Source organism: Eucalyptus grandis, chromosome 2 (genome assembly GCF_016545825.1).
Source record: "Eucalyptus grandis isolate ANBG69807.140 chromosome 2, ASM1654582v1, whole genome shotgun sequence".
Taxonomy (NCBI): Eukaryota; Viridiplantae; Streptophyta; class Magnoliopsida; order Myrtales; family Myrtaceae; genus Eucalyptus; species Eucalyptus grandis.
The window spans coordinates 7,869,403-7,941,491 of record NC_052613.1 but is presented as its reverse complement, the minus strand read 5'-3'; the positions used below and the strand labels follow the sequence as shown (position 1 = coordinate 7,941,491).

General features: G+C 40.2%; 3 protein-coding genes and 2 pseudogenes across 3 annotated transcripts in view; 1 reads left to right on the top strand and 4 right to left on the bottom strand.

Annotated features, from left to right (window-relative positions):
* LOC104420933 (cytochrome P450 78A5) overlaps positions 1 to 1,688 on the bottom strand; it is a 2,657-nt gene extending 969 nt beyond the window's left edge. The window contains 2 exon segments of the mRNA XM_010032710.3: positions 584 to 1,371; positions 1,374 to 1,688. Of these exon segments, the coding sequence (XP_010031012.2) occupies positions 584 to 1,371; positions 1,374 to 1,584 (999 nt within the window). The 5' untranslated portion in view covers positions 1,585 to 1,688.
* A 17,768-nt stretch (positions 1,689 to 19,456) lies between these two features.
* Positions 19,457 to 20,167, bottom strand: LOC120290868 (annotated as a pseudogene).
* Positions 20,168 to 21,774: 1,607 nt separating this feature from the next.
* Positions 21,775 to 26,003, bottom strand: LOC104420922 (transcription termination factor MTERF15, mitochondrial). Its single transcript, XM_039307439.1, is given in 4 exon segments — positions 21,775 to 22,025; positions 22,901 to 22,968; positions 24,125 to 25,385; positions 25,388 to 26,003. Coding segments are annotated over 2 exon segments (1,329 nt in total). The 5' UTR covers positions 25,812 to 26,003; the 3' UTR covers positions 21,775 to 22,025; positions 22,901 to 22,968; positions 24,125 to 24,480.
* A 1,797-nt stretch (positions 26,004 to 27,800) lies between these two features.
* LOC104420904 (RHOMBOID-like protein 12, mitochondrial) lies at positions 27,801 to 32,825 on the top strand. Its single transcript, XM_010032681.3, is given in 10 exon segments — positions 27,801 to 28,266; positions 29,488 to 29,594; positions 29,597 to 29,607; positions 29,723 to 29,842; positions 30,253 to 30,363; positions 30,448 to 30,492; positions 31,312 to 31,416; positions 31,505 to 31,546; positions 32,253 to 32,305; positions 32,307 to 32,825. Coding segments are annotated over 10 exon segments (981 nt in total). The 5' UTR covers positions 27,801 to 27,913; the 3' UTR covers positions 32,341 to 32,825.
* Positions 32,826 to 71,183: 38,358 nt separating this feature from the next.
* LOC120290455 overlaps positions 71,184 to 72,089 on the bottom strand; it is a 2,424-nt pseudogene continuing 1,518 nt past the window's right edge.

The following is a 72,089-nucleotide window of genomic DNA, read 5'->3' as shown; positions in this document are numbered from 1 at the left end:
GAAAAAGATTTCAACTTTTCGCTTTCATCGAGCAAAGATTGGCTCTCCAAATTTGTCCAAATCCGTCCTCGCAATGCTGCCCCCATACGAGATCGCCAGCAGGGAAGTAACAAAGCAAAGCAAAAGGAACATGCCCCAGCAGATAAACCGAGATGGATAAGGAATGAGAATAAGATAAAAAGGTGGTGATGGGGGGCAAAAATATTCAGATTCCCAACACCTTGGGACGTCCCCGACAACAACCCAAAAACAAAATAAAACCAACAAAAAAAACCAGAGCGAAATGCAATATGCAAAGCATCCACCCACAATGAACCCTGAACAAACAAAAGGAGGCTCTCGCCAGGACAAACTACAAAGCATTCCCGCATGAAAAAGAAAAGAGAAGAAAACAACCTAGGAAACGCATCTGACGCCAAAAATATCCCGACCACAAAGTTTTCCAATCGCATGTACTTCCAGACCATGAAATAGTTTTAACACTAATATGGAAACATACGGTTCTTCCTGGTAGAAAAATGGAGCAAAAGCAAGCTATGTATGATAACTCAAACCTGGAAAGCGGTCAAAAAGGACGACTTACCCACAGAACGGCAATCATGTCGGAGTCGCTGAGACGGTTCTCCTTCTGTAAGTCGAGCAGGACGTCGACGAAATCTCCGGCGTTCTCGTCCTCCTCGTCGCTCCTCTCAACCTTAAGCCTCCTCATCCTGTGGTCCTCGACGATCGCCCCTACGAAGGCGTTCACCTTCTCGCAGAGCCGGCGGCACCTCCTCCTCACGCCCTGCAAGTCCAGGGAGCGCAGCAGCGGGAAGTGGTCGCCCCAGTTGAACCCGCCCAGTAGCTCGTACCCTTCGCTCACCAGGCGCTCCAGCTCGACTCCACCGCCGCCATTGCGGTCGCCGAAGTCGTAGGACCGCCCGAACACTGTGGACATCACGTTGTTGAGGGAGCCCAAGTGCAGCACCTTCCTCACCCCGACCTCGCCGCGCTCCTCCATGAGGGCCCTGATGTCCCCCACCATCTGGAGCCCTATCCGGGCCCGGGACTTCCCGGACGCGGCGATCCTCCTGGGGCTGAACAGGTGAGTCGCGGAGATCCTCCTCAGGTTGCGCCAGTACTCGCCGTAGGGGGCGAACCCCATCGCCCGGTGGAACAGGAGCTCGTACGCCGACTCCTTCACGGGGCGGTCCGCGAAGGCCGAGCTGCTCAGCATCTCTCTGGCGCTCTCGGGCTCGCTCGAGATGACGAAGCGGGTGAGCCCCACCGAGAACGCCATCAGCTTCCTGGCCCCGGAGCTCCTCGAGAGCTCGTCGAGGACCCGGTGCGTGAGCGACCCGGTGAAGGCGAAGACGAGGCCGAGGACGGGACGCCGGACGGGCCCGGCAGGGAAACCGACACGCCGCCGCTGTTGGAGGGGCGTGCCTTCGAGAGGGCCCATGCGAGGCCGCCGGGCGATAGCCAGAAGGCGAAAATGGCAGCGAAGAGGACGAAGCAGGTGGCGAGCTGGAGGCTGAGGACGGCGTGCGAAGGGCCGGCGTCAGGCCCCAGGACGCTGAACAGGTCGTCGGTCGAAACGGCCATGGTAGTGAGGAGACTGTAGAGATAGTGGCTGTTGCTGTAGCGGCGGAGAAGGGCGGAGGACGGAGGACGGAGGAGGACGAGGAGGGTGTGGTGAGAAGAGAGAGAGAGAGGGAGGGTGGTTTATATAGGCCACTTTTTTACCTGCTGCTTACTGCTTACCATCTTTAACCATGGGTCTGTCGGAAGATATGCTCGGGAGTCCGGAAGATATGCCGGGAATCTGTACATTGAGTACAGTTGAAGAAATACAAAAGACTATAATCTTGTACTAAATTAGGGATTAAATTGAGATATTGGATCGATTTGTAGGGATTAAACTGAGATCTATACATACAATTGAAGAAATACAAAAAATTTCTCTCTAAAACTTATTCGCTTCTTACTTCACTTCGTTTTCTTTCATGTCCTATTTGACCGATTTGACCAATTTGTCCCCTCCTTATAATTTGACCCTCCATTGAAATTGATGGACCTGCATGGGAATGTTGTGGTGGTGGTCCTCCCCCCTCCAAATGTGTAGTTTTCTTTAAATAAAATAAAATTAATTATCGGATGACGATTATTGGATGAGAAATTTGCAAGCATTGAAAGAGTCATAAAAACTTTATAGTGAGTTACATGGATTTGAAGAATGGAAGTTATTGAAGACTTTAGTTACTTTATTGTGGATTTTGATCGTGTTTATAATTATTGAAATCTATACATGGAATACAATTGAAGAAATACAAAAATTTCTCCCTAAAACTTATTCGCTTCTTACTTGACTTCGTTTTCTTTCAGGTCCGATTTGACCAATTTGACCGATTTGTCCCCCTTATTATTTGACCCTCCATTGAAATTTTTTAGCAAATGTGACACCCGTTCACTTTTGAAATTAATGGACCTTGGGAATGGTGTGGTGGTGGTCTGGCCGTGGGGGCCTGGCCGTGGGGTGGGGGGAGGGGGGTGGAATGCCCTCTGGATGTGTAAGCTATATGGATTTGAATAATGAAAGTTATTGGAAACTTCAATTAATTTATTGTGCATTTTGATTGTATTTATGATTACATGAATGAGACTTTTTCTTTAGTCATTAAATTCTCATCATTGACATTTATGGGTTGTTATGTAATCATTGGTATTTGTAAACTTCAATTCCTATAAAAAGGGATGAAGTCGTGAGTTGTAAATCAAGCCACAAGCCATAGTCCACGAAGACACAAATAAGATAAAAGCATTCTCAATACAAATTTCTCCCTCAAATTTCTAGTGTTCTTATTCAAAGTTTCCAAAGTTTATTGTCATTATGTTGGTTCCAACAACTTTGGCAACATGCCTAAAGCTGTTTTTGCCTTGCATGGAGGATGTGTCCATAGGAGAATTTGGTCGTTGAGGCTGCTGCTTTTCTATTGAGTTTTCATGGGGAAATGTAAACCCCCGGATCGGATTCCATTGACTGTTTGGGCTACTCGGGTTGCCACTTAGTAAAATGAGGGGTCTTGGCATCTTATGGAGGATGTATGTCCATATACGCGCATTCATATATGAAATTTTGGGCGGTCGAATACAGGATTCGATTAACTATTCGGGCCACGTGCGTTGCCGCTTAGTAGAATGAGGGGTCATGGCAAGAGTGGAGAATGAGTATGTGCTTTGGAAATGCTTTCATAAGTACTCCGGCAATAATTTGGTAGAGAGGTATGTGATGCTTTTTGCTTACTATAGGTCACTTATAAACAGCGCTTTATATAGATGGCGTCCAAATGGGATGTGTGCCCATAATAGGGAAATTAGTTGTCTAAACTGTCGCCTTATATATAGAATGTGTGTTCATATATGGGAAATTGGCAAATCGAATTTTGAAGTACACCCTCATTCCAATAGGATTGACCAATTAGGCCACTCAGGTCGCCGCTTATTAAAAAAAAAGGGACATGGCACAAATGGAAAAATGTGTATGTGCTTGGAAATGCTCTCATATGTACTTTGGCAACATACTTAAAAACCGTTGCATCTAATAGAGCATTTGTATCCATGTGGAAATGGTTGTTTAAGCTGTCACTGGATTTGTGTCCATCTAAGAATTTGATTGTTTAAGCTGTTGCTTCCTGTAGAAGACGTTTGTCCATATGGGATGTGTGCCGATATAGGAATTTGGTTGATTGAAAATGGAAGTATAACCCCGTTCTGATTGGAATGACTAATTGGGGCACTCGGAGATTGCTGCTTATTAGAAGAAGGGGTAATGACATAAATGGAGAATGTATGTGTGCTTGGTAATGCTCTCATATGTACTCTGGGAAGTTGTTGCATTGTTTGGAGGATGTGTGTTCTCAAGGGATTTAGGTTGTCAACTATGTATACCATACTCGAGGAATTTGCTTGGATCTCCACTGGGAAAATTGGCTGGGGGTTTCTTGATTTTGATCTTTAAGGATGTCACCAAATATAGAAGTACACCCCCAATCCAATACAACGGTTTAATCGGGCCATTCGGATTGCCACTTATTAGAAGAAGAGATAATGGCACGTATGGTTTCTGAAGTTTGATTTGATGTGCAATATCATCTCCGAACTTCTTTAATCAAGTCAATGCAATCTATGGATTTTAGTTTGGTGTGCAATGCCATCCTTAGATTTTTTATTCGTTCATGTTATCCATAAACTATGAATAAACGTTCAAGGTAACCCATTGAATATATGAAATTTTTTAAAAGTTCAAGAACTACATTGAACATTAAATCAAAGTTCATAAATTATACTGAACAAATTAAAGTTCACGGATGACATTGCATATTTGAACAAAGCATTATATCAAGATTTAGGAACAACATTGTAAAAATTAAAAGTATAGGAATGACATAGCATATTGGACAAAAGTTGAAAGATAATTTGTGTCATTTTTCCTTATAAGAATTGTATACTGGGGTCAAAATGTAAATATTTGATGAGCCCGATTTTCGAAATATCAAGAGACCAGTAAGACTCATGGATATTGTATTTGCCACCTACTTGGAGGCTAAGTTTAGCAAGAAATATATTGAAGAATTAGTGCTAGGCTAGCCAAAAATCAAAGTTTATCGAAAGCTTGATATGGTGTTTGAAGCATCTCGTGCTATCATCTCATTATTTGGTTGTTGTTCTTGAATTCATCCATATTAGTTTTTCAAATCTGGTCACAAAATCTCATAACTAAGCTTAATTGATTATTTATTGTGTGAATTAAGAAATTATTCAACTCGCTATTCCTAAACATAATAAAACTTGAAAATGGACAATGGAAGTTTCTCTCTCTCTCTCTAATAGGGGAAAAAGACACAAAACAAGGCCATCATTCCCATTCTACTAAAGAAGTTGCATTTTTTTTACCGTTTTGTCTTCTTCTTCTTTTTCTTCTTTTCTATTTTCGAGATTCGGTAATTTAATAATTTAATTTTCAATATATTAATTTAGTGTGATACAATTCGTAGTTTGAACTTTGAAGAAAGTTTTAAGCCATTCGCTCACCATAACTCCATCTTTTGAATTTTTTTGTTAAATCCTACTAAAATGCATCTTGTAATGGGATCAAGGACATATAGACACCCATATTTTTGTAATTGCATTTGGAAACATATCACGGTTGTGCCGCCCCGCTGCCATCAAAGCCATAGTTGCACCACCATCGCCAACCACTTGCCGTCCATTGTGATCTCTCCATTCCACCATCAAGTCACTATCGCCTCTCTGCCACCTTCATCCTCAATAAACATCACGGCAATCACTTAAGTATCATCCCAACATTCTAAATTTTACAACTACAACTATAGACATAACCACCGCCACGGTAAATCTCATTAGTAATGCCCTGATCCCACGACCTCATTGCAACTCGTTGCAAGAGATTCTAGATAGAGGCGAGCACTACCGAGGCAATGTCAAATCTAGAATCTAGATTTAGAGAGAGCAGGGAGATCGTGTTTTCTAATTGCTATCGAGGTGGCAATGCTAGGATCAAATGTCTTTGAATGTTGGTGGCAATATATATTAAGCTAGTGACCCTAAAGGAAAAAGAAGAGATGATTAGAATACATTTGGTAATCATTTTGTTTTGGGAATAATTTCTTTTCAGAAATGATTTTTATAATCCTATTCCCTAAATAAGCTTATAAGGATTTAAAAGTATTTGATAATTGTATAAATTTTTTATTATTGATATAGAAATGCGTTTGATATGATATTTAAATATTTTTTGATTTTTAAATAAATTTACTACATTTTTTATTTTTCATTTCATTATTCTTCATATAGTCTCGTTGTCGACCACAATGGTGACTAGAGACTAGCTCAACGAGAGTTAGCAACCTCATCGGCCTCTAAGGAGCCTCGTGGGCCCACCATGGACTGGCGAGGTCATGGGACCTCGTCTGATTGGTTACCCATCATCATTGTGGATGACGATTGATTAAATAAGAAGAGGAAGAGAAAAAAAAATTAAAAAAAAAAAAAAAAATGATTCGGGCTTGATTATAAAGTTATTTAACAGAATAATTTTTATTTTTTTAATTCTCAATTCTGTTACCAAGCAGATCCATACTTTATTTTCAGGCAACTTCAGTAGGCAACTGAATTGTTCAGTTACAAACCGTTCATCGGAGAAGTATATGAAGAAGAAACAGTGAAATATTATGAAGAAGCAAAATCTAGGATCGCTCCCACCACCTCCTGTCGTCTTTTCCTCCTTCCTGCAAAGACCCCAGTTCGCATCCCTGTCGTGTTATTTATTATGGGAGGTTTGACCGGGGCTGCCGAAATAAAGCGTGTCAGAGAGATTTTCCAGAATCAAGCGAAGAGAGAGAAGAGAGAATATCTGCAGCAGCCTTTTTTCGTCTTGTGGCTTGCAAGAGTTGCTAAAAGATCTGCTGCTGCTCCACCAGGTTGGACTAGAGTAGGGAGAGAGAGAGAGAGAGAGAGAGAGAGAGGGTGGGCACGACCCCATGTAAATCGCCGCCGTCGTCATCATCACCACCACCAGCACCCGCCGTTGCTAGTCGGCCTGGCCGCGCCGTGGCCGAGAGCGGCGCGTCAGACGTTGTCATGATTAGGCGCGCGAGAGAAATAGAGAGAATCGAGTTTTGCTTTTTTTGGGTCCAGGTCTAGTTCTCCTGCTGCAGCACGACCGCCAGCGCACTCCACCCCAACCATGGGAAGAGAATCAGCAGCAGGAGATTCTCTTTCCCATCTCGGGCCCCCTTGAACTTCACACCGACACCTCTCCCTCTCTCTTCTCTCTCTCTCTCGGCCTGCTCTGTACTACAAATCACTGCTGTGGAGGGGAGTGGAGACGCAAGGCCAGCCTCCGCCCCGTCCTCTCCAAGTTTGATGGGCGTAGCTGGTCAGGGCTAAGACGTACCTGTTCTTCCTCTTTCCCCATTCCGCAGAATACTAATGATTACAAAAGATATCATTTCACCGGGGAAGTTTAATAATTTTATAGGACATTCTCCTGTTCTTTTGATCTTTCTTCTTCTTCTGACCGGTTTCGAACCTCGGCGGCAGCCGACGACCGGCCACACGAGAGCCGCAGGGAGCCTCGCCCAGCTGCTACCAGGCTCGGCCTCGCCGGAGAGGCTCGACTTGGCCTGGCGAGGCTTCTGAATGTCGTCTAGTTGGCCGCCGGCCATTACTGTGTTGGCGACGAGTTAGAGAAATAAGAAGGGAAAAAGAAAAGAAGCAAAAAAAAATGATTTAGCTTAATTCTAGAATTAGCAATTATTTTTTATTTATTGATAATATTCAAAATCTATTCCCGTTACTAAATGAATTTTATTCTATTAATCAAGTACTCTTTAGCACGTTACCAAATATACCTTAAACGAGCCATGACTACTCTTAGTGGCCTATGACCCAAAAGTTCAAGTTTTGTAAATTCGTCTTCACATTTCAACCAATATGCTAGCAGCCAGCCGGGAAAGTTATGGCACAAGTTTTAGCACGACCAAGCAACGCACCACATTTCCTTTGAGCATTTTCACTTATTAAAAACGCATCATCAGTGAGTGACTGGTATATGAAGATGTTGTTATTTAAATATGTTTGAAAAGAAAATGTATTTCTTTTTCTCATATTAAATTCTAGAAAGGAGAAATCGGAATTTATTATTTTTTCCCAAGTCCCATGAGGACTAGGGACACGTCATAATTTTTATTTTTTCTTTTTGCAGCCGACAATGATTTGGTTTCGCAGCAAGCGAACCGAACGACACAGATCCTCTAGTTCCAACGCAACCATCTCGTCAACTCTCCTACCTCCACCTGTCGCATTCCCATGGCAGCATCGCAATTCTGTTAAAAGATTGGTTTTTTTTTTTTTTTAAAATGTAAAACGACGTCGAAATAGAAACGAGCTCCGGGGTAAGTTTGTCATTTCCGTCCGGGTGGGGGAAATCAACTTTCCACCATCACCAAAGTTACCTCTTTTTCAATCGGCTCAACCCAAGTTAAATTCTGTTTGGATTTGCTCTGTTTGAGCAAGATTTCACTTTTTAATTTTTTACAAATTTTTAAAATGATGGGTAGATATTTTTGAAAGATTCCGTTACAAGATTTTTACAAGATATCACTTTTTAATTTTTTACAATTCTGTTACAAGATTTTTTTGAAACATCATAAAAAAAATTAGATGTCAATTTTAGGTAGGTATTTATGCTGATCAAATTATTTTAGATAATCCATATTAAAGAAAAATTCTAGTTGTATGAGGATCCCGTAGATTCAATGCATTCTAAAACACCATATGATGGGTAGATATTTATGCTGATCAAATTATTTTAGATAATCCGTATTAAAGAAAAATTCTAGTTGTACGGGGATCCCATAGATTCAATGCATTCTAAAACACGATATCACCGGACATACTTGCTCGACTGAGCAAAATGATGGGTTTGATTTGTATGAAAGCTAAATGGAATTTTAATGATGGTCTAAGATGAAAGACGTAATCGCACTTTGACTAGAGATTAGGGTAATGCAATTTTATATAAGGTGGGTGATCCCCTCTCGGTTAGTCGTTGGCTGAAGAGGTTGGTGAAGGATTGGCACGAAATGATGAGATACTTGCCGTTTTCAAAGCATAGAGTGATCTTTCTCTCTTCTTCTCTCTTGTTTTTTTTTTTCCAATGGGCTAAAGGGTGGGACGGTCTCCTCTGTTTCGAGTTATAGCTTCTTGGTTCACTTTAGGTGTTTGAATCCACCGTCATAGTCTCTCCAACGTACCAAAGGTCAAGATGGAAGAGCAAATACCAAAGGCACGACCTGGTCAAAAGCTTACTCACACATGATTCGAACTTATAAAATTTTGAACCCTTTAAACTCATGAGGTGTGACCCTTTTGCCATTAGATCCATCGCACTAGGTGGTCAACATTTTTCTTGTGAATCGTTTTGATTTTTTGCAAATTAAAGAATGGTCACGTTCACATAGTTCAATTCATGTTAATACGCTCGGAGGACTTAAAAGATGAAAAAAGAAAGCATGTTGAACATTGCAAGATGTTCTCAATTAGCCACTTAACAAATGCCTTTGAGGCATTGCAAACGGTAGTTGATCATAGGGTCCGCATCTTGATTTGCTAGCAGAAGGACAGGGGTAGGATTCCTCCATCTATTCTCGATTTCAAGAACTCTCGTTTAATTTGCAAAAGACAGGCTCGAGCTCAAGTGATGCGCTCACAAATGGTTAGTGGTGCGTGAGCGAATCTGAAACCTCAAACATCGTATTCTCATCGTACCAGAGGCTAAGGATTCACCACCATATCGAACCTCAAAATAGTTCTTTTCCACTCTGACCTTTCCACGAAATCATCGCCACGGAATGGCTTTTTCTGGAGAATTCGCTGCCTTTCTTCTCGGGTTCTTTCTTCTTTTCTCGGTTTCCTATTCTTCCCCGTATGCGGCATCTTGTTATATTTCGAACCCTGTTTGCCATGGGAAGAAAATTCTCGATCAAATTCTCTTGGTTTCTTTTCCCTTTTCCTTTGGCTTTGTCTCTTTTGTGTCGCCATTTTGGCCCATTGAAATGATGGTAGGCACAGGAAGTGTAATCTTATTCTGTTCTTGGCGCGCACCCGATGTGAACTCTTCGAATCTGAATATATGTATGCATGTATATATCTGCCGTAGTCTTCTTTGGCATGTCGACCAATATTCTACACTGTCCGTGTCCTATCCTGCATTTTCCCATTTGTTAACACTATAGGCCGCGTTTGATCATTCAGATATTTTTACGCGTTAGGATGAGATTGGATAGAATAAGGATATAATGAGATTTGCAATATATTTAGTAAATGTTCGTCTATAATATAGATATAGACATGGTGCCGTATTGTCTGAACACAAATTCTTCTCTCTTCTCCCCCCTACCTCTGCGCGATTTTCATCGACCCTCGGTTGATGTCATCGATGCCTTCCGCTGCTTCTTATTAGGTCAACATCGACGCTAAGCGCTGTCGGTATCATCCGTCTCTCTCTCTCTCTCCGAGTTTGTTGGCCTCCTATCTTATGGCCATTGAGGTCCATGGCCAAGGTTGAGTTGAGCTTCGCCATGAAAGAACCTTATATCTGTCCATTTATCACCCACCACATTGTAATTCATCGGCGAACTTCAGATCTCGACATGATCCTAATTGCACCTACTAGATTTGGGCCGAGATCTTGACATCATCCTCTAGAGCTTGACACCACGACGAGCCTCGTCGATGGCAATGAGACGGTGCTCAGGCTCATCAGCAAGCTCGGCACCAGGGCGACCTCCCATTGCCACCGTGCTCTCACGGAGACGGAGCTAGAGCCCGCCGAGGACACGAGGAACAAACGTTGTCACTCATCGTCTCGACTGTTGGCGGCAATGGAGGCAATGGGGAGGTCAAAATCATGGAGACAATGGTAACTGCATGCATGAAAAAGTGGTGACGGAAGGTAGGGTCGCATTCATGAGTGGATGGAGGGGAGACGGAAGAGAAATAAGCATTATGACAATACCTGAACCTAGGTGAGACCTTTTTATTTGGACCATGTTAGGTTAATATCCAGACATCAAATTTTGCATTGCCCCGAAATATCATATAGGATATAGTATAGAGTTATATCCAACTGACTAAACACATCCTGAAATTCCTTTTGTTTCTATATTTTGCCTTTATTCAGGAATAGAGTTAGCAATTGCAAACAAGAAATGGTCGTCCTTTTTTTTTGTTTTTTTTTTCTTTAATATTTTGCCATCTTGTTAATAAGTCGAGAAATGGTGTTCCCTCAAGCCGGCGAGGTCACATATTGTCTAGAATTTATTCCCAACTTATCAATTATTAGAAGAGGAAAGCTTTTGCAGCTACAGAAAGGAAATAATCTTTGGTGGGAGGTTGGGCTGGACATGGGGGTCAACTGATCAGTGGTGGTCGCTAGGAACACGCATGCTTGAAGTGGATGCTAGGACCGGATCTTCAATGGGCCTGGCCCGACAGTTATTCGGCATGGATCTCCCGAAAGATGTTCGGCCTAGAGCCGATTCCTACTTGGGCTTGGCTTGCAGCGCAAAACCAAAACAGGCCGGCACCTCGTTCCTGCCAGTACACAGCGACGTCGGCTGTGTGGGCCGTAACCTGCAATGAGACGGCTTGGCCGGATGCTGAAGGAAACAGATTCCTAAAAACGAACCGATACTGAGGATTGAATACCAAAAAAAAAAATGTGAAAACGGTCCCGAGCAAACATATAATACTGATTGAAAAGGACATCACGAAGATGAATGTACCTTATTTACAACAAATTAAATACTCATTGTAGTCTTAGAGGAATCAATCAAAGTCTTGGAGTTTAGTTCGTTGAGAGAGTTTACTATCTTCGAATAGAAAACGCACGTTGTGTCTCTATAAATTAATGTTCCCCTTTTCATTTTCCTTTTATATATAACAGTTATTTTCACTTAAAAAATAACGATTCTTTCTTTCTTATGGTCCCTTTCTTTATGGGCTGGGTTTCGCCCAACATGGGTGAATGGGCCTGGCTTGGCCCAACCAATAAAAAACCTATCAGACGCGAACAAATTTGAGCCTGGAGAAGTTCACGAATCGATTGGCAAATGGAGGCGGATCCACCCTGGTAAGCCCATGAGCTTGTCTGAAGTTGAGATGCGTCTTGATCAGCAGCTTAAGACTTTGTTGTTTGCTGTGGTGACTGGACTCCCAATTGAACCGTATGCTCCTGAAAACCAGCAATTTTTTTATGCATTACATGCAGACAGAGGCTCAAATGGTTGATACCTACCCTGCATGTCTCATGACAGGTCTATTGTGTAGAGTGGTCAACGCGAATGTTGTGTATATTCTTGGCAAATATCAATACGATTCTCTAGGACAAAGGAAGGTTTAGATAGATAGAATGTCATATAATGCAACGCAACAAAAAGAGAGACCTCGTCATGGTGGAGCATATTGTCGAAACGAGTGACAAGATCAATGAAATCTCTGAACAAAGATACAATTATACAATTTCATGACTAACTACCGAGAAAGATAGATTATGTACGGAACATGAGCTAGAAACTTTAGCCGTCATTTACTCGATTACAAGAACCGGGCTTTGAGAAACCATCAAATTGAGCACACGCTCTTGCTTTGTCCCTGGACAGCTTCGATATGGGCACACGAAAAAATCAAGTTACAATTTTCAGACATACCCATCACTTGACTGGATAAATGGTTATTGAATTGCTTTGAAGTTAATACATACCAGGTCTCGCATGAGGAAATTGCAGGCATCTTGTGGTCAATTTGGAGGGCCCGAAATGGGTTTGTTTTTATCTCCGGCTGGCTGAACACGAACAGAACGTTGGATCTTGCAATTACAGAGCAAGCCAATTTTTTGAGATGAAATCCAAGGTCGGAAAGTGCAACTAAGAACGGGAAAAGCTGACCTTCTTCATGGTAGCCACCGAAGCGAGGGTGTTTGGTAATCAACGTCGATTGCTCCAAATCGGAGAACTTGTCTAAAGCAGCTGTAGCAGGGGTGATTCAAGACTACAGAGGAGTGGTGGTGGATGGCTTCGCAAATTCTATCTTGGCTGGATCGGTCGAAGCGGCTCAAACCTTAGCGTTGCTCACGGGTCTACGCTTTATCGAAGAGAGAAGCAAGTATGAAGAGCTTTGTGGAGTCCAACTTCAAGTACAATCAGATTGTACTTCGCTAGTCAACTACATTATGGAAGAAGAGCAGAGTCCATGGGCACTACGGCCCTGGATTGATGAGTGCAAAGCAAAAGTGACCCAACTGAACTTTGTGAACCTAGCCTGATGTCCTCGAGATGCAAATAGGCTTGTGGAGTAGGTAGCCAAAGCCCACCGAAAGAAGGAACTCCCCTCAAATTGGCTATCTTGTCCCCCGAAACCTTTGTTGCATTTCTTATCTTGCGATGTGAATGGACTCCCTTTGAGTTAATGAAATTTTAGTTTTACGTCAAAAAAAGAAGAAGGGAAAAAGCCACAAAAAGTTACAAGAATTTATGTCTTAGGAAGCTAATGAAGCCAAGAGCCAAGAGCAACATACTGATGATAATCAATAGTCCGAATTATGGGTAAAGGACCATGCTGATATCAAGTCTTGAAAGGTGCTGTTCATCTATTTATCGGATTGAAATGTTGATCAAAATGAAAGTAGCCATTAAAAAAGCTTGAAGTTCGCATTAGAAGCACTGAAGATGAATCAGAGCTTGTCTGATTAGTTTGGAAACTATTGCCATTAGAAAAAGCTGTTTTTACGTTGGTAAGTGTCAGCGAGTTGTTTTGCTACTGGCAATAGTAGAACCAATGGTTATTTCACGGAGTTGAGTTGCAAATGTTCATCAAAGGATTGGATGGTTGTATATTTGCAATTTAAGAGAAGTAAGTGAGGTTTGATGGAAATGAACAAGTTGAATCTATAGTTTTTGAGTGTTCTTCTTTATTTTTTAGCAGCTATGATGTCGATGATGTCTTTGTGAGGTGTTACTGAGTTGTAATCATAGTAGAGTTAAGTGCACGAGTGTAATCATAGTTGAAATTCACAATGCTCATTATTAGTGAATTCCAGCCTTGTTGTAGCTGTCAGGGTTGAGAGTGGATGTGGGCTTAGGGATAAAGCCGAACCAATCTCAATGTGCCATTTTCTATCTCTTTATTATCAGTACTCTTAATTATATTGAATTGTTTCTAATGCTAATGAAATTTAACTTGTTATGTTCTGCAAAAGTTCTTCATAGTTTCTCATTTAACTTATTCATCCCAAGGTTGTATTGCTAGCCCCAACTTTACCCTTGTTGAGCATCATAAACATCATATTCAAAGCACTTTTTTCTTTCCAAATCACTCCAAAAAAATTCTCACTCCATGCTACATATCCCTTCACTCTCCCTTGAAGAAACTCAAGAACTATGCAAACTCCTTCATTAGACACACACACTCACCCCCCCCCTTTCCCAAGAAAATTGAGAAACATGCAAACTCGTTTAGGTGTTGCACCCAAACACACACTCACTTTCTCTAAATAAAAAAAAACATTTGTGAACTCCACCATCAATGAAGTAATCACCAAAGTCACCGACCCTGCCAAACTATGTGTGATGTCCTTGAAGAGGCACAAGGGGCTCTTCAAGAAGGCCTCCGCTCCCTATGAATGCACTGGTGTTAGCGCTGCTATCATTTTTACTCCACCACAGGCAAACCCTACTCTTTCGGCGCCCCCTTAGTCAAAAAGATAATTTCCGACTACCTTTGTCACAACGACACTGTGATGCAACTGAAGGGTCTAAGAAAGTGAATGAAGCGGGTCAAAAAAGAGAGTGATTCTTGCTAGACGGAGGAGGACTTCAAATCCTTGATCATGAAGTGCAAGGTCATTCTCCATTGTGTGCATGAGAAATTAAAGGATGTCAGTGCTGATGATAATTTTGGAGTTGGAGTTGGAGTTGCTCTTGATTATGAAGTTTTGTACGGCAAGATCTATTGGCTTTTAGAGAGTTTCCAAGCTCCTTGTCCTTCACGTGTGGCTCTCTTCAAGGACTGCACTCATGACAACCAAGGCGGTTTCTAGACTTGGCCGATCAACTCAGCCACCAATGATGGAAGTTAAGGATTAGTGTCCACCCCAGTGTGCTCCAATTTGGAGGGTTGTGGGTTCAATCCCGACGGCTTTCTTAATCTCTTCTAGGATTTCGTCTGCAATGGTTTCTTGACTTTGCCGGAGGACTCAACCATCAGAGGTGGAAGCTCAGAAGTGGAGTCCACGCGCTTCGATCTTGAGAGCTATGTATATAATCCCAACGGCTTTGTTGCACTTGAAGATTTGGATGTCTCTTTTGTGATATAAAAATGAGTATATGCGTCGTTTCTCTTAAGCAAAATCTGCATGAGATTCAATTTGAAACAGTATAAAACAAAACACTAATTTGTCCTCCTAACAATAATGTCACTACTATTTTTCCCTTCTGTTCAGTTGAATTTTATAATTTTATAAATTATTTCTCCATTTTCCAAATTATAATAGTGTTATTCAGGATGTTAATAGCAAAAGGAATCTATTGATGAATCATTAATTTCACAAATCTTGAAAGTTTGAGTATTTAATTAACACAAATAAAAGTTCATATATCTAATTTGATGAGGAAAACCCGAAAAGACCGTAAAAAAGGCTTTGATGAGATAAGTGGGGCTTTGCTCAACCAAATAGGTTTTTCAGCTATAAAGAACAATTTCCATATATCGGAGAAATGGGCCAACAGATCCATGCACTTCACTGACAATTTGACTCAACTGCCGGTGGTGGAAGTTCAGGAGTGGAGTCCAAACCACGCACTTCGACCTTGATGGCTATGGGTATATTCCTAACGACTGACTTTGTTTCTTCAAGGACCGGGATGGTTTATTGGCTTCGCTGGAGAACTCGGCCATCGGCGGTAGAAGCTCGGGAGTGGAGTTCACGTGGCCCAATCTCAAGGGTGATAAATATAATCCTAATGACTTTATTATATTTGAAAATTTGGATATATCTCTGTGCTTGTTAAACCACATTGTAAAGGGGAGACTATAAAATGACTTTCAATGCTAGTTGTTCAATTATTTGGTTCAGATCATATCCAATACATGTTCAGATCTACTGATGACATTTTTTTCCTCTCAAGGGTGGATCAATGAAGAGAGATGACTGTGTTTGCCATTGTCTTGGCAGCCTCTGATGAGAGCACCGAGCTTCCAGGCATGGTTCAAGAAATGATGGTCACAATTAGGGAATGTCGTGGCCTTGCTGAGAAATGCATGGCTCATTCCTAAGGTGGGAAGCTATTGATGTAGAACAATTTGGACATGGTCTCGACAAAGCTCCCTTGCCATGTCAAGAATCTCTTTGAGATGTGCAAAACTAGTTTTTTTCCCCTCATGGATATGGCATTGTTGCTTTTATGCTAGGGACTTGTCGACAAGTTGAGGAAGAACCTTAAATGAAGAGGCAAAAGCTCTGGCTAGTTTGCATGGAGTTGTGAGTGAAGATGAGAAATTATGAAGGGGGTCATGGAAGTAGGTGAGGTCATTCTCCTCTTGGTTAGCTTTCTTGATTCTTTGGAGATAGAAGTTCAAGAAGAGGCTGCAAGAGTGCTCTTAGTAGATGCATGGTTTGATTCGTGCAATGGTGTGGTGATTGCCTTGTCTGTTGCCACCTATATGAGAAATTTGGCAGAATGCTTCGTATATATTTCTATGAGCCCTTATTGTTGTAATTATTGTTGTAATTATAGGTTTAAATGGCTTGGTATTAAGTGATGTGTCTCTTCAGTTAACTTCACTTTTCATTCTACTGTAGTTTCTAAATTTGATATTGTTCTTATTTAGGGTTAATGACTTAACTAGTGGGAGCATAACCAACACGACTCTTGAGATCATGTCCTTTAAGTTTTTTGCAATTGTTTTTCCATGTCTATAAATGCACATCTTCTTAATTCAAACACACAACATATAAATTTCTCAAAGTACTCTAGTTCTTAAGTAGTTGTGCTCTAAGTGTGCTGCTTTCAAGAAGTATTCGATAGAGACTTGTTCATGTAGTGTTGATACAAATGGATTTGAGGTGTTGTATATTATGAGACATTGTTCGTGAAACTGCTTGGCACCATTGCCGGTACCTCACCTCTTGTTCAATTTCTTTGCGAGTTTACAGCAAATTTAATTGGTTTGTAATGTTTATTTGTAAAGACTTTATAAACAATGGCTTGGTTGTTATTATATTTGTTATTGCTTTCTTAGAATTTTCGTCTCTATTCTCGTCACAACAAACAATGTTACGTATTTTTCCATTGATACATAATATCTTTTCCAACAATCATGATAAACTTAACTGAAGGTGAGATATACTACATAAGCTGCTCTCTCGGGTCACACAAACTAGCATTAATTAACTTCCCTCGATTAAGATTTGTGGTTTCAATCATCTCGTGGAAACACTTGGTTAAGATTTTGTCTTCCCATCTGCTGGAAATCATGGTTCAGAGGGATAATAGTTGACAACGTGGTTATGGGGCTGTTTATTGCAAATATTTTTGTTTTCATGCTATGGTCGATCGCGGATTGTAGTTTTGTGATGACAACCTTCACCGCAAGATCTTTGTCCTAGAAGTGAGAGTCTTCAATAAGACCTGACTTGACTTTTGCGGGGATCTAAATTATAAATTTTCGCAATCCAAGTGAATCAAATGCAAATCTCCTTAGACAACTTTAAGAATGATCGTCTACACATGCTAATAACAAATGTCAAGCATTGATATCTAGTCATATTTAAAAAAATAATTTTCCATCTTTTAAAGAGTAAATAATTTTTTTTTCTATATTTAAGCTACGATGTGTTTGTTTGGAAGAAAACTCCATGATAAAAGAAAATATTTTCAGTAAATCATTTTATAACATTTTTTTTTATGACCCAGCGGAACCCCGCGTCTTGTACTAACACGGACAAACTCGACAGCCTGGGGTAACGGGGGTAAACCCGGGGCGACGCTAGCGAATGACCCACCACCCCGACGCCGCACTTAAGATCCCGTGCGCCAGCCGGGATTCGAACTCCTCTTCTAGCAAAGGATTATGGGAGCACTTATCCAACTAGGCCACAGCAGGTGGTGGTTTTATAACATTTTTCTTTGTTTGGTGACATGTGACTGAAAAAGTTTTCTATGGTTTGGATATAATTTGCAAAAGGGTTAATATCACGAAAAAAATCTAAAAAACCCCTCAAGATGGTAAACTTATAACAAATTTATCATAAACTAATATTTTGACGACAAAAAATCCCAAAGTGGTATGTTTGTGATAAATTCCCCCTTTGTTAGTTTCCGTTAAATGAAGTTAATAACATGAAAAATCACAAAATTAGTGTACTTGTAACAAAAGGAGTGTAAAACACTAAATCAGTACACCCTTCAATTATTATGTGTTATAAAATTCAGTAATTTGACAGTAAAATTTAACGAAAACTAATGAAAGGTAAATTTATCACAGGTGTACCTATTTGGGATTATTGGTGATTTTTAATTAGTTTTTAATAAATTTATTAGAGATATACCGGTTATGATTTTTTGTAGTATTAACTCTCTGAAAATGATTAAGAACATTTTAGAAAACACATCCCAACCATTGAGCAACTACTCAATGGTTGGGATGTGCTCCATATTTTTCCCTTTTCTCTTTATTATTTTTTTTGTGTTTTCTGTTCCCTCCTCTTCCCCACCTCGACCTAGGTCGCATAGATTTGCCACTCACCCATCGCCACCCGACCATCGCAGCCACGAGACCTCGTTATCCAGCCTCCATTCGCCTCTCACACCAGTCCGCCCGAGTCATTATTGCGTCCCTCCCTCCCCCTCTCTCTCTACCTCGATCACTATGTGCGAAGTTCATGAGCCTTGGCCACAAAGGTCACAACCTCTGAGGATGTGCTTCATTAGAGGTCGCCAGCCTCACGCGACCACATATTTGGGGAGCATGAGGCCAGCGACCTCCATGGCCACGGTGGCATGGCTCGGTGACTCCATGACCTCCATGACGTTGATGGCTGTCATCGAGTTTTGAAGTGATAGGGAAAGATGTTTGTAGGAGGAGTGCTTTGTCAATTTGCTTGAATGGAGGTTGCCAGGCTCGCTCTATATGGGCGCTCGAGGTTGGCGACCGCCATGGCCACAGTGGTGGGGCACGGTGACTCCATGACTTCCATGGCTACGCTTGAGTTTTATATATATATAGAGAGAGAGATTTGTAGCAGTGCTCTATCAATTTCCTTTGCTTCAATGGAGGTCGTCAGGCTAGTGCTATTTAGACTAGTGACCTCCATGGTTGCGGTGGTGTGCTTGGTGACTCCATGACGTCCTTAGTTGCGCTTGAGTTTCAGAGTGACAGGGGGAGACGTTCGTAGCGGTGCTCGGACGTGCGTAGAGGAAGGAGGAAAGGTGGTGAACATGGCGATGGCAGCGGTAATGAACACAATGAAAATCTGTTTGTTTCTCTTTGTAATTTTTAATTTTATACTAACTCTTTTCAGATATATTTTTGAGAAAAAAAGTAGTTGCTTAGTTCGAAAAGTATTTTCAATCCTCCAATTGAACACATTATTTTTTCATTGATTGAAAAGTGTTTTCGAATGACTAGTCATTTTCGGCCAACCAAATGAATAAAAGTCCGAAAAATAAATTTTCAAAAAAAATCTTCACTTAAGCAAATGCACTATTTTTTCATTAACCAATTTTTCTAAACACAAATGCCGAAAATGATAAAAGTATTTTTTTTTTTTCGTGAAACAATCGGAGCCCAAGAGGAAAAAAAGAGAAAGCAAAAGAAAATGGGAGTTTAAAGTTTTATTGTGCCATTCGCAAACAAACTAGCTAGTCTTTTTTGACCTCTCGATAGAGAGCTAACAAAACTATGGTGCAGACCCACCTACCAATCCATCACTCACAACGAACTCAGCTCAATCAAATCCAAACCCTAGGAATGGCCTTACAGACCAAGGGCTCTTTCGTCTCCATTGACAGATTCAGGTACTCGGACAAGTCCTCCCTGCGATCCGAACCGACCCATTTGTGGTTCTGCAGCAGCTGGGCAAGCCAGAGCTCCACCGTGGCCAGGGCTGACCCTCCTCGCAGAACTGAATGGAGCGAGCCTCGGGTCTGAGCCCATGATCGGAAAATCGCTGCCGGCGGCCTCCTCCAAAAACCTCTCCGGCTTGAACTCTTCCAGGTCGGCCCAAACCGCCTCGTCATGGGTTATGGCCCACATGTTCACCATGGCCGTGGTCTTGGCTGGGACGAAGTAGCCGCCTGATGTGGGTGTCATGGATGGCGAGCCTGGGCCAGGACTGGAGCAGACCCGGCGGGCGCATCCTTAGGGTTTCCTTGACGATGGCCCGAAGGTACCATAGTTTCGGGAGGTCGGAGTCCTCGACAGGCCGGGCTGAGCCGAGGGCGGTGTCGATCGCGGACCAGGCTTTGGCTTGGATGTCTGGGTGGAGGATCATCCTGGCGAGAATCCACTCCAGGAGGACGGCCACGGTGACGGTGCCTCTTGAAGATCATTTCCTGATCGAAGCAAGACCCAAAAAAAGATTTCACCTTTCCGCTTTCATCAAAACGGAGAACACACCTTACAATGCTCCATATGAGATCGCCGACAGGAAATAACAAGCAAGCAGAAGGAACATGACGCAACCGATAAACAAGATGGATAAGGAATGAGAATAAGATAAAAAGGGATGATGGGAAAGATACTCAGATTCTTGACATCTTGGGATGCCCCAAAAGAACGGAAGAAATGCAATATGCAGCATCAATATACACTCCAAGCATCCATCCACAATGAAATCAAAGAAACAAAGAGGCTCAACAGTACAAACTACAAAGCATTCCGCATGAAAAGATTAAACCCAAATTGAGTTTTCCATCGACTATAGATTCAACCCATCTTCCGGTCTTTCTCAGGGGCATAACTCATAACTACATTCTGCAACCTCTCTTCTTTGAAGTCAAATATAAGCATCCACTGCTGCTTGGGCCAATCCGGGCCTCACCAGAACAGATAAAAACAAAGCATTTTCTTCCATATCTTACCCAAGAACTAATTAATTGCAATTTGACTGAGTTTGACGTGAACCCATTTAACCAAAATTCCAGAAGGCAACCAATTCATTTGCTTACCAAAACTTCTTTCAGAACGATCAAAGTATTGCACTCAGCTCTACTTGGTAAACGCCACCATCATTAACCAGGATCTACTCCTTAACCAGACGGAAAACGCAATGTCCTTCCAAATCTGTTCCGAATCTCCACTGAAGTTGAGGGGAATTAAACCGTCCAAATCAAGAATGACAAGATCGGCAAAGTTAGCCATATACAAGAATCGATTACCAAAAATCAAACAGGAAAATTGTTTGAGCTGGGGATTGGAACTGGAGGGGGTTGGTGCGAAACGCAGTCCCCACCTGCCTTCATAAAGGAGTGCAATAGACAATGGCGGCCATGAGGAAGACGATCAAGGGCTGACAAACGGGATGGCACATTTGCCGCGCTAAGGGAAGTGTTGGAAGTGGTAGGTGGAGATGGAACAGCTTGTTTTTTAAAGATTTTCAATCCTATCTTAGGTGCACCAAACATATAATGGATATTTTATGATCCTTTCTAATCTTACTTTATCGTATGGCATCCCAATGCAAATTTGGACAATTAAACGAGCCTAAGGTGTTGCCTTGTATACAGGTTATGTGTTCCTATGGGAATTTGGTTGTCAACTATATTTGCCATACTTGAGGTCTGCTTAGGTCTCCACTGGGAGAATAGGCTGGGGGTTGCTTGATTTTGATATTCAGGCAAGTCACCAAATATAGAAATACACCATAATCTGATTCAATTGATTAATTAGGCTACTCGGGTTGCGCTTGTTAGTAGAAAGGCACGGACAATCTCTGAATTTTGGTTGAATGTGCAATATTATTCTCAAACTTTTAATCTATTTAGTGTGACCTTTAAACCTTGATTCAGTGTCGGATGTTATCCTAGACATTTCAATTTATTTGGTGCGGTCCCTAAACCATGAGTAAATGTTCAATATAACCCCTAAACTATATAAAGAAATTCAAAAGTTTAAGAATCACATTGAATATTAAACTAAATTTTATGGGCTACGTTAAATAAATTAAAAGTTCAAAAATAATATTATGCATTGGATCAAAATTCAAAGACCGCATTGAACAAATTAAAAGTTCAAAAATGATACTACATATTAGACCAAAATTGGAGAATTATTTATCTTTTTTCCTTAGAAGAACTATTTGAGGAGCCCAACCAGACCAACAAGATGCGTGGATATTGTATTTGCAGCCTTCAGCCATCAAGGGCGCTCTAGATTCAAGATCTCCACGGCCGAATCCCCGGGATCTGCAGTGTATAACAGCATTAATGTTGAGCAAATGACTGCTGCAATAACTGAATGCGCCAGAAATTAGAATGTGGTCATCCCAGCTCAGCAAAAAGTGCCAGTCAATGGTCGCTTGAACCCAAGTGATGTCAAAGCGATTGGCCACTTCGCTTCACTATGCAGCTCATTTGTTCGATAACCAAGTGAAATTCAACTGCATTTCAGATAGAACTAGTCCGAAAAATCCAAATATTTTTCCCTTTTGTTTTGCCTAAAATTGGAATTTTTAACATTATACCCAGTCAACAAATTGGTACGGGTTTCTCCCGTCACCCAAACTGAACAGAGTACTTCTACCGGTTTCCAGACCCTGAAATTGAATCTTCTGACCCGACCAGAAAAAGTCTTTCGTCGAGTGGTGAACCAAAACTACCAGTTTGAGTCACAGTTAGGTAAGGTCAGATTTCCTAGCCATGCTAGTAAATTTGACACCACGAGCTACAACAGCATTTACAGGTGACTCCACTTGAGTATTCGTTGGTTTTTTCCTTTTTGTAAGAGACTACTCAGTAGATTAAACAAATTCATCTGCTTCATATTAGTTCCCACTTCTCTTTTTCATGCATTAAATCATCATTTTCTACATAATTCAGGAAGCACCTCCATACAATTGGAGTAATGAGATAGCAATAACAATGCCTCAACGCAAAAAGCTAAAAGCTCCGCATAGTTTTCCCTCGATTCCACGAGGGCTATTCTGTTGTGAGAAATAAAGTTAACCATCAGACTAGCGTATCAGGTACATCTTCTTGTATATGGTCCAAAATAGAACTTTGAATATCGTAAAGAAAAATCTAGACTAAAAAGCAATATAACATTGAGGAGTCATGAAAACCTGAATGGCTTGGCCAGGATGCCTGACAACCACCATTTGAAATTTCCCTTGCATCTGTCGTAAGAAGTCTGTTATGAAAACAATTGAAAACCCATCAACATATACTGTAATGGGATTGAGCAGACTAAACAACCGGATCAGGTCTATCAGGTCTAAGCAGAGAGAATATTCAACAAATTATCTTAATTTGAGGAAAAAGCCTACATAGTCCAATCTAATTATGTAGTAGATTAAAGATTCATGTCTCCAGGGTGCATTGCACTTATGGACATTTAATCAGGTTGACAGCACAGTCATAGGTGTATATGGGCCATCAAAAGTTAGTAAATAAAGCTGCAAATGACGAAAAGCAATATAAAGAAAAATCCTGCCCAGTTATTAAGCTCACATTGTCACTTGCAAGAATTATTCAATCAGTCTATCCTGCTTGGAGAAAGGACACAACACTCTAAGAAGCCTTAAAATGATAAGACCACATGCAAAGCTACTCCTACATGAGTCTCAGGAGCTGCGCCTATTGATATCTATCATCAATAATACACTTGCTGAACAGTAATAAATTCATCGCATTTCATGATTTGTATATACTTCGTTGGTTATTTTCTTAATACCTTGATACTCAATACAAATTCCAAGAAAAACATCAAGAATATAGTGAACTTAGAAACAATAATAACAAGAGAGTTTGTCCACTGAGTACTGTTTCATAGAAGTAAAGATACAGATATGTAAGCCGTGATAGACATGAATATCACAAACAACTTCATCAGAAATGTATTAAAACTAACGTATCTAGTCTAATAGTTCCCACTAAAGCAACAGTTTCAGGACCAGGCATGTTAAATTTCTTTCTGAAAGGCTTCATACCTGCAACAGAATTGACATCCTCACCAAAAGATTTTACAACAATAAACTTCGCTACGGAGCAATGCCAGCTTATGAAAATTGATAAGGTAAAGTAAACAAGGAGCAGCTTCATGAGACAAAATTTGACAAGATAATAAATTGCAAGACAAAGGACAAGAGTTTAGGGCTAAACATATCTATGAAATTAGTGCCACGGATTTAAACTGGAAAATCAAAAAAAATTTCACAATCCAGCTGCATAATTGTCATCAATATTGTGTTACATAATGACTTTTTACTCATTTTATAAGTTTCACATAGTTTTGCAGAAAGCAGTATATAAACAACTTGACCAGAATATTCACCAAAAAAAACAACTTGACCAGAATAAGGAAGGGCAGAATGTGTCTTGTTCAATGTCTCCTCTACATTGGCAAGAACAAACTGATACATGGTGATGATGTATTTCCTAGAGATGCAACAATTGAGTGCTGAACCCCAATTAGAAATGACCATGCTCATGCAGTACCTAGAGATGTAACATCCACGTGCCAATTCCTACTCTGGTTAGATCAAGGTTCTAAAGAACTGGTTCTGACTTCAGAAGATGTCAAACACGCTGTCTCCTGTGTAAAGTTGATTTTTATACCAGTAGATGTTTCAAATAGATGTGAACCATTCACGATCCTCAGTTTGAAGTATAATAATGGATGAGAGGCTACAATTGTCCCATCCTAACCACCCAACTCCATAAAGGACTTTATGTTTTCTGCATCATCCTTGGACTGGGGATACTTTTGTGGTTTGAAGAGCTTCCACAGTCCCACTGGATGCTGCTTCTCAGCTTTGTCTGCTTCACATCTGAAAATCTTTTCGCACTCTGGATATGGCTTGACATATAAGTTATAAAATTTAAGCGTGCTAGGCTTTATCAAATTTTGCAAGCCTACTGGATCGCCTAGTCCCCCAACGGATCTTAAGTACTTGATCACATTGTATCGAGGAAGGATTTGTTTTTCAAAATTCACACCTAAATACTCAGGCACCTCGACTAGACACTCCACTTCATAGTTCATATCGCTCAACAAGAAATCAATCTTCCTCTCAATCTCCCCTATCTGATATACAATCAACCTCGGCTCTTTCCACAACACTTTGAAAGCATCTCTGCGAATCAAACCATGCCAGCACAAGCAGTCGAGTCTCAATTTCACTTCGAACCCAGCTTTGAATTCACCTCCCCTTAAAATCTTTTCTTTAATCGTCTCTCGGCATTTTAAAGTCCGTAGCAGTTCCAAGCAACGCGAGAGTTCCCCAAGTTCCATGCCGAGAACTCTGGGCTCTCTAAGAATCTCGTCCCGAGCCACACTTTTATCAAAACCTAAATGCCTAAACTCAAGAATCAGTGGCTTCAATCGACCCTCCACACTCAATCCCAAAATGCCAGGAAAAGTGCGAAACACACCGTCCACCGCAGTTTTTGGTATGCCGATTCCCTCCAAGAACTCGACTTTCCCCGAAATTTCAATCTCCCCCTTTGCAATAACTCCAGGAAACTCCTCCAATATCCTGCAATAAGTGTAATCCCGAACTCCTAAACCCTTCAAAACCTTGAATAGACTACCGAATCTCTCCGGACGACATTGAATTTCCTAGAAAACTGGAGGGTACTTATAATGCCAGCAGGGGAAACACCAAGAAAGCCAAACTCCCGAAACACCACCTCCCATTTCCTCAGGAACTCATGTTCCAAAACCCTGGGACACCGACCCATCACGGAGACCACCAGTTCATTGGGTATCTTGAGCGAGGACAAAATGCTCAGTGATCTTTCGGTGTCGTGCAAGCTGGCATCGAGCAAGAACCGGTTCTTCGCGAGGAAATCAGGCGACTGGGACGGAGAAAGGCCGTACCTTTGGAAGAGACTCGCCAGGGAGGCCTGCTTCCCGCGCTGGGAAGGCGAAAGGAATCGTGGGTTCGGGCCGGAGGAGTCGCCGCCGACTCTTCCGGAGAAACAGCGGCGCCCCGTTTGGCGAAACGCCAGCAATAGCAGCCACGGCCTCATCTGGTCAAAAGAGGATGATGGGGGTCCGTTTTCTTCTGGTCTGAGCTCGCTTTGTGCGATGATGGCCTGCTGCAGGTTCAGCTGTACGTGGGTACCGAGCTCCCGGCGGCGCTCTCCGCCGCGAACCGCCGCCTCGATTTCGTCGCCGCCGTTCAAGATGCGCAGCGAGCTCAATTGAGAAGCTACAGTGTTTTTAAAATTATTTTAACCGAAAATTCTATTTTTTATTACTATTGTAATGGAGTCCCTATATTTTTAACTTTTTTTAATTAAAGCCTACTATTGACACAAAATGTCCAATCAAATCTATTTTACATGGAATTCGTCCAAATCCAACTCCAATAGAGGAGACCCTGGACATCAACTTGGGCAATTGTTCCCGGAGTAAGTAGATCCTAGATTTGAAATTTGGAATTTATTATATTAAAATCGACTATCAGTTTTTTGAATTTTAGATCTATCATATTTTCCTGGGAATTTATCATTTTTCTCAATCTAATTTCATGGTTTATCCAAGAACCCATTATTTCTTTTGTTCCTTTATTTTGTTTCGTTTTTTATGGTAAAATAAATGAGTAATAAAATGATTTAAAGTAAAATACGAAAGAGGGCAAGCAAGTGAAGGCAAGTTAAGAACAAGCGAGGGCAAGCCGCAAGTGAGCAAAGAGGGGATTGGGGGAGGTGGGGGAAGAGAGTTATGAATCGTTTGAGTGAAGTTAAAAGGAGCGAAGAAATGGAGAGAAAGAGAAAAAGATGTCAAAAGAAAAGTTATGGCTTTTAAGTTTTATTAAATTGATAATCGGTTCAAGGTGATTTTTCACTTGAAACCAAGAATCGAATTAATTTCAAAAGAAAAGTTATGGCTTTTAAGTTTTATTAAATTGATAATCGGTTCAAGGTGATTTTTCACTTGAAACCAAGAATCGAATTAATTCTCACTAATTCCAAAATTTGGAACTAAAAATTGAATCAATTTCCAATAGGAACTTGAAACTGGATCAATTTTCAAGGTGATCTAGGTCGGTGCACAACCTTAATGCCAACCATGAATAAAGGAAAGTGGAAGCAGACAAATAAAACAAAGTTAATCCAATCATCGTCTAAAACTTGTGTTGGTGTTCGTGTAAGCACTATTTAATTTATGTCTTACTTCGAGGGTGACCCAATTGAATTTGACCAAATTAATTTTGAGTAAGAGAAATTCAATTATGCATTGTGTTTAACTATGAGAAGAAAAGTAGAAAGTACGAGAACCCGGTCAAGGAAATGACAAAGATAGGGTGACAAAAGTAGATTTTTTTATGATTTTTTCAACTAGAAATCCGACACGTTCATCTAAGGTTTGGTATTCTTATTAAGCCAAATGTTTGTGCTTGAATCCCAGGACATTGTGTTTTCAATTTTCATAAGATGTTCAATTTCAATTTTTTAGATTTATCTTCTGTTAGTTAGATAATACATGACGGTTGACATATGTATTTAGGATTTCACCATTTGTCTATCATAAGTGTATTAATTTATAGTTTTTCGTAATATTAATTTAATTTAGTAAAAATTAATGAAGAGTAAGTTTGTTCAAAGTTTTTTTTAATAGAAAATTAATTTAGAGTAAATTTATTAGAAATATATCAATTTAAGACTTTTCATGGTATTAATAATATCTTTATTCTACCACCGACCAAGGTGGCATAGATGATAGTAGGGCGCTTGGACCTCCCCTGGAGGTCAAGGTTCGACCCCCTCGCGGTTAGGAGGGCGCCCAGCTACTATATAGTGACTTAAGATGACGTTGGGGTGGTGGTTTCCTATAGCGTCCCTCGGGGTTAACGGGAACGGGCCGCCAAGAAGATTCCTTCCTCAAGACCAAAAAAAATAAAATAATAATAATAATATCTTTATTCTTTTTCACTTTTTATTTTTTTATCAAGCCGGCATTGCACAACGCTTACATTCAAGAACAAAAGTTCCTCAAACCTTAATTTCGGTCGTGCCCAAAATCAACACCCTGAAAAAAAACCAAAACTTGCACAGTGAAATGACTCTGTACTCTCTGAATTGAAATTCTTGATTCAAAAGAAACGCACTTTCGATCCAGAGGAACGATGCAGAGGCTCGCCTCTCTCAAGCTCGCTTCCAGCCTCTCGAGAAAGCTCTCGGCAGCCGCCGCCGCCTCGACGTCTTCGTCTCTTCGCCATTCTCGCCTCTGCGCCTCCTCCGCCGTCGCCGGGCCGGGCCGCGCCGAGCTCGGCGTCTCTTCGCCCCGTTCCTTCTTCCCCGACAACCCATCATGGCGGCTCCTGGCGAGAAACGCCCCGGCGCCGGCTTACTCGAATGCCCTTATCGGGTCGCCGCTCAAGAGCCTCGCGAATTCCAGAGCTGGGTTTTTCCGGGCGCCCTCGCCTTTCAACTCGCGTTCGGGATTCGGCGGCGGTTTCGACTCCTACAGACGAGGCTGGTCAGTGTTCCCGAGTGATTCTCTGTTTTTGTCATTCTTGGTTTTGGGGAATTCTTGATCTTTGTTGGGTTTTGTATCTCTAGAGGCGAGATAATGATGATTACATAGAGATTTGGTAACGGGTTTCTACGCTGGTTGTTCAATTTTTCAGTTCAGATTATATCTAACAAAGTTCGGATTTGTTTGACGGGAATTTGTTGATGGATCCTCTGCATTTTCTTTTTGCTTGGGATTTCGGGGGCTTCCATTACCGAGTGGACCAATGAAGAGAGATGACTGTGTTTGTCCCTGTCTTGCTACTGAAAACTGCTATGAGCCAAACCCACTTTCAGACTAACTATATTCATTGGATTCTAATTCTTATGTAAGGGGCAAATAACTGAAAAGGGTGAATATCCGTTCCCTTATTTTTGTTTAGTTCCGCTTCTTGCATTATAATGTCATCTTCATGTTCCAGAAAAAGCCAAAGCAGAGAAGAGAGTCATATCAGTCCAAGGAAATATTCAACTTGCGAAGTATGAAAGGAAATTTGCAACCTTGAATTGTTTCGGAATATAAATTTACGATTTGCCATCCAAGTTCAGTCTCATATTCTAATTGGATCATGATTTGCCTGTTGCACTATTAGGATAGGACTCAAACCAAATATAGTTGTCAGAGGGGTGAGTTTCAACATTAGGCGTAAGGATAGGGAAAGTGGATTTCTCAATGCTCGCAATGAAAATATCAACGAATCAATTGGTTTTAGCTGTCCTCTTTGTGATCTGCGTGCAGCATATGGCAGCTTTGGGGCATGCTTAACAATTAGAGAGTGAATGGTATAGTGCAAGAAAATGAAAAGGAAGATTGTAGCAAACTCGTAAATTCTATTGTTTCTTAGCCTAGGTGACAGACAGAGAAAGGGAAGGCTAGTCAGATACAGTATTTTAGGTGGTCGCTTCGTCTGGTGCCACTTATTGATGAGAAATTAATGGCCACTTTAAAAGAATGCTTTGTAAGTGTTTCTATTAGCCCTCATAGCAAACCTAACTCAAGGTGAGGGCCACTGCTTAAGCTGCTTTCTAGGGCCGTACAACTGAGCTTTCATCGACTTTCCTGGGTTAGGATTTGTGGTTTTGACAATCCTGTGGAAACATATTATTATCATTCAAGTTCACTTGATTGTAGGTTTGTGTAGCTAAAGCATAATTTTCCAGGGTATTTTTGTCTTCCCATCTGCAGGAAATCATGGTTTAGAAGGCTAACAGTTGACAATGTGGTTCTGGGGCTGATAATTACCAATGTTGCTGTTTTTATGCTATGGCAGATTGCTGATCGTAGTTTTATGATGAAAACTTCACTGTAAGATCTCCGTCCTAATATGAAAGGTCTCCAATGAGACCAGAGCTGAAGGTGCTGATCTAAATTATAAATTTTCATTTCTCAATCTAAGTTAATACTTGATTCTTTCGAGCAGATTTCCTTAGACAACTTTAAGAGCGGTCGTCTGCACACGCTGATAACTTCTGCTTTCAGCCATATGACTATGGAGCATTTAATCTACAACATGATTGGACTTTACTTTTTCGGGTACAATGTATGGCTTAACACCATTTCATCTTCTTATTTCCGTTCAGATAAGATGCCTTTTTCCCTTAAAAGCTTTCATTTTTTTATGACTATACAATGCTTGTGTTAATCTAGATTCTAAAGCTTACACGACGGAAAGACTGTAACTTTTATGCAATTTTCATGGAAGAATGGACAAGTTTTCTAGAGGGAGGGAGAGAGAGAGGCAGATAGAGATTTCTTTCTCTTCAGTTTATGGTTACGATGGGGACCTTTTTTTTCTGAAATATGTTAGGTAGAATTGTACCGTTTGTGGTCTTGTGCCTCAGCATAAGTAGATACCTTACATTTGTTGTTTGATTTTTCTATTTTGTGGATAATATCTTGTATTTTTTTTCTCTGATTAATAATGTACCTTTTAAATGGTTGTATGGTTAGATTGGGAGAAATTTCGGACCAGAATTCTTGTTAAAGTTGTATCTGGCTGGGGCTTTTGGTGGTTCAATATTCTATTTGGTGCACCATGCTTTCATGCATTCACAGTCAAAGGTAAACTGAATTTATGGAAATCTGTGCAGAATTATTTTGTGGACTTGTAGTTAATGCAAATTTTGATTACCTCAAACTTTGCAGGGTCAAGGAATGTTCAGCATAGACCCTTCAAGAATGCCAGGATTGGTATGTGTAAATAGAGCAACTAATATAGAGATTGACAATAATTTATGTAAATCCACCAGTCACATCCTGTCCACTTTAAGTTTATTTTTGAATGTGAGAATGTTGACAATGTGAATAGGTCTAGAAAAGTCATGCTTTACTTTGAGATAGGTGATTGTAGTTTCCAGTCCCAAAACATAAAATAGTGCTTCTTATATGGGATAATAGGATAAATGGTCCTTGAACTTTGGCCCAATGTGAAAAGTGGTCCCTAAACTTTCAATTTGTTCAATATGATCCTTGAACTTTTAATTTATTTAATGTGATCTCTGAATTTTTAGTACATGCTCAAACTAGTCCCTGGACTATATGAAAATGTTCAATGTGGTTCTTGAACTTAATTTAATGAAGGACAACATTAAACATTTTTATACAATCTAGGGACTAGTTTAAACATGTACCAAAAGTTTAGGAACAACATTGGACAAATTAAAAGTTTAGGGGCCACATTGAACATTAGACTAAAGTTCAGGGACAACATTGAACAAATTAAAAGCTCATACCACATTGCACATTTAGCCAAAGTTCAGGGACCGTTTGTGTCATTTTCCCTTCTTATATTCCACACATCATGTTGAGGTGCATTATCTATAATCCGAAATAATGCTCATAGACATGATCAGAAGTAAAGCATACTTCTTGGTGCTGCAAGTGTGTGATGTCATTTTCTGGAAGATCCTGGGCTCAGTTTAGGGAATAATCTCTAAACCTGCTACTGTTCTGTAATTCAACTGGCGTGTTGAATACTTGAGTTTCATCTGACTTATGATATCCTTTTAGGGGGCTAGTGGAGCTGTCAATGCTATCATGCTACTTGATATATTTCTCTTTCCAAAAGCCACACTCTACTTCGACTTCATCATTCCAGTTCCTGCCATCTTACTGGTAATTCTTCTGTGGTTTTGATAAAAATGTCATTATTCGAGAGGTTAGTTTCAATCTCTCTCTAAATCAAACATTACTTACTTGTTAGGGAATTTTTCTGGTCGGCAAAGATGTGTTGAGGATAATCCAGGTATGCATTGATTCTTTTTTTATTTTTATTTTTTGTTTTTTACTTTCTATAGGATCAGCTAGTTTTTTTGCTGCATTACCTGTGTCTTTCTATGATGATCAACATTTTGGTCAGTTAATCCTTCGATTGGATCTAGATGAATGAATGATATGTTGCGGTGTCGTCATGATTGATGCATAGTGATAGGATAACTAGTGTAAAGCATGATTTTATCAAATCTTATAAAGAAGTATCTCCAGCAACGATGATATCAAGTGTGCTGATTTCTTCGTATTACTTAACAATCGTGAACATTAAGATACGTGAATCAATGGGACACCACATCTTCAATGATGTGGTGTATCACTGATATACATTCTCCTAATTTAGAACTCAAGAGTAGTTTTTAAAGAGATGTCCTTGGTGATGGTCAGGAATGAGCACTCTTGCTAATATAGCAGCATGAGCATACTAATTCTGAATTTAGAATAACTTGCAACTTGTGAATAATATTGCAAATTATCGCCCGTAACTTATCGAGTTACTAACGAAGTGTCGGCTTTTTTGTCAAAGAAAAAGAGAGACTCTTAGTGCACGAGTGTCAGAAACTTTCCTCTGCCATCTCAGGAAATTTTCTGAATCTGTCGTGTACTAAGTGCCTGTAAACTTGTATAATTTTTGGACCAACAAGTCTGGAGTTGTAATCCTATATTTTTGGTTGGTTCAGGGAGACAGTGAGATATCTGGATCGGCTCACTTGGGAGGAGCTGCAGTTGCAGCTCACATGGGCCCGACTCAGGAAAGGGCGATTTTAAATCTTCGGCTTCTCATGTTGAATTCGGCATGGGTAACTAATTTCTTTTTCCTGTCCGCTTCTTCATTTTTATGAAGGGGGTGTCAAGGTGATTGCCTCCAACGTGTTGCTGAAAACTTTTATAGCAGAAACGGCTCCAGAGAATCTGTCAAATGCTGAAAGTGATGACATAACAAGGGATGATGAACTCTTTAATTTGTGCGAAAAGGCATGTGCACCATGACTTCTATGGCGGGAGCATTACTGACGTACACAATTAGAGAATCTTTGCACAACTCAAGGTTCACAATAGATCTTAGATGTTGCTGGTATATGTTTGCTGCATGCAAGGCCTGAAATATATGCGGAGATCTTTTGTTGATTCTGCACTGGGAAGTATGAGCCTAATAGTCATTGTTGCTCACTCTGTGAGCAGAGCACTTTGATGTGAAAGTATCTGTCAAAATGGCCAATAGTGCAGGTTGTATAAGATATGCAAAGAATATTTATTTATCTAGTAATGAGCTTCTCCTGCAACTATGATATTTCTTGGAAGTTCTTCCCGAGGCATAGCAAGTTATTTACGTCGGTATACCATTCTCAGAAAAGCTATATTCACACATTTTTTTTTTTATAGAAAAAAAATGATATTTACCTTTGCTTACGGATGATTATTATGCATCTATGCGTCAAATTCCTATTGGGTTTGAAACGTAGGATTTTCAGATTTTGTAATTAGTGTTACATAGAACCATAATGTGGTCTACACCAAATCATATTAAGCTAAGAATGTTAGAATGCTAGTGAATCACGTGTATGTGATAATCTTTGATAATGTTAAAATGCTAGTGAATCACGTCTGTGATAATCTTTGATAATGTTAAAATGCTAGTGAATCACGTATATGTGATAATCTTCGATAATGTTTGGATAAATGGGAATGGATGATTACAGTAATTATTGGACCGTGTTTTTCGAAGTTCCCTCCAGCCATCAATATGTTTAGTGGTGTATAATCATAGATGTTACTTACATTTATAATTTGGTAATTTTGCGCGTAGACAATGTTTATAACTTACTATCCATTGATCACAACAGCAATGAGAGGAAGTGTAAAGAAAGGAGAGAAAATGAGTAGAGACTACATCTTCACTTAATTGGCTTGACTTTATAAGTAGAGAAGGGTATTTATATTTGAACAATATGTGTAGGTTAGGAAATTAGCTACCTTACAGAATCACGGAATATTAAATAATATCCTTGATATCTAATTATATCTCTAATGATATTCTCTAGTAATTAGTTATAGGCAAAATGACCAGATTAAGCATGAGGGGAGTGTTAGAATATTTAAATATTAAATCATGCATTTATCTAATAACTTAAACTTTTAAAACAGTTGGCAGTGATCCCATCAAATCTCACAGAAAATGTCCTCCAACAACCATTAGTTGTGGTTGGGGGAAATTATAGCTCATAAACCAGATATGATTGTTTAGTGTAAAATGACTATTTAGAAATTTAGGTTGGTTTTGTCTACATATAATTTGACGAGATGATCCCTAGTGTAGCACATTGAACCATGATAATGGCAAAAGTATAGAATTATGCATTGTTATATCCTATAATTTGACAAAAAAATTATTAAAAAGGTATTATAATATTATTTAAAGTGTCTTTTATATTCAAGAGCTTTTATCCCTTTAATTCAATGTTGCAACTCTCATCAATATATTACTCGAAAAATTGACCCTTAAGAAATTACAATATAGTTGGTCATATATTCTATATAAAGTTTCATATTCAATTTCTTGAATAGAGTAAAAAATCTCATAGCATAGAAAAATAGACCGACGTTCTTTTAAAATCTCAATTCCTAGCTCCCATCATTTAACCTCTTGATGGGATCCACCAAGCTCGACGATGATGACGGGCGTCATGCTCAAGTTATCAATGGAATAAGACAGTCGATAGCTATGTTCTCTCTCCTCTTGACATGTCAATATATTTTTTCCTTTCTCATTTTCGTTTCTCTTATCTTATATAAAATTAAATTTTATTAAAGCAATTTATTGACATTTAATTGCCACATCGGGTGTTAACGGTAAAACAAATCATGAAAGAAAGAGTATTAATTAACAAAATAAAAAGGTTGAGTGCCTAATTTAACAATCTACATAGGTCAAGTTGAAAGGATGAAAGATCAAAACTGCCCCATAATTTTCGAAGTCCAGCTACAGAAATACAACCAACACCGACCTTTTTTTTTTTTTTTTGGTCGAAAACTACCATATATTAAGCATGCATCATAGAATTTACATTAAGTTCAGATAATACAAGATCTTGCAAGAAAAGGGGTATCTGAGAAACCCAATTCGGAGGAAGTAAAGAGGCCCGATGGACCTTTGCAACACAGTCCGCTAAAGCATTGGCTTCTCTATGGCAGTGAATCAGTTGAAGGTTAGGGCACCGAAGCTACAATCTTAGGGTTTCGTCGAGGATAGGTCGAAGCTCCCACGGGCGTCCTTCAGGATCACGAACCGCATCCACGCATACCAAGCTGTCCAATTCCACAATGATCCGATCCATCTCGAGACCTCTCTGGAGAAGAAATTTCAGTGCGAAGTTGAAGGCGATCGCCTCGGCTTGCAGGGCAGAGGAAGCACGAACAGAGGAGGCAAAACCATTCCCTGCACACCCCAGCCACCGAAGCTGCGTCGGACGACGAAAGGTAAGATGCATCAATGTTGATTTTTATGACTCCAGGATCTGGTGGGCGCCATCTGTGTTTGAAAATACGGACCAACACCGACCTTGACTGGTGGAACATTCTTTAATTTCTTGCGCACACAATTACGAATGGCCTGGCACTTCACGATCAAGGACTCAACGTCCTCCTCCGTCCATCACGACTAAAGATGGACCTTGGAAATTGGTTTCAAGATTTATTAATGGAGAACGCAATAATCCTCATTTTTCTTTGGCCAACGAAACAATGAAACCTCGCTCCAAACGTCGTGGTAATTAAAACAATCCTGAGTTGTTCCCAATTCATTGACTTTGAGAAAAAGGCGGTGAAATAATCTGTCTCCCAAGGAAAAACTCCAAATTAGGAAACGAAAGAAGAGCGACTCTTTGCCATTGATCTTCCTTCTCTTTCTCTAGTTTCCAAATCAGTGCTGAAAAGGAGTGAAGTAATACGTATAATTTGAACCACCGGGCTCTCCTCTTCTTGATAAAGTTTTATGAGGATATATCATGGTTAGAAAGCATCATTTTATATTTAAATGAGATCATGATTTGTTTAACTTATCTCCTGTTGTCACCCTCTCTCTCTCTCTCTCGTTTGGCGGGGTTATCTCAGGAATTTTAATGTTAATAATTGAGAAACAACTTAGAAACGAGGAATAATCCAACTGATACGCGTCTCTGAATAAAGATCCCCTGCCTTGCCATCACATCACACAGGCGCTTTGACCATCACAATGAGACGAGTTGCCAATTACAGGCGCTTTGACCAACGCAATGAGACGAGTTGCCAATTGCACACATCGTGCAAAGATGGAATCTTTAACGAACACGAGTGAAAAGTTCAACTGTCTAATTCGATGACCTACATCTCTCTGGCCATTATAAATTACATGTTACTATATATATATATATATATATATATATATATATATATATATATTCTAATTTAATTGGATTGCATGTCTAGCTTTAATTAGTCATTGCATTTTTTATACAATTGTACGTCATCGTGAAATAAAACAAAAATAAATCTCGTAATTTGAAGAACATTGGGGGTTAATGGTACAAGGAATTGATCGGGCAAATTATCGATTCCATAGAGCATGAAGGTAGAGTATTTAATTAACACAAATAAAGAGTCTGAGTGCTTAATTCGACTATCTACATAAGTCAATTCGAAAGGACTAAATATCATATTTGTACTGAAATTTTCAACAGCCAGCTTTGGAATTGTCACGACTGCACCGATACTCATGACCGATGTAGATTAATTCTCTAGCTCCAAATTGGATGATATTTTACCCTCAAAATGCCGCATATTTGTGACATATCAGTTTGTTTCAATACCTCCTTCAGCTTTGCGTTTAATACCTTGTGAATTTGAAACGAACGGAAATTATATGACTACCTAGGTGGCATAGACAATAAGAGAAGAAAAGAAAAGAGACGGGTTTCTTTATCGTGTTTGAAATCTCCATGTCGCACCTTGCGTACCATATTGACCGAGCATGAAAGAGAAAGACAAAGACGCCGTCGACACGCAACATCAAAATTTTATCTTCTCTCGAATATAAACAAAACGAAAAAAACGAAAGAGAGGACAAAAATAAAAGATATTCTGCACAGGTTTAGTGCCGTCCCCTGGATGGCTCAGCGCTCATTCCACTCTTTCTAGGGTTTGATTAGCTTGACTTTTATAAGATAGACGACAAGAGTAAAAGATAATTAAAAGGAAAATATTAAAAGAAAAAAAATTCAGAATTGCATCTAAAGAGGAAACCATGCACGTATTAAGCGGCCTTCGGGAGGTTCCTAATTTAATTGGGCTGCATGATTAGCTTTAATCAGTAATTACATTTTCTTTAATATAATTGTAAGTCATCATGACATAAAATATAGATGTTTTGCCCTAAGCATTTCACACTCCTTTTCACTTCAGCTCGTTGCTCTTTGCATCGCATATAAGTCTTTTAGTTTTTATATATCAAGTTATGATACATTTCATGTTATAAAGGAAAAAAAAAAGTCGGTCATGTTTAATTCTCCTAATGCGTTTGGATTGTGCTTTTATGTCTAAGACATATGTGGGTTAGATTTCTTATTGATTCTACTTTCCATTTACTTCTTACGGGGTTCCTATTCTAGGGCATAAAACAAGGCCTTGTTTAATTGTGCTTGATACAGCTCACGTGGTTTGATTTGATCTTTTCTTTGAGCGACTCTCTTTTTTTATTTATCAGAAAACAGCAGCTCATGATTTACTATTGCATATCAGGAAATATTACACCAAGAACATCATCGCATAAAAGATCAAATAAAGCAGGGGGGGTTGGATATCCAGTTAGAGGGAAGAGTATTGGTTCGACACGCCTTAGCTGTTCAATCCGCGAGGCGATTTGAGCTTCGGCTGCAATGGGCCAGGGAAAGGCCCGGAAGATGAGCGAGTTTGACTTTGGCCAGGCCCACGATTGATTGCACTTCCCAACTGAGTTCGGTGGAAGACTTTAACGCGTGCACAAGAGAGAGGCAATCAGAGTGTACTTGTGGAGAGAAAAAGCTTCGGTTCTCGATAAACGCTAGGGTTTCCTCCATGGCTATCGCCTCCGCCTGAGAAGCCGAAGCAGCGTTGACTAGCTTCGTGAAACCATCCACCAAATGGCCTCGGTGATCTCGACAGACGCAAGCAATGGCGGCTCTGTGTCGAGGAGGGTCTCTCACGTCGTTGGATGTTAAGTCCTCTGTCAGATCTAGAACAAAGGAAGCACCTATGTTGATTCGTAGCGTACCTGGAGGAGATGGATGCCATTTTCCAATAAACAAATGCTAGATACATGTTTTAAGAATAGTAAAACAAAAAAGATTGCATGAATTATTTTCATAAAAGAGAAAAAAGTACCAAAAGTAGTTGGTAGACACTAGACACACCTAGTGTAATCAAAGCCTAGGTTAGAAAAGGTGATTTCCAAAGCAGGAAATGATACAAGAGCGACTGGGAGGGGAAGTTCAAATCAAGAACAAGAGGCGGCGGGAGAATTCAGTAGTTCCCTAATTTACAATAAATTCAACATTTTACGAATGGGATACCTAGCGCATATTATGCAAGCAAGGTCTGATATAATAGAATGACGGAATATACATGCATGAAGTAGGAGAAATAAATGGTTCAAATAAACAAATCCTTTCCGTGTCGTTACCGTATCTCTCGTTGAGCATCTTAGTATCTTATTGGACTTTGCTTGTTTACAATTTCCACCGTGAATGCCTGTAATACTCCGTATCCACCTTGCGCGCACAATTGCGAACGGCCACGTACTTCACAATTAAGGACTTGACGACGTCCTCCTCCGTCGCGACGGGAGATGGACGTTGGGAATTTGTTTCGATATTTAACGGTGCAGAACTTCATAAACCTCATTCCTCTCTGGCCAATGAAACGATCGAACCTCGCCCAGAATGTGAGAATTAGCCCTTTGGCTTTTCCCTGACGACACGTGATGTTTCGAGAACTTTTCTATCCATTTTAGAATTAATTCTCTAGGTTGACAAGTTTTTCTTCAATTCGGATGTTTTTTTTACCCTGGAAATGCGACATATTGGTGATTTATTAGGTTGTCTCAATATCTCCTATCAGCTTTGTCTTATTACAATAGGAAAACAACGAGAATTAATGACTATAGAGAGAAAAAAGAAAAAAAGAAAAGAAAAAGACGATGGACAAGTTGCGCATTCTTTTGATTCCTTTTTTCCTTAACCATTGAGCACCTGCAAGGATCCTGCTGCGAACCAACCACCTCCCCCCATGGCTTTGCCTATCAACCTTGCATTCCTAAACCTGACTCCCGTCCGTGAATTTCCAAAAGAGGAAACGAGACGAGATCGGTTGCAAAAACAATAATTTTCCGTCCGACCATGGCTTCGTTTTCGGGCCGCTTGTCAACAATTATATCCTGTGTTTCCTTCGATGATCTCGGATGGGAACGCAGCATAAGGGAATCAATTCATCATCCCTCAGTTGTGTTGAGATTGTTAGGTGACGAGCTTGGTCAAACCAGGTTGCATGCTAGAAATCACCAAAATTGTCAAGTTTGAAAATTTATGGTGTACTTATCTCTATTTATATGAGTGCCTTCTATTTTTAAAAGAAAAATTCCATTCCCTTAATCAAATGTTGCAATTATATTGGAATTCCGATATTACCCTTGATGTGGATGCTTGGATGAAGTATTGGATGTTTGGATCTATTATATTGGAGCACTTTCCGATATTATCCTTGATGTGGATGTAGTAACCAAAAAATGGATAGTGTTCTAAGATTGTTATTGGAACACTTGATCCAAACATCCACATCAAGTGTGACTTTAGGATATGGAATCTTTTAGCATCTTTTTTAGCATATGGAATCTTCAATCGATTAAACAATGCTCTGGGAATTTATCCATTATATGCACTTTATTGTGTTAAACATAGTAGGTTGGACAATAAATAGGAAGAAATCGGTACTGGAAGAGCAGATGTGGAGAAAATACGGTCAAAAATGGACTTAGGAACCCAAATACCTTTAGGACCGGTCTGAAAACACCAAAAAAGGGTCATAAAATGATCGAACCGGAAGGGGGCACGGGTTAAGGAAGTCAAATGATCAATGCCCCAATTGTGTTATAATTAGGTGAAGTGACCAAAAGGAAAGAGGGACGAGAGGTAAGGTTAAAAAAAAGGTGATTTCGAAAGCAGGAAATGATACAAAAGCGAGTGGGAGGGGAATATCAAACCAAGAACAAGACTCGCATTGGCCCTTGTTTGTTTAGTATTCCCACCGTGAATGTCTCTCATTCTCTGTATCCCCACCTTGCGGACAAAATCACAAACGGCCGCGTACTCCAAGATCAAGGACTCGACAGCGTCCTCCTCCGTTGCGATGGGAGATGGACGTTGGGAATTTGTTTCGAGAACTAACGACGGAGAACTTCATAATCCTCATTCCTCTTCAACAGAGAAACGATTGAACCTCGGTTAGAAACACTTGATGTTTCAAGATCTATTTTAGAATTAATTCTCTGGGTTGAAAATTTTTCCTTCAATTTGGATTTTTTTTTATCCCGGAAATGCGACATATTGGTGATTTATTAAGTTGTCCCAATATCTACTTTTAGCTATGGTAAGTAGCTAGCAGATTTAAAACAAGGGTTAATATGCTTAAAAACCCCAAATTGATACACGTGCGAAATTTATACAAAACTAATTTTTTCGAGCATGAAAAATTATAAATTGATACACTTGTGACAAATTTATTCTATCGATCATAAAAAACTCCAAACTTGTATACTTGTGATAAATTTACCCCAAATTAATTTATTCAATTGCCGAAATCCTAAATTGGTACATTTGTGACAAATATATAATTCGTTAAATTAGATTAATACCACAAAAATCACAAAAATTATATAAGTGTGACAAACGTAGAGTAAAATCGCAAATTGGTACACACGTAAGAACGTCACGTGTTATTCGGCTTAGTAATTTATCAATAAAATTTAATCGAAATTATCATATGATTAATTTGTCGCAAGTGCACTAGTTTGAAGAGTGTACCAGTTTGGAATTTTTTTGTGATAAAAGAATTAGTTTTTGATATTTTGCCACAGCTGTCTCGGTTCGGGGTATTTCAAGGTATCAACCCTTAAAATAATAAAAAAACAAAGGGAACTAATGACCGGAAAACAAGAAAATAAAATAAATAGATAATGGGCATGTTTTTAATCCCTCTTTACCATTGGTGCAAGCCATTTCGCAATCCAGCCACGGACCGTCTCCTCGGCCAATGAAACGATCGAACCTCGCTCGGAAGCACGCGATATTTCAAGAATTTTGCTATCTATTCTAGAATAAATGCTCTAGGTTGACAAGTTTTACTTTAATTCAGAATTTTTTTTATCGCCCAAAAATGCGACATATTTGTGATTTATTAGGTTGTCCCAATATCTCTAGTTTTAGCTATGTTGTTGGTACCTAGCGGATTTAAAACAATAAGAGAACAAAGGGAATTAATGGCCACCGAGGGAAAAAATGAAAAGAAAAGAAAGAGGTGATGAATACAGGGTCCCACCCCGGCCATTGAGAATCCTGCATGCCTTCGTAAGGTCCCACCCCCAGAACTCGTCGGAGAATTTCCGGAACTGGAAATTTACTGTTCCGCCCAAATTCTCGACCAAATTGTCTGATCCGACATGGCTTCAGTTCGTCTTTAAAGCATGTGGATGAACTTAATGAGCCTTATTTTTCTTTGGCCAATGGATAATGTAATCTCGCTTGATTTATAATGAAAATTTTTACGGCTCATTCCGTGGACATAAATCATATTGATCGAATCACATGAATCCAGTATTCGATTTATTTTCTTATTCAGTCTAGTTTTAAAGTTTGATTGTTTGTTTCGATATATAAAAATGGAGATAATAGAATTATGTTCGACCTGCATCATAGGCCTAAAGATTAGATAATAGAATTATCTTCGACCCGCCTTCCTCTTTTCTCTGAATCCTATGCTTTCATTGTTTCTAACACGTTCGCGCATTCTCTCTCTTGTATAAAAACTCGTATAAAACGCGCCCCCCACACGCACTCCAAAGACACATGGGCCATTGTAGGCAAAAACCCGATCCATCCGAGCGTCCTTTCCGGCACAGATTGAAGCCCTAGCTCTACTTGCAGCGCTCAAGTACATCGACCAGAACAAGTTAAGCGGTGTGGTGGTAAGAGTCAGATAGTGTGGATCTGATAAATACGCTGCAAAACAAAGGGACTTTCAATTGGGAAGCGAAAGCCATCATCGAAGACTGCTCCTCTCTGGTATCAAGATTATAAGAAGTGGGCCTGGGTTAGTGCCCAAGAAATGCAAATTTAGTGGCAGATTGGGCTGCGCGGGCTCAAAGGAAAAAAAAGTCTTCCACAAAATAGGCTATCTTCTCCTCCTCAGGCCCTTTGGGCTTTGCTTTGTAACGACGCTCTAGGTATGGGATATATTTGCTGAGTCCAGTTTATTATATAAATAAAACTCGTTTACGACGAAAAAAAAAAAAACAAAAGTCACGCGTTAGACTGGTTTTACTTCCATAAATCATTTTTTGCCTTGCCATCCGCGATTTCCCGAAAGAGAAATGTGTAGTACCTTCATGGCTGCTTCTTCATTAGCACGAAGCAAGCTTCCATCAACAACACTCGTCAGATCCCCTGCTACGACTCTCTCTCTGAATGCAATGGCCAAGCCTCGGCAAACCCAAATCATCAGGATGGCCGACCTGCAGAAGCGGCGCGTGGCTTTATCGAAGAGGCGCCCGACCCTCCAAGAAGGCCGGGGAACTCGCCATACTCACCGGCTCTGACCTCTTCCTCAGAGTCCGGTCCTCCACAGGCAGGACCTTCTTCTGCAGCTGCCGAAAGGGAAAGCTGATAGACTCCAACATTGCTCGTCGCAAGGGTAAGGTTAATTCGTCAACGGGTCCGAGAAAGTGGGAAGAGGACTTGGTCAAAGCAAGAGTGTGACGCATGCGCGACGAAGGAGGATTTACTGTCCGTAGTCGCGAAGTACGAGGCCCGTCTCGCTTATGCGCGGAAGCGATCGGGGAATTGGGAGAACCATACATCGGTTCCTGAGATTCTTTCCGACGAGGAGATCGATTCGATTTTACAGAATTTCAAAGATTCTCATCCTTTACTTTGGGCTCTCCGCAAGGATTCTGTCGGCCATGGTGATTCGCCGGTCAACCGGCCGCCGGCGGTGCGTCCGATCCCACAAGCTCCGGTCTTTATGATTGTGAGTTCAGTATGGGTTACCTTTTATATTTATCTAACCGCCCGGAAAACTCGGCCGTCCGCGGTGGTTATAATCCCGACGACTCTAGTGGACTTGAAGATCTGGCTATTTCTCTTCAAATAGGTGACTTTTGAGTGCATGTGTCCGCGCCTGTGAAGCAGAATTGCACAGAATTCACTTAGACACAGCAACAGCATAGGGCAAATATATTTTTCGTCCTCAACTATGATCCCCCTTTTTTTAATGGAAGGCACTTTTCCCTTTCCCCCCTTCCCCTTTTTTGGGAAGGAAGTTTTGCCCCTATTGTTGAGTCGAATTTTACAATTCAATACGATTTGTCCACTTAATAATTTTAATCATGCCACGTGGTGTGTTAATGGCCATCGGAATGGATCGCCCGAATCACACGAGCTCTTAATTGTAGCTGATATATGTTTGCTGCATGCATGGCGTGGCCCGAAATACTTGTTGAGATCTTATAGGCCTAATCGTCCTTGTTGCCCACTCTGTTAGCAGAGCACTTTGATGTGATAGTATCTGTCAAGATGGCCAACAATACAGGTTGTATGAGGATGTGCAAAGTATATTTATTTGAATTATTTAGTGGTGAGCTCTACTGCAACCGTCGTCTTTCTTGGAAGTTCTTCCCAAAGCATAGCAAGTAATTTACACGTCTGTTTACTTAAAAAATATAAACATTCTCAGGAAAGCTATAATTGCCTCCAGATGCACACGAGCCGATGGATCTCACCATTGTGACCATACGGGTTCCGCGTGGAGTTCAATGATTCGACGGGTGAGATTTACTGGGTTCGTAAATATCTAGAGCATCTAATTAATTCTTCCAGTTTATAGGCAAATCTCTCTTACCTGACCTCTGATGGAAGGGAAACACAAATATTCTCATTTTATAGGTAATTAAACGCACGCATTGCGGTTTGGGCCAATTGTTCGGTTTGTTCTTGCGCTTAGTCGATAAGTACAGCTCGTAAAGTATCGAGCACAGTTTTTGAGTTTTTCAAGTAGAAAAACGGCTTTTCCTTTGGGTTTGAAACACAGGATTTGGATTTTGGAATTGGTCTTACTATAGTCTTACCATAGTGCTTTCTGTTTAAACAGAACCATATGGTGGTCTACACCAAATCGAATGTTAAATGCTAGTGAATCCTGTATAGGCGATAATCTTTGATAAGGTTTTGCTGAAAGGGAATTGGCTGATAGCAGTAATTATCGGACCATATTTTTCGAAGTTCCCTCCAACCATCAGTCTGATTGGTGGGGTTAACTATGAACATCACTTATATTTATATTTGGTTAATTTCGCATGTGGATGATGTCCATAACTTATAATCCGTCGGTCACAAGAGTGATAGGAGGAAGTGTCCTCTGACTGCCATTGGTTGTGGTTGGAGGAATTGGAGAAAAATATAGCTCACTTGCACACAGGTTCAAATTATATCTTGTCAAGGTTCTTTTGCTAGTTCATGTTGATTTTCAGGTTTTCATTACCCGATATGTGTACCTGAGTCTATTTCCTATATCATTTCTAGGACTCACTAGGGAACATGAGCAAAGGTTATACAGGAGGTACCTCTGAGGAAGATGTTGAACCTTGCGGAAACGTGGTTCAAATATAACTTTCACTATTACAATAATTTCTCACACCACATACAATACTCAGACAACTCTACACAATTTCTCTCACTCATGTGCATACATAGCACTCTCTACTCAACACACTCTCAAGACCCCTACACGTACACCCGCACACCCCCTTGGACTTCTTACTCACACACTCTCTTAGTTGGACACTCAAATGAGGAGCAAGTTGCTCCTATTTATAGGGTGGAAAGTTGGTGACTTTCTTAACTTTCTACACTATTCTAGAAGTATTATTTTATTATAGCCTAACAACTAGATTTCTATGGAGAAGTCTAGAAGTGGTGCAGCTTATGGATTTTGCTAGAAGATTCTAGAGAAGGGAGAGTTCTAGAGAAATCTGGAGGAGTGAGATATGAAGAACTCTAGAGAAAGTTCTAGAGAACTCCAGGAGAGAGAGAGAGGCGGTGATCTTCAACAGAAGAAACTGAAGTTGAAGTGCCAAGAACAAAATTTGACTGTAGGACATGATTAAGCTTTGGCGCAAGTTGGTGTGTCCACAAGTTCATACCAACCCGTGCCGCTATCAATCTGTGGTCAGCCAGGTCAGGACCTGATATGTGCTTACTTCCATGTTCTCAAATGAGGTTTTGCTGGTGGGAGAAAGAATGGCTGCAAAGATAGAACTATTTAATTCGATTATACATTTGTTTATGTAGACTTGAAACTATCTTTCATGATACCTATTGTCTTCAGTTCTGTAAGCTTTTCGTTGGTTACTCCTGGGTCTTCGATTTCGTATCATCCCATTATTTTATCATGCAGATGATTATGAGATCATATCCCTGTTTGGCTGTGGTCGTGGTGGTGTGGGGGAGGTGTTGTAAGTCTGTTGAACCTATGCATTTTACCTTCTCCTTGATAAGAATTGGCGGCATGCATAATGATATAATCCCTTATTTAGTGGCAGACTTGAGAACAAACTCTCATTAGTTAAGCTTCTGCAATCTTTTTCCGTAAAATGTGAATTTTTAGAATCTCATCTATGATTTGAGCTTCATATTATAGCAACAGTTGTGTGTTTTTTGGGTAGAATCTGCGAGGTCGCTATTTGCTTTATATTCACATTTTATTTGGTAGTGGCTTTAGATACTACGACATTAGTTGCGCTTATGAACAAAATGATCTGGTTGCTGCTGCTATATAGTGACTGCAAATAATTTAATGGTACTATTATATATTATGTAGTTTTTGATTTAAGGATTGATGTTTAAAGTTTTAGTCATAATAGGTGACATGGAGATGGGATCATATTAATTGATGCTAATTACCACTTGTTCTTTATTCCCCTTTGTCTTATGCTTAGTTCAGAATAGCAATTTACATCAAGGTTCAATCTCTGCGTATAATAAGGTTGAAAGTGAAATGTCCCGGCTTCCTAATTTTTACAAAATGGCTCTGTTTTATTGAAGATTCTCCTGTTCCCTTCCCCCATTCCCTCCCCCCCACAAAAAAAATCAGCCAAAAAATAGCCTCAGGGATCAAGTGAATATTCTTTTCTTCTCTTTGTTATTGCGTGCACCAAACCAAGCTCTTAGCTCTTCTTGCACAGTCTCTGCACTTACCCACTGAATGCCTTCAACTGACCTAACCAAATCCAAGGCATCCTTCACCAACCAACGTATATCAATAAATCGCCAACAGATTTCGCTACCTCTTTGCAGAGACAACCCAAAATCTGATCTCGTTTTTGCATGTTATATATAGTTAGATTCTTTTCCCAGGCGCTTCCCAAGCAAAAAAAATAAAAATAAAAATAAAAATAAAAAATAAAAAATAAAAAATAAAAAATTCATCCATATCAACTTGCAAGGAAATCTTTCTTTTCTTTCTCCTCTTTCTTTATGCACCAGCGATAAGATACATGGTGAACACCTTATTTTTTGTCAATGACCATTTTACAGAATCAATACCCATAAGGTTCACCTTTGCATCCACTGCAAAATGGAAAGAAATCAGACACTTCCTACAACTCCATATTATGAATGTTTCCAACAATTCAACATGCCAAACGATCTTGCCATTTACCCAACTCATCCAAAGGTTTAACAATTGTTTCTTTTTTGCTTGTCATTCTGAATAAGGTATGAAACTGAGTCTTTAAGGTGGTTGATGAGCACCAATCATAATGCCGAAATAGAATAGAAGCCCCACTAAGGAATGGATAGAATACTTTTCATGGAAGAGTCCCAGAGTTGCTATTTCACCATGTAGACTCCTCCCATACTTCGAGATCCATACTCTCTGCTTTGTGCGTATTTTGCTGTTGTGACTTGTCTGAGTTGTCTCCAGATGTGGTTCTTGTTGATTCTGATTAAAGCAGCAAAGAAGCAGAAAAAACCAGAACTATAGATATCAAGGAAGAAAGATGAAAAAAACAGAGGAAACAGAGAGAACAGCATGGAAACTGTCTTCTGCGGTTCTAATAAAAAAGTCAAGTACAGAACACGACTTAAACCAAAAAAAAAATAACTGCACACACACACACACACACGTTCAGCTTGTAACTGCACCTGAACAAGTGCTTAACTTCCTAAATAACACAACAACAACTGCATAACATAATTGACTAAGTGAGAAAAATAAACTAGAACAATTATAAAAAACAGAACGAGAAACTTTAGTCTAAAAACAGCAAGATCTTGATACATCAAAAAAACCAACAAACTCCTCCTTGGATCAGAGCTGCTGCATACTCCAATTTTCTTTCTCAATGCCTCAAATCTTCCAAATTGAAGTGGTTTAGTGAACATATCAGCAAGTTGATCTTCAGATCTGCAATAAATCAGCATGACCTCACCATTTTGTTGCACCTCACGTAGAAAGAAGAACTTGACCTTGAAATGCTTAGTTTTGCCATGAAAAACTGGGTTATGAGATATTGCAATTGCAGCTTGGTTATCCACATTGATCTTGATACATTCATTGAAGTTCAGCCAAAGATCTTTCATTATCTTCTTCAGCCATAAGGCTTGATTTGCTCTTTGCGATAGCGACTATAAACTCTGCTTCAGCGGTAGATTGAGCTACAATTTCTTGTTTTTAGAACACCAAGTGAAACAAGCTGATCCTAAACCTGAAATGTACCACGATGTACTCTTCATATCATCCATCGAGCCAGCCCAATCACTATAAGAATAACCTTGTAAATTGAATTCTAGACTCCTTTGAAACTTCACTCCAAAAAGCATGGTTCCTTTTAAATACCTTAAAATCCTCTTAGCCGCAATCAAATGAAGCCGACTTGGATCACTCATAAATCTGACAGAACACTTACAGCAAATAAAATGTCTGGTGCAGTTTGCTTTGTGAGGTACATGAGACAACCTATTAGACTTCGTACATCGAAACATCCACGGCTTCGGTTCCATCATTCTTCGCAATTTCTCTTTTCTGCCATAGGTGTACCGACACTTCGACATTCTTCCATCTGAAATTTCTTCAAAATTTCCTTTAAGTACTTCCTCGACAAATGAAGATTTCATAAGGACTTTGCTTGATTTCCAGACCTAAGAAGTAAGCCATTTTTCCTAAGTCTCATCTCAAAACCAGCAAATAAGCCTTGCTTAACATTTTCTATCACTGAACATCATTTCCTGTTACCAAAAGATCATCCACATATAGAGACAGAACTACCACACTATGATTCACTTTCTTAATATAAAGAGTGAACTCACTCAAGCTCCTTTTAAAACCTAAATCCAGTAGATATCGATCAATTTTTCCATACCAGGCTCTTGGAGCTTGCTTGATCCATATAAAGCTTTGTGCAATTTGTATACACTCTCTTCTTGCCCTTTAACACAGAACCCTTCAGGTTGTTCAATAAAAATTTCCTCTTCAAGCTCACCATTTAAAAATGCAGACTTGACATCAAGCTGAAAAATAGTCCAACCCTTCTCGGCTGCAATGACTAACAAGAGTCTTCTTGTGTCCAGCCTTGCAACCGGAGCAAAAGTTTCAGAATAGTCTACTCCCCATACCGAGCATAGCCTTTAACAACCAGCCTTGCTTTATACTTGTTAACAGAGCCATCGGGATTGAGTTTTTTCCTAAAGACCCACTTAACTCCAATTACATTCTTATTTAATGGCCTGTCTACCAATTCCCAAGTCTGATTTTTTTGAATCATTTTCATCTCCTCCTGCATTGCTGCAAACCACTTCGATCTTCCTTGGCTTCAAAAAATTTGATGGTTCGAGCACAGCCACATTACTCCTTTCATAGATCTCAGCAAGTGTCCTTGTGCCTCTTACGGGTTCATCATCTATACTTTCTTCCATTTCCCTGTAATTTCATTAGTCTCCACATCGTTTCAGGTTGTCTTTCAAAGTGCTTCAATTCAGTGTTCCTTCCATTTAACCAATTCCATTCATCTTCCTCTAAGAACATAACATCTCTGCTCACAAAATCTTCCTTGTCTTTGGATAGAAAATTCTGTAAGCTTTTGATTGAGAGCTATATCCAACAAAAATTCCAATCTCAGCCTTTTATCAAGCTTATCCCTTTTGACATCGGGAATATGAGTATAACACAAACTTCCAAAACCTTCAAATTTTTCACGGAAGGTTTAGTGTCTTGCCAGCCCTCGAGAGGTGTTAGTTTCTCTAAAGCTTTTGTAGGTAATCTATTTAAAAGAAATACAGCAGTGTTGGCTGCCTCAGCCCAAAAACTTTTTGGCAAATTCTTTTCCTGCATCAAACATCTGGCCATCTCCATAATGCTTCTATTTTTCCTCTCACTAACTCCATTCTGTTGAGGTGAGTAAGGGGCTGTAAATTGCTGTACAATTCCAGCTAGCTCACAAATCAGTTTGAATTTGTTAGCTGTATACTCAGATCCATTGTCGACCCGAGCTTTGATTCTCTTCCCACTTTGATTTTCAACTAATGCTTTAAACTTCATAAATACATCAGCTACTTCAGTCTTAGCTTGCAGAAAATAGATCCAGCTCATTCTAGTTAGATCATTAGTAAAAGTAATAAAATACCTGCTTCCACTTAAAGAAGGTTCAGACATAGGTCCACACACATCAGTGTGAACTAATTCCAGCTTTTGATATGTCTTCGAGACTCCTCCTTTGAAGGGAAATCTGGCTTGTTTGCCAAGAATGCAAGTTCTGCATTGTGGAAGCTCTTCCTTCAAGCTTGGTAAATCATCTACCAGGCCATTTTTCTGCATAACCAGCATACTCCTCCTATGAACATGCCCCAATCTTTTGTGCCACAGCTCTATGTTCTCTTCTGTACACTTCAAAGCCATCTGCTGCATCTCATTTGGCTTGAACACAAAACTTTTATCCCTCATTTGAACTCTCAAGACTTCATTGCTGTCAGTATCTTTAATGAGACATTCCCTTCCTTCGAACTTCACTATATAGCCCTTCTCCACTAACCGACCAACACTTAACATTCTGGTCAATATTTGGCACAAAGAGGACATCCTTGATTAACTTCACCCCCGGTTTCCTTTAACAGCAACTACACCTTTACCCCGAACTTCAATATGCTGTCCATTGCCAATTCGACTTTGGACTTTACTTGTTTTGTTTATGCTCTTGAATAGCTCTAAGTTGCCGGTCATGTGATTAGTACAACCACTATCTATCAGCCATGTACTATTTTCGGCTGAATATTCACCAGCTGAAGCAACAAATAAGTGCTCTTCATCAACTTCACTCACCGCCACTTGTGCTTCTCTGTTTGCTTGATAAGCTTTGCCTTTGCAAATAGCTTCCATATGACCCAACTTGTGGCATCTTCGCACCTCGCATCCGGCCTTTTCCAGCATCTAAAGGACTGATGGTTGGTTCCACCACAAGTCTTGACATGGCCTTTTATTATTTTTCCATTTGCTAGATCCACCAGCATTTCCTTCTTTTGGTAAAAATTTCGAATCAGCAACATTTCCTTAAACTGAATCCATTTCTTCCCTTTGCCTCCATCATTTTGCTTTACTTTGGCTTGCAATGCCCCCTCAACATGATTTTCTCTCCTCATTAGTCTTCTTTGCTCCCGTGCCCGCAAAGCATTCAGCAACTCGCAAGTTTTATATCAGCCAAGTCCCTTGTGTTTTCCAGAGAAGCTATAGTAGCTTCAAATTTTTCTGGAAGAGACACTAGAATCTTCTGAACAAGCCTATCATCCCTCAAGTCGGTTCCCAAAACTCGATTTTATCGCTATTCCCACTAGCCTATCTCGAGTATTCCTTCACCGACTCGATTCCTTCATTTCTGTCTCTCAAATTCTCTCAAGAGATTCAGCACCTTCATACCTCTTATCTTCTCATCTCCTTCATATTCTTCCTTCAAGAAATCCCATATGACCTTCGCGAGTCACACTTCATAATTCTGGTGAAGATGGTAGGCGAGACAGCAGATACGAGGGCAAGATTTTGCCTTGGCTTTCCTTGTGGTTCTCTCTTTATGAAGCTTGATTTGATTCATGGTCGGATTATTTGGAAGTGGAGCAACTTCATAGTCATCCTCCACAGCTTCCCACAGATCATGACCCTCCGAAATGCTTTCATTTTAACAGCCCATGCTTGATAATTCTCTCCAGAAATCTGGAGAAGCCATCGCAGAAAAACCACTTGAACCTGTCTCCATCACCCTCTAACCTCTTTGCACTACAATACTTGCTTCACTTCACAGTCCCTCAAGATCATTCGATGCTCTGATACCACTGTTGATTCTGATTAAAGCAGCAAAGAAGCAGAAAAAACCAGAACTATAGATATCGAGGAAGAAAGATGAAAAAAACAGAGGAAACAGAGAGAACAGAGCATGGAAACTGTCTTCTGCAGTTCTAATAAAAAAGTCAAGTACAGAACACGACTTAAACCAAAAAAAAATAACTGCACACACACACACACACACACGTTCAGCTTGTAACTGCACCTGAACAAGTGCTTAACTTCCTAAATAACACAACAACAACTGCATAACATAATTGACTAAGTGAGAAAAATAAACTAGAACAGTATAAAAAACAGAACAGAGAAACTTTAGTCTAAAAACAGCAGTACTGATACATCAAAAAAACCAACAGTTCTTGCCATTTAGATGTCTACAAAGCCATTTGCAGACAAAGCCTTGTCACAACAGGACCAAGGTCATACTCATAAACCACCTCTAAATATAAATAAATTGACCAGACCCGATATCACCAGGTGATATTTGCATCTTCCATCTGTACTGCCCGACAAGAACTTCCTCTGAATATCCTCCGATGTTTTCACCACAGACGCTAGGATAGGAAAGAGAGAAAGAAAGTAAACTAGCAGGCTCGAGTGCTCTTGATAAGTGTGTTTTTCCTTCATTGGAAAGATAAGGTTTTTCCACCGCACGAGCCTCTTTTCAACTTCTCAACGATGGGATTCCTCATCAGTTTGTCTTAGAATTCCCCCCTAGTGTTTGTTTCTAAATTAGAGTCAGAGCTAGTAGAGTTACCATGTGCTTAGGCATAGTATAGTGATATTGTGATTTAGCTGGACATATTCGGCACAACTTCGCTGAAACTATATTGAAAGTGAGAGCCATAACTGATCTAATTGCTTTATCAGCACTACCTCAATATGACTGTTTCAACTCTATCAAACAATACGTAGACCCCAAGGATAAGTGTATGTCCATAAACACCATCTTATTTAATTTTAACCACGAATTTATCTATCTAGTTCCTAAATATCCAAACCTTGGGCATGTAGATATAAATTTATTTGTTGAATCAGGTTATGGACTACTGAAAAGATTATTTGACCAAAGGAATATCTAAGAATAGGTCATTGCTGCATAACAGAAACAGATGCTTTGCCAGGATAATCTACAGCATGCCCTTTTGCAACTATACTCCGCTTGCTAGGATCTAACTGGTAACGTCTGCTTCAAAATGTGTGTGTGAGAGAGTTGTGAAGGGATGGACAAAATGCCCTTCTTGTGAGGACTAAGCACCTTTTCTTAAGGAATTTCAAGGTTGCATGTGTTACTTGTCTGGAAGAAATAGTAAAGGAGAATTCATCAATTTTTAGTTTTTTTATACTTATTAAGTATTTAAACGTGCTACTCGTCATCGACGTAATGTTGTAAGAACTCGTATTGTTGGAAACTCAATATTCGGTCATCTTTTTGAAACAAAGTACAGCGTCATTGAGTTCTCAAACTTGTTTGTTATCCTAGTTATAAGAGTGCGTGACGTATGTTGCTAATGTGTGGGCATAACTTGTGGTTGTAAATCTGAAATATTTTGAATATGGAAATAGAGGGTAGGATTTTAGAACGCATAGTCACTAGCTTGCGCAGATAATTCTTCCATATGTTAGGATTTTACTAATATGATTTTACCTGGATCTTGGGTCACTATGAGTCATTGTATTGAAAAATGGATGAGGAATGTTGCCTACCAAGAAAACCGTATATAAGGACTAGGATTAGTTGATCTGGGGATAATTACACTAATGGTGCCATCAGTTGTGTACGGCGCTCACTTTGGTGCCAAAAGTTTCCGCCGAATCACTTAAGTGCCAAATCGGAGAAAAAACGATCACTTTGGTGCCACTGGCGAGAAATTCCGGCCAAAATTATTACGTGGCATTTTTATTTTAAAAAAAAAAAGTTGCTCGGCTTTTAAACGACGTCGTTTTCCATCCTCTTCAAGAAACGACGTCGTTTTGCTCTTATACGTGGACACCCTTGCAAAAATGACGCCGTTTAGCTCGTATATGGGTTGAAATTAGGGTTAGGGTTTCTCCTCGCCGCTCGGCCACCATTGTTCGCCGCCAACGCTCGGCCACCGTCGCTCGGCCACCATTGTAGATGCTCGACCAGGTGTGCGAGGAGGGAACGAGATTGTTGCTCAAACAAAAAGTGGTAGAAAGAATAGGAGGCGAGGCGGAGGAGGAGGACGAAGAAGAAGGGTTGAAGGTGCCGCAACCGGTGCGCCGTCGCCACCGCCGCTAGTGCCGTTGTTGGTGCTGCTACTGGTGCGCTGATGGTGTTGCTGCTGGTGCCGTTCGCTGCTGGTGTCGCTCTTCGAGGAAGAAGACGGTGTGCCTCCTCTCTCTCTCTCTCTCTCTCTCTATTTCAATTTGGGGATTTAGGGTTTCGATTTGGGGGAAAGAAGCCAGACGACGTCGTTTTTGTGGTTTAGATGCTGATTGTGCTCTCCGGCAAGCCACGTCGGCCTAAAAAATTAATAAAAAAATGCCACGTCAGATTTCCGGCGGTTCAAATCGGCGTTGGCACCAAAGTGAGCGTTTTCAAATTTTTTGGCACTTAAGTGATCCGACGGAAACTTTTGGCACAAAAGTGAGCGCCGTACACAACTTATGGCACCATTAGTGTACTTATCCCGTTAATCTGCGATTTGGGTAGTAGTGCGTTTTAAAGAAGTAGCTGGGGGAAGATAACAGTCTTTTGTTGTTATCTATGCTTTGTACCATTTTCATGTCATATCTCTTAATTGAATGAGTATGAGGTGGGGTTGATTGGATTGTAAGAGTACTTAAATCAGAAAGATCATACCAATATCGCGGTTTATGCATGCTGCCATACCCCTAGTTTCTAGAGAGGCTATTTTCACGACTCGAATCTGGGACCATAGGTCACAATGGAGTAGCCTTTTACTGTTGCACTAAGGCTCACCCTTAGGCTACCACAATCTGGGTGACGTCTATGTAGTTGCTATGTATTTATTGTTTTGGTCGAATCTATGTATTTACTTTGAGTAATTGGATCTGATCTCATTGCAGGTTTCTTTCCATGTGAATTGTTATTTCATAAACTGACAAAATCACCGTACTCAATACCAAATCACCATATACTCTACAAAATAAGGAAATTTTCTTAAGAATTGTCTAAAGAGATTTCCGTGCTGCTGTAGATTTTTGTCAAGTAATTGAATTGTCCATGAATCAAAAGCCAAGTGCCTGTTTTACATTTCTTCCCTTGCTACTCTATATTGATATAGGTCACTCGTTGGAGTTTTCACTTATCTGGAGGTCGTGGGATTATGGCCATGATATAGCTATAAGCAAACGGTGTACGATCGCCAAAACTCTGCGTCACTCTTGCTTGAAATATTTGTTTACCTTGAAGAGTTCTTATTGCTTTATTGCTTGGGTGAATAACTATGAGCACTTGCGTTAGAATCCACAGACCATTAATTTCCCTCAACAATTTCTTCAAAACATTCCACGAGCTGAATTGCAAATCAAAGAACCTTTGTTTGAGGATTTTGTCATGTAAGTAAAATGTCCATGAAGTAGAAGCCAAGTGCCTGTTTTACATGTTTTCGCTCGCTATTATTAATAGATACAAATGTAGATGTCTCACTGGAGTTTTCACTTATCTAGAATTTATAGGATTGTGGTCGTGATACTGTTGTTTTTTTATTGCTTTATTTACCGAATCATAAGTTGCTATGGACCTTTAATGCAGGTGCTCGAAGTAATCCATATGAGCAATCGGTACCTGTCCAAGGTGAACATAAATTTCAAAGGAGAGTGATGGAGAATTTTGGTGATCAATACACCATTGAAACTATCATAGATGGAAAGCCTCTCCACGGAATTTTATTTCTAGTAAGCCTAGCACTCTTCTTATACCAGTTTCAAGCTCCAGCAGTTGAGTCTTTGTTTTCCCCATTTAGCTGATTGATTTTACTTAGCGAATGTTGGTTTAGTTTTGATTCTCTATTCTTGTAGCAGGAAAAGAACCGTGGAGATCCAAGTACTGTTATGAAAAATGGTAATTATAACCGTGAGTTAATCCGTTGATTGGATCTAGACAAACGATTGATACGTTGTAGTGTTGTAAAGCATGATTCCATCAAATATTATAAAGAATTATCTCCTGCAATGATGATATCAAGTGTGCTGATTTCTTCGTGTTACTTAACAATTGTGAATATTTAGATATGTGAATCAATGTGAGACCACAATGTCAATGACGTGGTATATCATTGACATATGTTCTCCTAATTTAGAACTCAGAACAGTTTATAAAGAGATGCCTTTGGCCATGGTCGGGAATGAGCAGTCTAGCTAGTATAGCAGCATGAGCATACTAATTCTGAATTTAGAATAGCTTGCAACTTGTGAATCGTCCTTTTATATAATAGAGATCACAAATTATGGCTTTGTAACTTATCAAGTTACCAACAAAGTGCTGGCACTTTTGTCAAACAAAAAGAGAGACCGCGTTGGTGCACGAGCGTCAGAAACTGTCCTCAATCCGAGGAAATTTTCGGAATTTGTCGTGTACAAAATGCCTGTAAACTTGTATAATTGTTTTGGAGTTGTAATCCTATGTCTTTGGTTGCTTCAGGGAGACAGTGAGACATCGGGATTGGCTCACCTGGGAGGAGCTGCGGTTGTAGCTCTCGCATGGGCCCGACTCAGGAAGGGGCGGTTTTAAATCTTCGGCTTCTCGTGTTGATTTCAGCATGGATAACTAGTATTTTTTTTTTTTTTTTTTTGCCGTTCCGCTTCGTCATTCGTATGAAGGGGGTGTCAAGGAGATTGCCTCCACGGTGTTGCTGAAACTTATATAACAGAAACGGCTCCCGAGATTTGTCAAATGCTGAAATAGAGGACACCTAATTAGCACCGACGTCAATGCACGACATGACAGACTGATACGTCGTTTTTCAAAAAACAGAAAATTCTGACACATTGGGATATATTGTATATTAAATATATATTTTTATACATATAATAAATTATCATTTTTATGATTATTTCAATCCAATTAATTTAATTCAAATTTATAAATAAATATAATAATAAAAAGCCTATAATGAATTTACACTAAAACATCAATCCACCATTTGTTAATATAATTCATCATTTCAATTTGATAAATTCAACTCCATTCCAATAATCCACACAATTTGGAGAAAAAAATAAGTAATTCACATTATGGACTCGCATGTTAGATGTGTCGAAAGAGGAGGAAAAAAAATTGGGAGTGAATTGTGTATTATGATAAAAATGCTAAATTCTAGTGAATCATGTATGCACGATAATCTTTGATTATTTTTAGCCAGAAGGGAATGGCTGATAACGGTAATTATGGAACCTTTTTAGCCGGAAGGGAATGGCTGATAACAGTAATTGTGGAACCATATTTTTTGAAGTCTTCTTCGACTATTAGTTTGATTGGTGGGTTATAGCCGCAAACATGGCCTATATTTATATTTGTTTAATTTTGCACGTGGACAATGTTCGCAATTTATAATCCACTAATCATAAGAGTAAATGAAGGAAGTGTCGTCCAATTGCCACTAGTTGTGGTTGGACGAAAATATAGCTCATCAACTAGTTATATGGCTATTTAGTGTCAATTGCGCTATATTTAGAAATTTCGGTGGGTTTTGTTTACATATTACAAGATAATTCCTAGAGTAGCGCATCGAACGATGAGAATGGTAAAAGTGTACAATTGTGCATTGTTATATCCTATCAATTTGAGAAAAAAATTATTAACCAGATATTATAATTTTATTTTCAAAACTTTTATTCCTTTAATCAAATGTTGCAACTATCATAACTAGTTACTCAAAATACTAACTCTTTAAGAAATTATAATATAGTCGGTCGTACATTTTATTCAAAATTCCATATTCATTTTTTGAAGAGAGTAAATAGAAAAGAAAATTATATAATTCGTGTACACAAGCGGACCACCATTCAAAAAAAAAAAAAAAAAAATTGATTGAAAATCTCGTGACGAGCTTTCCTTGTTTGACCTTTTGATGGGATCCACAAATCTTGACGATGGCGGCGGGTGCCTTGGTGTCAAGGTGATGTCGGGACATCAATGGAGTACGATAGTCGATAGCTATGCTCTTTCCATGTCTCCTCCTAATATGGCACTATGTTTTTTTTTTCTTCTCATTTTTGTTTCTCTTATCTTGTGCTAAATTGAGTTTCATAATTTAAAGCGATTTCTTTTCTCTTAATTGGCATGTTAGGCGTTAATTGTAAAACAGATCATGAAAGGTAGTGTATTTAATTAGCACAAATACAAAATTTGAGCGCCTAATATGGCAATCTACATAGATTGCCCCCCGGGGGAGGGGGGGATGAGTGCACAAAATGTAAAAATCTTTATAGCTCTATCTGGGACTGTATAAGCTGGTTGTTTGCAAACGATGACCACAAAGAGAGTGAATTTGCATCGGTTGGCGATATTATAATGCCCCAATTTGATACTAGGTGTGTTGACCTTTCTGCAGTTGCCAAAAGAGTTTTTTTCCCTATGGCATTTGGCTTTTTATGGAGGAAAGAGAAGGAGCGCTAATGTCACCCTGTCTTTTGTTTATGCCCAATCAAAATAATTTAGAATCAGCTATGCCATGCCAAGTTTGAGTGAGAATTTGCCCTTTGTCTTTCCACTGACAACACGTGATATTTTAAGAGGTTTAGTATCTGTCTTAGGTTAATTAACTGGCTCAACAAATTTTCCTATGAATTGGATGATTTTTTACCCTTGAAATGTCGCATATATGTGATATTTAGTTGTGCCGGTTGAGTTATAAATATGAAAAGAAGTTTAGGATTCAATTTGTACAATTGAAAGGTGTACGACAAAATTGATAAAAAAAAAAAAAACATTGAGTTTATGGATTTTAATGGTAATTTCTCCAATTATAGTGTTAAAGACAAAAAGAAAAGGATAGCAACACCTAATTATTTAGAAAATACAAAAACGGAACAGTCTCAAAATGCGTAAAAGCCGCTTCGAGGTTGTACTTTGTGGCGTTCAAAATTTACAAAATGAACACAATCAAAGGATGATCAATTGATTCCGTTACATTGTTTTCCTGCCTGAGATTCGTCGGAAGGGCATAGTGGATAAGGGAATAGGGAACAAATTGAGATCATTAGAAGGGAACGCAGGGTAATCATAAGGGAAAATGGGGTAAGGGAATCAATTGATCATCCCTCGGTTGTGTTAAGATTATTAGGTGACGAACATGGTCAGTTCAAGTCACATGCCTAAAAGTCACCAAGATCGCCAAGCTTTAGACTTTACGGTGCATTTATCTGGGGTGTATTTTATTTCAAAACTTATATTTTTTTAATTAAACGTGGCGACTATCATAATTATCTCACACGAAACACTTATCCATTAAGTAATTAAAATCATAATTTTTCATTGTTGACATCTAAATTTTTATCTAAAGAAGTTCACCACGGAACAGGGCAAAACAATCTGCCAGCGGAAAGGAAGGGGAAAAAACAAAAAGTGATTTATGGAGGATTTTCCAAAACAGAAAAACGAAACAGAGAGTGTTTGGGAGAAAAGAAGACTGTCAGCTGCGGCACATGGAGAACTACACACTACATAAATTTAGCAAATTTGGCCATTATATAGTTGGCCTTAGTACCATCAAATTTAAAATGTCACATAAATTTCAGAAAACCATAAAGGAAATCACTTTGCACGGAGCTTTTTGTACGGAGTGAAATTTTCAAGTGTTTTGCTTTACTGATAAGATAATTGTGCTGTAAGATTTTGGTTTATTAAATATACATACATACATACATACATACATACTATAATTAAAGAGAGAGAGAGGGAGGGAGAGGTAGCTGGTGGGGAGGAGCACCTCATCTCGCCGCTCGCCTATAATCATCCATCGCCTTGGTCCATCCGCATTGTCAAAGAGAGAGCAGCACTCTTTATGAATATCTTCACATGTTTTAATCAAGATAAGGGAAAAGAGCATTTTTTTTTTCACCAACTACAGTGGTTAAAAATTGAGATAAGTGCATTTGATGTAAAAGTAGGGCTCCTCTAGCATTGATGCTTTAAGTTTTTCATTAAACTTTGTTCTTTTATGATATTGAACTTGGATGTTTTAAATTCCACTTTAATTGTTTATAAGCACTTATTCACTCTCTAGATAATAGTGCTAGTCCCAATACACCTGAGCCCAAGAGTAAGAAAGAGTCAAAAGATTGCTATTCTTAAAAATCCAACTTTAGAATCACCATGATTGGAGTACAAAGGAGATGCAGACATTCTCCAAATTAGGAGGACTGAGATATGGTTATGCTTGAGAGCCCAAGAGTGAGTTAGAGTCAAAAGAATGCTATCTTTAAAATTCCAACTTTTAGAATCATCATGACTGGAGTACAAAGGACATGCAGACGTTCTCCAAATTTGGAGGACTGCTGCAGGGACTGACATATGGTTATGCTTGAGAAGAAAACGACCTTTCTGTAGCAAAGAAAAGGATAAGTTATCCTCCTCCATATTAGGAGGCACGACAAGTTGTAGTCCCCAATTGGCCTTGCCTTGTATTCTATTTTCCATGGTAAATTTAGTAAGCAAGCATGTTTCGATCAACCTGCATTGATCCTTCATTGCATCCGCCCGAAGCATGTTAATCTGCATCAATCCTTCTTTGTATTGGCTTGAATCTGCATTAATCTGCATTGATTCTTTAAGTTTCTCAATAGACTTTGCTCTTTTATGATATCGAACTTGTTTGTTTTAAGTGCCGGTTTGGTAGGTGAAAGTGCTAGCCCAATGCACGTGGGTGCAAGAGAAAGAGTCCAAAGAATCACCATGATTATCACTGGAATCGGGAGGATTGGCAGCTTTAGAAGAAAAGAACCTTAGTTCATAAAAGAAAGGAAAAAAGCTGCCCTCGTCTAAATGTGGGTGACGGCAAGAGCCACTCCTTTCATAATCCCCAAAGACAACAGCATTAAAGTAACACAAGCGACAAGTTCCATTATCTTACCTGACGATCCACGTGTCAAGGAGGAAGGAAAGGATCGTACTAAATTTTTTTACGTCCTAATTCCACAATTACCACAGCCACCGACCTTGACCGATGTAGATTAATGCTTTAGCTCGACAGGTTTTTCTCCAAATGGGATGCATCATATTTTCATTTTACAGTCTGTTGATATCTTCGTCAGCTTTATGCATCATAGTAATAACTATAGTGTTATATTTCTCGCATGTTTTCAAAAGCTACTCCTTAAGACACACATCGCGTTAGAGCAAATGGTATAAATAACGGCTTCCCTCGAGCTTGTTTAATTTGCATTAATTTGCATTGAACGTTTAAGTTTTTCAATAGACTTTGTTCTTTTATGATATTGAACATGTTTGCTTAAAATTTTTTTGCACCATCTAGCTAATAGTGCTAGCCCCAATACACGTGAGTCCAAGAGTAATAAAAAGTCAAAAGAATGCCATCTTTAGAAGTCAGAATCACCATGATTGGATTATTAAGGACACGCAGACACCCTCCAAATTTGGAGGATTGCAAAGGCACGGTAGAGATGTGACTATGCTTGAGAAGAAAACAACCTTTCTGTAGGAAAAGAAAGGGAAAAGTTAATTACCATGCCGGAACTAACACGAGTGAAAGGTTCCATTGTCTCACTTGACGATTTACATAGGTCGAGTGGAAAGGACGGAAAACCAGAATTGTCCTAAATTTTGTTTTCTGTCCTAACTCCATAATTACCACGCCGGAACCAACCTTGACTGATATCTCTAGCTCGACAGGTTTTCCTCCAAATGGGATGATATTTTTTTCATTTGAAATGCGTCATATTTTCATTTTACAATCTGTGTTTGTGTCTTCGTCAGCTTTATGCATCATAGTAATAACTATAGTGTTATATTTCTCGCATGTTTTCAAAAGCTACTCCTTAAGACACATCGCGTTAGAGCAAATGGTATAAATAACGGCTTCCCTCGAGCTTGTTTAATTTGCATTAATTTGCATTGAACGTTTAAGTTTTTCAATAGACTTTGTTCTTTTATGATATTGAACATGTTTGCTTAAATTTTTTTTGCACCATCTAGCTAATAGTGCTAGCCCCAATACACGTGAGTCCAAGAGTAATAAAGAGTCAAAAGAATGCTATCTTTAGAAGTCAGAATCACCATGGTTGGATTATTAAGGACACGCAGACATCCTCCAAATTTGGAGGATTGCAAAGGCACGGTAGAGATGTGACTATGCTTGAGAAGAAAACAACCTTTCTGTAGGAAAAGAAAGGGAAAAGTTAATTACCATGCCGGAACTAACACGAGTGAAAGGTTCCATTGTCTCACTTGACGATTTACATAGGTCGAGTGGAAAGGACGGAAAACCAGAATTGTCCTAAATTTTTTTACGTCCTAACTCCATAATTACCACCGCCGAAACCATCCTTGACTGATATCTCTAGCTCGACAGGCTTTCCTCCAAATGGGATGATATTTTTTTTATTTGAAATGCGTCATATTTTCATCATACAATCTGTGTTTGTATCTTCTTCAGCTTCATGCATCATATCAATGACTATAGTATTGGTCCGAAGCATGTTAATATGCATCCTTCGTCGTATCGGCTTGAATCTGCATTAATTTGCATTGAACGTTTAAGTTTTTCATTAGACCTTATTCTTTTATGATATTGAACATGTTTGTTTTAAATTTTGCACCCTCTAGCTAAAAGTGCTAGCGCCAATACACGTGGGTCCAAGAGTAAGAAAGAGTCAAAAGAATGCTATCTTCAGAAGTCGGCATCACCATGATTGGATTATTAAGGACACGCAGACATCCTCCAAATTAGGAGGATTGCTAAAAGAAAGGGAAAAGTTGATTTCCATGGCCGGAACTAACACGAGTGAAAGGTTCCATTGTCTCACTTGACGATTTACATAGGTCGAGTGGAAAGGACGGAAAACCAGAATTGTCCTAAATTTTTTTTACGTCCTAACTCCATAATTACCACCGCCGAAACCATCCTTGACTGATATCTCTAGCTCGACAGGCTTTCCTCCAAATGGGATGATATTTTTTTGATTTGAAATGCGTCATATTTTCATTATACAATCTGTGTTTGTATCTTCTTCAGCTTCATGCATCATATCAATGACTATAGTGTTATATTTCTCGCGTGTTTTCGAAAGGTACTTCTTAAACGCACATCACATGAAAGCAAATGGCGTCCCTTGGACACACCCGATCATGGGAGAACCACTATAAGTAATGGACTCTCTCGAGCTTGTTTGGGCATCCCAAAACTGCACCCTCCTCTTCTTTTCTCCAGCCCCTTCAACTCTCTCTCTTCCGAAGAAACATGAGCACCATGGATACAGGTTCATCTTCCTCTCGCCCTCCAAGAAAACCACAGCAAAGTGTTCAGCCCCCGCCAAACGAAACCAAAAAGATCCACGACCGGAACTGGTGCAGCAACACGTTCTCGGCTAGGCACAAGTGCATCATCAATGGAGCATCTAAGCTCAGCGAACTCCCCAACGTTCTTGCCGCCGTCATTCTGTTCTCCCCTGTTGGCAAGCTCAAGCGTTTCGGCAGCCCCTCGATTGAAGAGGTATTCTTGATGTACCTCTGTCACGAGTACGGCGTGAAGCTGCCAATGAGTGCCGAGGCCGAGAGAGAGTGTGAATCTTGCCAGACAAAGGAGGACTGCGACCCCCTGATCATGAAGTATCTGTACGCTGTGGACCGCCTGCTCAAGAGGTTAGTGGGTTCTGAGAACAACCCATCTTTCCTCCAACCCGTTTGCTCTCTCTCTAGAAGAAACATGCAGACAGGATCATCTTCCGACCAGAAAAGGTACAGCAACATGTTCTCGAAGAGGAGCAAAACCATCCTCAATAAAGCCTCTAAGCTCAGCAAAGACACCGGGACTGATGTCGCTGTCATTACGTTCTCCCCTGCTGGCAACCTCAAGGCTTTCGGCACGCCCTCGATCGAAAAGGTATTCCAGTTGTACCTCCTTCGCGAGTACGACCTGAAGCCGCCAATGAGTCCAAAAGAGGGGTGGGTATGGCCCGAGAAAGAGTGTGAATCTCGCCTGACGAAGCAGGACTCCGCCTCCCTGATCGTGCAGTGCCTGGGCGCTGCGGTCCCCCTGCTCAAGAAGTTGAAGGATTTTGAGAACAACCCATCGGCCGGTGCTGGTCACAAGTCTAGAGTTGGAGCAGGTCGTGATCCTGAAGGCTCGACGGTCAACGAGATCCTTTCAATGGACGCTGGTCATGAGTCTGGAATTGGAGCCGATCGGGATCCTGAAGGTTTGGAGGTCAGCGAGATTATTCCACTGATGGATGATTTCAGAGCTATGGCACCTGAAGCTTATCATGATATGTTCGTCAAGTCCTACTGTGGCGTGGATCGCGGCGACTCAGCTGCCGGCGGTGAAAGTTCCAACTCCACGGATTTCAATCCAGACGACTACATCAAGAGTCCGTCGCCAGTCAGCTGTGTAAGCTCAGGAGAGGATTGACGACGTCCTTGCGGCAATAAGCCGACTACATGGCTTATGGAATACGTATACGTGTGCTGTTTCCTATCACCTTTTAGTCCTCCTTTATTGAACTGATGTAAACCACCGTTCTTTCTTATCTCATACTTATTAAGTGGAATGTAATAATGCAATAAGCCGATTTGTCTCCACTGTTTCTAATTGTAACTGTGCGGCGCCACATCAGGGTGTTAATAGCCAAAATAGGGAATCTGATCCGACGAATCACGGATTTCACAAATTGGTAAATGCAGAGTACTTAATTATCAACACAAGTAAGAAGTCGAAAGCTAGCTATTTCGGGGAAATTTAAAAGCTAAAATCCCAAGAGCACATGAAAAAAGGCCTTTTCAACCAAGGCTTTTTCTCTTGCTCAAAAAAAAAAAAAAAACCAAGGCTTTTTCTTTGGGCTCTAGTTGACCAGGCTGCAACCAGCCGAGAAATGAATAAACCCCGCGCTCGCTCCCATCTTGGCGCCTATGGGGGTGTGCCTGACGACTCACTTTTCCTGGTCTCTTCGAGAACTCGGCCGGCGTCGGTGGTGGAGTCCATGCGCTCCGATCTCTGAGGGCGATGGGTGTAATCCCGATGTATTCCTTACACTTCGAGATTTGGGTGTCTCTCCGTGATGTATGTTGGTATGGATATCCGTGTTCTTTCTTGTTAAAATGCACCGTCAAGTAGAGATTGGATAATTGGTTTCAACGCTGGTTGTTCAAATTTACAGTTCAGATCGCAGCCAACACATGTTCTGATTCGATTGATGGTGAATTTGGTGATGGATCCGCTGCTATTTCTTTTTAGCTCGTGATTTCTGGGTTTCTTCTTGATGTTGAAATGCCATATTCATGTTCCAAGGAAACGTTCAATTTGCAAAATATGAAAATTGCAAAATTCGCAACCTTGTATAGGTCCGGAATGTGGATTTACTCGTGCCGGCACGAATGAACACGCAGGCCCGATTCAGCTTCTTCCAAAAATCAAGGGTCAAGGCTCGTCCTGTTTGATTTCTCTCAAATTGCAGACACAGACTTCACCCATTGTTCTTCTTCCACAAGGACTAGTAGATCCGGGAACTGGGGAAGAAGCAGCAGCAGCAGCAGTAGCAGAAGAAGAAATTTCATATACATTCACTCCAAGAACAGAGTTTCCAGGAATCGGTCACCCCAAACCCGCACCTGCAAACAAGCCATCGAGTTTATTTCTTTGTACCACGGTTCGGAGAGTTGATTTTAATATCCGGAAAGCAAGACAACGGATCAGAAGCTTTAATGATAGGTGCTCTCTCTTCCACCCTTGCTGATCAGCGGACTTCAACGAGGAAATTAAATTCAAGCAGTCAGAGTTGAGCGCCAGTTTAAGACTTCTTCGAGGAGAGAAAGTACAGTGTGTGGACAAAAGCAAGGGTTTCTGTCTGATATGCCGATGCAGCCCTCACTGACCTAGCAAAGCCGTCGACCAGAGATCCGGTGGCGTTGCACAGAATGCAGGCTACAATACCTTCGGTTGAGCCCAGTGAGTAAGCTCCGTAAATATTTACTTTTAAAGCTTCCTTTACCGGCGGTTTCCAATCTCAATCCGCCTTAATGGGAGTTCCAGGGTTCTTGCGCTGATTCCCTTTGAAATTTGCCCTCTTATTCCATTTTGCATAATTTTCGAGCAGATTCTGGGTGGATTGAATGATACCAGACGACTCTGGTTGGAGACCTCGGAATACGGTGGTGTTTTGTGTTTTCCAGATAAGCCAAAGAACTCCTGAGACCAGTTCAAATTTTGGTGAGTTTCCTTGATTTCTGACAAAACCCAATAGCCACTCTTCTAAACGGGTTAAACCATGGCTTTGAATATTGATTTGCAGGGCTGGATTCTCCCAGATAAGCTTTGTCCAAGGGCAAAGCAAGAACAGATGCTTACTAGTCTCTAGGAGGCTTTGACAGATTAGGCACCCGGGGGGGGATAACATATGCCAAATTCTGTTCCACAGCATCCGTGGGGGCTGAAAGGAGGTTGATGTTTGATTGCTGTTTGGTTTTGTGCCTTCTGTTCTGATAACATTGTAGGCGCTTTTCACTGAAAAATCACCGAACTTAGTTCCCATCCACACAATTTTGTCTTCTAAAACATTGTTTCTTGAAAGGATTGTTAGTATTTCGTTTGCTATTTGGTCACCAAGGGGTCCCTGTATCACCTGTTCATTCCATGCATTTTCCTCTCCGTTGATCAGCTTGCTAACTATTTTGGGGTCATTCTTGTTTGCTGGTCCTCCTATGATTCCCCTCTTTAACCATTTATCTTCTCTGATGTTAACACGTTCACTTGTCCCCACTGCCCACATAACCGAATCAGCAATTGCGTCTCTGCCCATAATAAGGCTCTGCCATCCCTAACATTGTCGAGAGCCTTTCACTGCCTGCATGAAGTTCCTCCGAGGGAAATAAAGACCCTTAAAGATTTTGCTCCATAATGTCATCGATTGTTGGGTTAATCTCCATGCTTCCATGCTTGCTTCCCAAGCATGGCCTTGTTGAAGGACATTAGGTCTATAAACCCCTAGCCCTCGACATCTTTCCTTGTTTTTAGCACTTCCCACCTCTTCCAATGTAGCGCAGATTTCGACCCATTACTTCTCCATCAAAATTGAGCTAATTTTCGTTCAATGGCACGACATAGAGATGCTGGAATTTTAAAGATCGACATGGCGTATTGAGGTAATGCTTGAACCACTGTTTTAATGAGAATTTCCTTTCCCGCTTTTGACATAAGATTTTCCTTCCATCATTCCAATCTGGAATTTGCCCTAGCTAGTATCCAAGCAAACATTTGCTTCTTGGATGCTCCCCAATGAGACGGGATTCCAAGGTATTTCTCTATTTTTGCGATTTCCGAGATTCATGGTGCTTCTGCCATGTTACTTCTCAACCTTTGTGGATAGCTAGCGCTAAAGAAAATCCCCGATTTGTTCGGACTAATCTCCTGTCCAATTGCATGGCAATATTGATATAGGATATTCGCCAAGTTTTGGCATTCCAACACTGATCCACCTAGGAAAGAGATAGAATCATCAGCAAATAGTAAGTGGGGTGATGTTGGGCAACTTCTGTTCAGCCTAATCCCTTTGATACTTTCATCTTCTATTGCTTTTATCAACTTCTGCGGTGTGTAACCCCTTCTCTGTGGATAATTCATAAGGTAGTCCATGTATTTGGACCCAAAAAAGACAGTGGAAAAAGGTGCAACGATTTTATTTTTTTTTTTTTGGGGGAAGGGGAAAGGGGGGGGAAGCGGTGATGTTTTCTTCCCATTGCTTCAATACTAATAAATGATTAGCAAAGCACCATGATCCCACCAATACCCTTTCCTTTTTAGTTTCATATTTAAATGTGAAGGCGAACAATCCTGGACTAACTTGTTTAAAGTAGAATTTGTCCGTGCACCAAGCCTTCTTCATTGTATTCAGAAAAGCTTGGATGTTAATAGTTGGTTTTGAGAACAGTTGCCCAAAAAGGGTGTGGTGGCAGTCCATCATTTGCTGTTCTGTAACAGAATCATCTAGCATTGCTTATTTGTTTTCGGACCAGAGGTTACCTAGTCTCTTGCTTATCAGATTGAGACGGGCTTCCACTAACTCCTATTCCTCCATTGTTCCTTGCAGCTGAGTGCGTGGAGAGGTCCGAGAGTTGTAGAGAGCAACAAGTCCTCACCTAAGTCGTTGGGGTTGCTGCACTTCAGGGGGACTGACTTCACCTTCAATGAAGGAAATAAGTAGAGCATTCGGCAAAGGTGGGGTAGGGTTTTACGAAGACAATGAGAAAGGGAAACTGTATTAGGGGATTAGGGTTTAAGGTGGGTTTGGAGGGTTAGGGTTTCTGCCACCATGGGGGTTAGAGGCCATCTCTTCCAGGCGAGAGAGCATTTATAATTGGTCTGTTTACTAGAAACATCCAACGATTCTCTGAAAAGCTATTCGCCTTTAGGTGCGCACGAACCGGATGGATCTCATCTTTTGGATCGCATGGGTTCTGCGTAGATTTCAATGATTTAAGGGTCGAGATGTGCTGGGCTTTTGAATATGCGGAGCATCTAAACAACCTTCTAGCTTAAAGGCAAATCTCTCCTACCCGACCTCTGATGAGATGGGAACACAAATTTTCTCATTTACAGGTAATTATAACCCATGCGTTGTTGTTTCGACTAATTGGTCGAGTTGTTCTTGCGCTTAGTCGATAACTCTAGCTCGTAAGGTATCAAGCACTCTTTCTGAGTTTTCCAAGAGCTTTTCCCTTGTCACAGATTATAACAGTCTCTTCGGCTTGTGGAATTGTATTGTTCATCTATACCTCAATATCCTATTGGGTTTGAAACATAAAATTCAAATTTTGTAAACTGGTCTTATTATTGTCGTTATGCTTTGAAATAGTGCTTTCTGTGTACACCGAACAACTTTGAAAAAGTTAAATGCTAACGAATCATGTATATCGGATAATCCTTAATGAATGTTTTCCTTAAAGGAAAAAGCTGAAGTTTCCTTTTATTATTGTCGGTAAAGGATCATTAAATTGCAAAAAGGAAATGTAGATGGATACATCAGAATGTGCTTCGAAAACATAAGAATTCCAAGAGAAGTGGTGGGATAAATGAGGCCCGATAGAGAGGATGAGTGTTGCGGAGTTGGGCTTTGGCGACCCAATCAGGAATCTTATTCTGAGTCCTGGAGCAATGGACTAAGCGAAGGTTGGGCAAAAGAGTCAATAAACTACTGCACTATTGGACCAGTTCTCTTTCTGCTCACGTGGTTTGGTCAGCACCAAATACTTGCTGAACTAAAGTTAGACTGTAAACAGAGGTTCAAGGTTTCAGATTTTTAGGCTTTGTATAGGTTCCACTTGGAATAAATAACCTACTCGCCTCGAGGAGATGGGGATTTGAACCTCCCATTTCCCCTTTCAAGTTGGAAGGGTGGCCACTGGGGCGAACTCCCAGTGGTTGGAATTCCTGGTTCAGAAGGATAGTAGTTGACAACGCGGTTTGGGGGCTGTTTATTGCAAATGCTTTTGTTTTTGTGCTACGGTAGATTGCAGGTTGTAGTTTGTGATGAAAACCTTTATTGTAAGATCTTTGTCTTAGAACTAAAAGTCTCCAATAAGACCGAACTTGACTTGTGCGTGGATCTAAATTATAAATTTTTGCAATCCAAGTGAATCAAATGTAAATCTCCTTAGACAATGCTAAGAATGATTGTTTGCACATGCTGATAACAAAGGTCAAGCATTGATACATAGTTATATTTTAAAAAATGATTTCCGATTTTTTAAAGAGAAAAACATTTTTTTTTAATTTAGCTTACGGTGCATTTGTTTGAGGGAAAACTTCATGGTAAAGGAAAATACTTTCTAATTAATCATTTTATAGCATTTTCCTTTGTTTGGTAATATGTGATCGAAAATGTTTTTTTATTGTTTGGATATAATTTGTAAAATTTTTTTTTTTTGGGTAACCTAGAGAACCCCGTTAAACCCCGGGAGCAAGAAAACCACCCTCTCAAAAAAGTCGTGGGTTCCTTTCCAACAAGGCATTGGCAAGGAGTATGTGGCAAATTGCTTAACCAACTATGTCACCATCACGAGTGGTTATTTGTAAAAAGGTTAATATCATGAAAAATCTCAAAAAATTCCAGATTGGAGTATATGTGGCACTTACCATAAATTAATACTTTGACATTCAAAAATTCTAAACTGGTACATTTGTGATAAATTTACCTTCCGTTAGTTTCCATTAAATTGGATTAATAACAAGAAAAACAATAAAATTAGTGCACTTGTGACAAATGGAGGGTTAAACACAAAATCTGTACATTCATTAACTACCATATGCTATCAAAGTAAGTAATTTGAAGGTAAAATTTAACGAAAACTAACAAAAAGTAAATTTATTATAGATATATCAGTTTAGAATAAATTTGTCAAAGACATATTAATTGAGATTTTTTAATGGTATTAACCCTTTGAAAAATGATTTCGAACATTTTAGGAAAACACAGCACAACCGTTGAGATGTGCTCCATATTTTTCCCTTTTCTCGCTCTTTTTTCTGCTTTTTCCATTCCCTCTTCTTCCCCACCTTGCCCTAGGCTGCATAGATCTGCCACTCACCCGTAGCCGTGTCACCACCCGACCATCACCGCCATAAGCCCTCGCTATCCAGCCGCCATTCGCCTTCCGCACCAGTCCATCGGAGTCATTGTTGCGTCCATCCCTCTCCCTCCCTCCCTCCCTCCCCCTCTCTACCTCGGTCACTATGCGCGAAGTTCATGAGCCTTGGCCGCAAAGGGCACAACCTCCGTCGATTGGCTTCATTGGAGGTCGCCAGCCTCACGCGACCACAGATTGGGGTAGCGTGAGCCCAGCGACCTCCATGGCCACGGTGGCGTGACCCGGTGACTCCATGACCTTTGTGACGTCCATGGCTGTGCTCGAGTTTTGAAGTGACAGAGAAAGACGTTTGTAGGAGCAGTGCTCTGTCGATTTACTTTAATGGAGGTTGCCAGGCTCGCGCTATCCAGATCTGTGGTCACTCGAGACTGGCGACCTCCATGGCCATGGTGGTGTGGCTTGGTGACTCCAAGACTTCCATGGCTATGCTTGAGTTTCACGGAGTGAGAGATTTGTAGGAGCAATGCTCCGTCAATTTGCTTCAATGGAGGTCGTTAGGCTAGTGCTATTTAGATCTGTGATCGTGCGAGTCTAGTGACCTCCATGGTTGCTGGAGTTTCAGAGCGACAGAGAGAGACGTTTGTAGCGGTGCTCGGACGTGCGAAGAGGAAAGAGGAAAGGTAGTGAACATGGCAATGGCAATGAGCGCAGTGAAAATCTGTTTGTTTCTCTTTTGTAATTTTTAATTTTTTATGGTAATATTTTTCAGATATGTTTTTGAAGAAGAAAAAAAAGTAGTTGCTTACCTTGGAAAAGTGTTTTCACTTCTCTAATTTAATACATTAATTTTTCATTGACCGAAAAATATTTTCGGTTGATTAATCATTTTCGACCAACCAATGGTAAAAGTTTGGAAAATTAACTTTTGAAAAACACTTTTACTCAAGTAAGCGCACCATTTTTTGTTAACTCTTTTTTTTCAAACAAATCAGATGTCGAAAAATGATAAAAATATTTTCCTGTAAATTTATTTTTGTGAAACAATCGGAGCCCAAGAGGAAAAAAGAGAAAGCAGAAGAAAATGGGAGTTTAATTGTGCCATTCGCAAACAAACGAGCTAGTCTTTTTTGACCTCTCGATAGAGAGCTAACAAAACTATGGTGCAGACCCTCCTACCAATCCATCATTCGCAACAAACTCAGCTCAATCAAACCCGAACCCGAGGAATGGCCTTACGGACCAAGGGCTCTTTCGTCTCCTTTGACAGATTCCGGTACTCGGACAAGTCCTCCCTGCGATTCGGACCGACCCATTTGTAGTTCTGCAGCAGCTGGGCAAGCCAGAGCTCCACCGTGGCCAGCCCATGGCTTTGCCGGGGCAGACCCTCCTTGCGGAACCGAATGGAGCGAGCCTCAGGTCTGAGCCCATGATCGGAAAATCGCTGCCCCCGGCCTCCTCCAAAAACCTCTCCGGCTTGAACTCTTCCGGGTCGGCCCAAACCGCCTCGTCATGGGTTATGGCCCACATGTTCACCATGGCCGTGGTCCCGGCCGGGATGAAATGGCTGTCGACGTGGGTGTCATGGATGGCGAGCCTGGGCCAGGACAGGAGCGGACCCGGCGGGCGCATCCTTAGGGTTTCCATGACGATGGCCCGAAGGTACCGGAGTTTTCGGGAGGTCGGAGTCATCGACAGGCCGGGCTGAGCCGAGGGCGGTGTCGATCACGGACCAGGCTTTGGCTTGGATATCTGGGTGGAGAATCATTTTGGCGAGAATCCACTCCAGGAGGACGGCCACGCTGTCGGTGCCTCTGAAGATTATTTCCTGATCGAAACAAGACCAGAAAAAAAGATTTCACCTTTTCGCCTTCATCAAAACGGTAAACACACTTGCAGTGCACCATATGAGATCGCCGACAGGAAATAACAAACGAACAAAAGGAACATGCCGCAGTAGATAAACAAGAGGCAAATGCATCGAACGCCAAAAATATTCCCAACCACGAAGTCTTCAATCGCACGTCTTCTTAAGCACGAATCAGACATGACTCGAGACCTTGGAAAAGCTAACTCTAATCTGAAACATATGGTTTTTCTCGTAGAAAAATGGAGC